A 72,089-nucleotide genomic window follows, 5' to 3' on the forward strand; every position below is an offset into this window, starting at 1 on the left:
AGAAATGACCATGCCTACTATAGAAGTGACCAGGCCTACTGTACATCTCACTGTAGAAATGACCAGGCCTACTGTACATCTCACTGTAGAAATGATCAGACCTACTGTACATATTACTGTAGAAGTGACCAGGCCTACTGTACATCTCACTGTAGAAATGACCATGCCTACTATAGAAGTGACCAGGCCTACTGTACATATTACTGTAGAAATGACCAGGCCTACTGTACATCTCACTGTAGAAATGACCAGGCCTACTGTGCATCTTACTGTAGAAATGACCATGCCTACTATAGAAGTGACCAGGCCTACTGTACATCTCACTGTAGAAATGACCAGGCCTACTGTACATCTCACTGTAGAAATGATCAGACCTACTGTACATATTACTGTAGAAATGACCAGGCCTGCTGTACATCTCACTGTAGAAATGACCAGGCCTACTGTACATATTACTGTAGAAATTATGGGTGAAAACAAGTCTAGGTTGGAGCGGTTGCTGTTACAAGTAATACTTTTTATTTTGAACTGGAATAAACTGAAGCAAGATGCTTTTTGAGGCAATAACTCTCACAGTTCTGGGTTGTTCATCTACAACAGAAGGTGGTCTCCTGCCTGGCTCACACTGTTCTGGGTTATTCATCTACAGCAGGAAGTGGTCTCCTGACTGAGAACCCACTCACACATTTCTGGGTTGTTCATCAACAACAGGAAGTGGTCTCCTGCCTGACTCACACAGTTCTGGGTTGTTCATCTACAGCAGGAAGTGGTCTCCTGCCTGACTCACACAGTTCTGGGTTGTTCATCTACAGCAGGAAGTGGTCTCCTGCCTGATTCACACAGTTATGGGTTGTTCATCTACAGCAGGAAATGGTCTCCTGCCTGACTCACACAGTTCTGGGTTGTTCATCTACAGCAGGAAGTGGTCTCCTGCCTGACTGAAAAAGCAGTAGATGTTCTGATCCAGTTTGGCACCACACACCTATGCAAGTCAGGGTTCTCAAGTACAGAAACAGTTTCAATGCTGAGCATGACCTCCGTGTTGCACTGTCTAAAGCAGAGCCCAGAATAGACCTGCTTGTTTAAAACGTCAACCAGCCACACACCTCTCATCAGGACTGTGTGTTCTGGTCTACAGCTGTGTGATGTGATCAATCCATTTATTCCAGGTCAGAATGAAATTATGTCTTGTATTTTAACAGAAACAGTTCCAACCTGGACAGGTACATAAGAATAAACTAAATAAAAATAGACATGTAAATATGTTTATGGGTATTTCATTGCATTTTTTTAGGCATAAGGGCAATGAAATGTTCCGATATTTACGTATAGTTGCACATTTTCCTAAGCTTGTGTCCCAGCAAAACACAGAATTTCTCATTTGGGTCTCAGGCTTAAGAACCCCTGGTGTACTGCCTTCTCAAAATACAAAGCAGAGCTCCTGCCTTTCAAGCAACTTGTTTCAAATCATCATTAGAGTCTCATCATGCAGCCTTACAATGTATTAAATCAAAACATACAGGCCAACGTTTGTAGAACAACTAAAGTTACATTAATGACTCTAAATTAAGCATCTAGGAGGACCTATTTCTTTGTTAACCGCTCAACACAGAATAGTTGCACTCCATCAAACTGTTTGGAGAACATATCCTTTCTATTTTATTCAGCTTTGTTCAACTGTATTCTTCATACTATAACATATTATAAAATAATGCAATGGAATTACAAGAAAATCTTGTCTGCTGAATGAACTAGTGTAGCCCACAGCCATATGGCACAGCCAGATCAGGGCCTAACATCAGGACAACACAGAGTATGTTATTCTGTTCTACTGAAATAGACTACATTTTCTTATATTATGCTTCTTTAGACCTGTCTAAAATAAATAATGGATTTATTGTGGTGTAGGCTATATTATATGGATTTATTAGACATTTTAAAATGTAGACGTTCCAAAGGTCTGTGTCAGCGATAATAACCGTGAGACCGACAGTTATTTGCTTGACAATCACTGGCTGACGAAATTCCGTGACCGCCACAGCTCTAGTTAGTCCTCAGGCTGGTTAGGGTTGGTTAGTCCTCAGGCTGGCCAGGGATTTTCACTCATTCTGTAGACAAACACAAAGACACATCACATCAGTGATGTCTGTAGAAAGACATCTAACACATAAAGGTGAGAGGTTAAAGGTCATGTCTTCACCTCAACCTCCAGGTCTGACTTCCTCTGAACCTTCTGAGTTTCTCTCCTCCTGGCCCCCTCTCTGCTCACCGCACCTACACACACATACAGCACATCTTAAACGTGTAATGTGTCTGCCTGCACATACAGTGTGTTGGTGTGTGTCTCACCATAGTCTGAGAGGCTGGTTGGTCTGTCTGGCTGGTCTCTCTCTGGTTGTCTGTCTGGCTGAGGTTCATCAAACTTCTTATAGTAGTAGTCCTGGTCAGGGGGCCCGAATCTCTGACAAACATAGTACTATTGGATTTGTGTGTGTGTGTGTGTGTGTGTGTGTGTGTGTGTGTGTGTGTGTGTGTGTGTGTGTGTGTGTGTGTGTGTGTGTGTGTGTGTGTGTGTGTGTGTGTGTGTGTGTGTGCGTGCGTGCGTGCGTGCGTGCGTGCGTGCGTGCGTGTTTGTACCTTGTCCGGCCACATGTAGCTGATGAAGAGGATGATGGGTAATCCCACCGTGAAGATGTAGACACCCCAGAGCCAGGGACGAGAGTTAGTTGCTATCAGTAGTCGCTCCAACAGGCCGGGCTGGGAGAACACACAGCGCACGGACACCGCACAAGCGCACACACACCGCACACACACACAAACCGCACGCACACACACACACACAAACCGCACGCACACACACACAAACCGCACGCACACACACACAAACCGCACGCACACACACACACACAAACCGCACGCACACAGTTATTTCCGAGTGGAGTATCACAAAGAGAGACGTACAGATTGAGAGAGAGATGAGTGAAACAGAGAGAGAGAGACATACAGATTGAGAGAGAGATGAGTGAAACAGAGAAAGAGAGACATACAGATTGAGAGAGAGATGAGTGAAACAGAGAAAGAGAGACATACAGATTGAGAGAGAGATGAGTGAAACAGAGAAAGAGAGACATACAGATTGAGAGAGAGATGAGTGAAACAGAGAGAGAGAGACATACAGATTGAGAGAGAGATGAGTGAAACAGAGAAAGAGAGACATACAGATTGAGAGAGAGATGAGTGAACCAGAGAAAGAGAGACATACAGATTGAGAGAGAGATGAGTGAAACAGAGAGAGAGAGACATACAGATTGAGAGAGAGATGAGTGAAACAGAGAGAGAGAGACATACAGATTGAGAGAGAGATGAGTGAAACAGAGAAAGAGAGACATACAGATTGAGAGAGAGGTGAGTGAAACAGAGAAAGAGAGACATACAGATTGAGAGAGAGATGAGTGAAACAGAGAAAGAGAGACGTACAGATTGAGAGAGAGATGAGTGAAACAGAGAAAGAGAGACATACAGATTGAGAGAGAGATGAGTGAAACAGAGAAAGAGAGACATACAGATTGAGAGAGAGATGAGTGAAACAGAAAAAGAGAGACGTACAGATTGAGAGAGAGATGAGTGAAACAGAGAAAGAGAGACATACAGATTGAGAGAGAGATGAGTGAAACAGAGAAAGAGAGACATACAGATTGAGAGAGAGATGAGTGAAACAGAGAAAGAGAGACAAACAGATTGAGAGAGAGATGAGTGAAACAGAGAGAGAGAGACATACAGATTGAGAGAGAGATGAGTGAAACAGAGAAAGAGAGACATACAGATTGAGAGAGAGATGAGTGAAACAGAGAAAGAGAGACATACAGATTGAGAGAGAGATGAGTGAAACAGAGAAAGAGAGACATACAGATTGAGAGAGAGATGAGTGAAACAGAGAAAGAGAGACATACAGATTGAGAGAGAGATGAGTGAAACAGAGAAAGAGAGACATACAGATTGAGAGAGAGATGAGTGAAACAGAGAAAGAGAGACATACAGATTGAGAGAGAGATGAGTGAAACAGAAAAAGAGAGACGTACAGATTGAGAGAGAGATGAGTGAAACAGAGAAAGAGAGACATACAGATTGAGAGAGAGATGAGTGAAACAGAGAAAGAGAGACATACAGATTGAGAGAGAGATGAGTGAAACAGAGAAAGAGAGACAAACAGATTGAGAGAGAGATGAGTGAAACAGAGAGAGAGAGACATACAGATTGAGAGAGAGATGAGTGAAACAGAGAAAAAGAGACATACAGATTGAGAGAGAGATGAGTGAAACAGAGAAAGAGAGACATACAGATTGAGAGAGAGATGAGTGAAACAGAGAAAGAGAGACATACAGATTGAGAGAGAGATGAGTGAAACAGAGAAAGAGAGACGTACAGATTGAGAGAGAGATGAGTGAAACAGAGAAAGAGAGACATACAGATTGAGAGAGAGATGAGTGAAACAGAGAAAGAGAGACATACAGATTGAGAGAGAGATGAGTGAAACAGAGAAAGAGAGACATACAGATTGAGAGAGAGATGAGTGAAACAGAGAAAGAGAGACATACAGATTGAGAGAGAGATGAGTGAAACAGAGAAAGAAAGACATACAGATTGAGAGAGAGATGAGTGAAACAGAGAAAGAGAGACATACAGATTGAGAGAGAGATGAGTGAAACAGAGAAAGAGAGACATACAGATTGAGAGAGAGATGAGTGAAACAGAGAAAGAGAGACGTACAGATTGAGAGAGAGATGAGTGAAACAGAGAAAGAGAGACATACAGATTGAGAGAGAGATGAGTGAAACAGAGAAAGAGAGACATACAGATTGAGAGAGAGATGAGTGAAACAGAGAAAGAGAGACATACAGATTGAGAGAGAGATGAGTGAAACTGAGAAAGAGAGACATACAGATTGAGAGAGAGATGAGTGAAACAGAGAAAGAGAGACATACAGATTGAGAGAGAGATGAGTGAAACAGAGAAAGAGAGACATACAGATTGAGAGAGAGATGAGTGAAACAGAGAAAGAGAGACATACAGATTGAGAGAGAGATGAGTGAAACAGAGAAAGAGAGACATACAGATTGAGAGAGAGATGAGTGAAACAGAGAGAGAGAGACATACAGATTGAGAGAGAGATGAGTGAAACAGAGAAAGAGAGACATACAGATTGAGAGAGAGATGAGTGAAACAGAGAAAGAGAGACGTACAGATTGAGAGAGAGATGAGTGAAACAGAGAGAGAGAGACATACAGATTGAGAGAGAGATGAGTGAAACAGAGAAAGAGAGACATACAGATTGAGAGAGAGATGAGTGAAACAGAGAAAGAGAAACGTACAGATTGAGAGAGAGATGAGTGAAACAGAGAGAGAGAGACATACAGATTGAGAGAGAGATGAGTGAAACAGAGAGAGAGAGACATACAGATTGAGAGAGAGATGAGTGAAACAGAGAGAGAGAGACATACAGATTGAGAGAGAGATGAGTGAAACAGAGAAAGAGAGACATACAGATTGAGAGAGAGATGAGTGAAACAGAGAAAGAGAGACATACAGATTGAGAGAGAGATGAGTGAAACAGAGAGAGACATACAGATTGAGAGAGAGATGAGTGAAACAGAGAGAGAGAGACATACAGATTGAGAGAGAGATGAGTGAAACAGAGAAAGAGAGACATACAGATTGAGAGAGAGATGAGTGAAACAGAGAAAGAGAGACGTACAGATTGAGAGAGAGATGAGTGAAACAGAGAAAGAGAGACATACAGATTGAGAGAGAGATGAGTGAAACAGAGAAAGAGAGACATACAGATTGAGAGAGAGATGAGTGAAACAGAAAAAGAGAGACGTACAGATTGAGAGAGAGATGAGTGAAACAGAGAAAGAGAGACATACAGATTGAGAGAGAGATGAGTGAAACAGAGAAAGAGAGACATACAGATTGAGAGAGAGATGAGTGAAACAGAGAAAGAGAGACAAACAGATTGAGAGAGAGATGAGTGAAACAGAGAGAGAGAGACATACAGATTGAGAGAGAGATGAGTGAAACAGAGAAAGAGAGACATACAGATTGAGAGAGAGATGAGTGAAACAGAGAAAGAGAGACATACAGATTGAGAGAGAGATGAGTGAAACAGAGAAAGAGAGACATACAGATTGAGAGAGAGATGAGTGAAACAGAGAAAGAGAGACATACAGATTGAGAGAGAGATGAGTGAAACAGAGAAAGAGAGACATACAGATTGAGAGAGAGATGAGTGAAACAGAGAAAGAAAGACATACAGATTGAGAGAGAGATGAGTGAAACAGAGAAAGAGAGACATACAGATTGAGAGAGAGATGAGTGAAACAGAGAAAGAGAGACATACAGATTGAGAGAGAGATGAGTGAAACAGAGAAAGAGAGACGTACAGATTGAGAGAGAGATGAGTGAAACAGAGAAAGAGAGACATACAGATTGAGAGAGAGATGAGTGAAACAGAGAAAGAGAGACATACAGATTGAGAGAGAGATGAGTGAAACAGAGAAAGAGAGACATACAGATTGAGAGAGAGATGAGTGAAACTGAGAAAGAGAGACATACAGATTGAGAGAGAGATGAGTGAAACAGAGAAAGAGAGACATACAGATTGAGAGAGAGATGAGTGAAACAGATAAAGAGAGACATACAGATTGAGAGAGAGATGAGTGAAACAGAGAAAGAGAGACATACAGATTGAGAGAGAGATGAGTGAAACAGAGAAAGAGAGACATACAGATTGAGAGAGAGATGAGTGAAACAGAGAGAGAGAGACATACAGATTGAGAGAGAGATGAGTGAAACAGAGAAAGAGAGACATACAGATTGAGAGAGAGATGAGTGAAACAGAGAAAGAGAGACGTACAGATTGAGAGAGAGATGAGTGAAACAGAGAGAGAGAGACATACAGATTGAGAGAGAGATGAGTGAAACAGAGAAAGAGAGACATACAGATTGAGAGAGAGATGAGTGAAACAGAGAAAGAGAAACGTACAGATTGAGAGAGAGATGAGTGAAACAGAGAGAGAGAGACATACAGATTGAGAGAGAGATGAGTGAAACAGAGAGAGAGAGACATACAGATTGAGAGAGAGATGAGTGAAACAGAGAGAGAGAGACATACAGATTGAGAGAGAGATGAGTGAAACAGAGAAAGAGAGACATACAGATTGAGAGAGAGATGAGTGAAACAGAGAAAGAGAGACATACAGATTGAGAGAGAGATGAGTGAAACAGAGAGAGACATACAGATTGAGAGAGAGATGAGTGAAACAGAGAGAGAGAGACATACAGATTGAGAGAGAGATGAGTGAAACAGAGAAAGAGAGACATACAGATTGAGAGAGAGATGAGTGAAACAGAGAAAGAGAGACGTACAGATTGAGAGAGAGATGAGTGAAACAGAGAAAGAGAGACATACAGATTGAGAGAGAGATGAGTGAAACAGAGAAAGAGAGACATACAGATTGAGAGAGAGATGAGTGAAACAGAGAAAGAGAGACGTACAGATTGAGAGAGAGATGAGTGAAACAGAGAAAGAGAGACATACAGATTGAGAGAGAGATGAGTGAAACAGAGAGAGAGACATACTTGTTTCCGTCCCCAGGTGTCCTGTGTCCATCTCTCAGCCAGCTTCAGGTCATCAGTCAACAGGAAATTGTCAAACATAACTTCCCCCGACAATGACCACAGTTCCAGACCCAGCGCTGCGACTGACCCCACCCCTAATCCAGACACCGGGGACTCTGGTTGGCTGTCAGGGGATTCTGTGTACTGGACTTCGTCTGTCAGCAGGCGGCCTTGACTGATCAGCGATTGGTCAATGAAAATCTCATACCTGCTGTCTTGATACAATTCTGCACACGCACGCACACACACACACACACACACGTTAAATACTTTATTTGACTCCACCAATCAAAGGTCTCTGTCAGCATGTCCCTCAAGGGTCCAGAGAGCACCTCCTTCTCCAAGCAGCTAGGATACCCACGGCAGCTGAAACAGAGCAGTACCCAGCCAACTGCTTTGCCCTAGTTGTTGTCAGGCCCACAGTCTGGTGGCCACACACTGCAAGCCTGTGAGCGTGGCAGAGACTGCCACATATCATCACCTCCAGCTTGCACCTCCACCGAGGCTGTTCCAGCCTGCCTGCACCTCCACCCGAGGCTGTCCCAGAGTGCCATGAGGGGCTGGTATTTAAGCAGATTCTCTGCCAAGGCCTTTTCCATGTAGCCATCCAATGAGCAGCCCACTTCCAAAATGAGCACCTCCCCCTGGCCTCCCCCCACAACAACAATATCTGGAAAAACACATCATAAACATCACACCAGCTTCCCTTTACACAAAAATGTTCATGCATGTGTGCTGTTGGTGAGACCACTTTTCTCACCTCGCTGGCTATCAGGTCAGCAAGCCAGTCATGTGAGAGTCATTTCTCTGGGTATGAACATCGACTGTCGCAACATGAATGGAAACAATTGCAGACTCATGAGAAAAATCCTAGACACTAAACTGCTCCAGGAGAAAACCATGTTTGTCTCCCCCGGAGATCCAGGGAAATGGAGTAGAGTGGCAGCAATCCTGAATGGAACTTTCTATAGGAAAGCCATGTGTTTCACACACAGATGTGAGGTTTACTGTGTAGTATTTAGTGGTTAGGCTGCATACTAACGTAGTGTGTAGAGGTGTGGTTGTCGGTCGGTGAAGTACACCGTCAGGTCATCGACGGGTTGGGGTGCGTGTATCTCTTGGTTACGGCCGTTGCTAGAGTCCGTTACCCTGACGATGAGATGGAGGCGGTGGCTGGTGCCGCACTTATCAGGACCAAACATCACAGAGTACGGAGTGGACTCACTGAACTGGCTCTACGCACATACACAGAGATATATACATATATATATATATATAAATACACACACACACACACTTTGACACATGCACACACACAACATCATACAACTTCCTCCATACGAAACAAGAACAGAACAAGGAGCATCGTTATAGAGGACGAGTAGATGTTGAGCAGCAGCAGTTGGGTCAACTCACCAGTCGTAGCAGATGGGTCTGAGTCAGCAGTTTGATGTAGGCTCCACTGCACTCTACATCTCTCCCGAACCTCACCTCATACCTGTACACACACACACAGTAGTAAGTAGTTTGAAAAAGACTCAACTGATGTGGGCGTGTCGAGCATACATATGTGTGTGTACTCACTGCAGGCAGAGAGGTGTGTGTATGACAGTGAAGGGTGTGTGTACTCACTGCAGGCAGAGCGGTGTGTGTATGACAGTGAAGGGTGTGTGTACTCACTGCAGGCAGAGAGGTGTGTGTATGACAGTGAAGGGTGTGTGTACTCACTGCAGGCAGAGCGGTGTGTGTATGATAGTGAAGGGTGTGTGTACTCACTGCAGGCAGAGCGGTGTGTGTATGACAGTGAAGGGTGTGTGTACTCACTGCAGGCAGAGCGGTGTGTGCATGAAGTTGAAGGGTGTGTGTAGGTAGGCAGCGATGGCATGGTGTCGTCCTGATGACTTCATCACCAGTGCTCTATTCCCAGGATACATTGCAGCCGCTGGCTCTTCCACCACCCATTGGCCTGGAGGAAACACACCTTTAACCCCTGGCTCTAACGCTAACCTCTGGATACTCTACTGCCTGCTGACCTGTAGGAAAACACACAGATGACCTTTAACCCCTGGCTCTAACCTCTGGATACTCTACTGCCTCCTGCCCTGTAGGAAAACACACCGATGACCTTTAACCCCTGGCTCTAACCTCTGGATACTCTACTGCCTCCTGCCCTGTAGGAAAACACACAGATGACCTTTAACCCCTGGCTCTAACCTCTGGATACTCTACTGCCTCCTGCCCTGTAGGAAAACACACAGATGACCTTTAACCCCTGGCTCTAACCTCTGGATACTCTACTGCCTCTTGCCCTGTAGGAAAACACACCGATGACCTTTAACCCCTGGCTCTAACCTCTGGATACTCTACTGCCTCCTGCCCTGTAGGAAAACACATCGATGACTTTTAACCCCTGAAATTGTACACTTAACGTCGGTGACAGCTCCTGGTGTAGTCTACCTACCATCAAACTGTCAGTACTCTACCTCCCATCATACTGCAGTACTCTGTCTACCTCCCATCATACTGCAGTACTCTGTCTACCTCCCATCAGACTGCAGTACTCTGTCTACCTCCCATCATACTGTCAGTACTCTGTCTACCTCCCATCATACTGTCAGTACTCTGTCTACCTCCTATCATACTGTCAGTACTCAGTCTACCTACCATCAAACTGTCAGTACTCTGTCTACCTCCCATCATTCTGTCAGTACTCTGTCTACCTCCCATCATACTGCAGTACTCTGTCTACCTCCCATCATTCTGTCAGTACTCTATCTACCTCCCATCATACTGCAGTACTCTGTCTACCTCCCATCATACTGCAGTACTCTGTCTACCTCCATCATAATGTCTACTCTGTCTACCTCCATCATAATGTCTACTCTGTCTACCTCCATCATACTGTCAGTACTCTGTCTACCTCCATCATACTCTCAGTACTCTGTCTACCTCCCATCATACTGCAGTACTCTGTCTAGCTCCCATCATACTGTCAGTACTCTGCCTACCTCCCATCATACTGTCAGTACTCTGTCTACCTCCATCATACTGTCAGTACTCTGTCTACCTCCCATCATTCTGTCAGTACTGTGTCTACCTCCCATCATACTGCAGTACTCTGTCTACCTCCATCATACTGTCAGTACTCTGTCTACCTCCTATCATACTGTCAGTACTCTGTTTACCTCCCATCATTCTGTCAGTACTCTGTCTACCTCCATCATACTGTCAGTACTCTATCTACCTCCATCATACTGTCACATTGTAGTCTACATACCATCGTATTTGAGAGCCTCGGCATCTGTCTCTTTCACAGCCTTGGATTGGACCCATCTCCTGTAAAACACATGACACATTGTCTTACTGATACGATATTAGTTATATTACTAAGACACTACTATTACTAACTACTATTACCTTGACAATACTATTACTAACTACTAGTACCTTGACAATACTATTACTAACTACTGTTACTAAGATAATACTATTACTACCTACTATTACCAAGATATTCCTATTACCACCTACTTTTACCAATATATTACTGTTACTAACTACTATTACCAAGATATTACTGTTACTAACTACTATTACTAAGACAATACTATTACTAACTATTAATTATACCTAGTATTACTAAGATATTACTATTACTAACTACTGTTACTAAGACAATACTATTACTAACTACTATTACTAAGACAATACTATTAATAACTACTATTACTAAGACAATACTATTACTAACTACTATTACCAAGACTATATTATTACTACCCACTATTACTAAGACAATCCTATTACCAACTACTAATTCTACCTATTATTACTAAGATAGCACTATTACTAGATATTACTATTACTTACTATTATTACTAAGATATTACTATTACTAACTACTATTACTAAGACATTACTATTACTAACTACTAATTCTACCTATTATTACTAAGATATTACTATTACTAACTACCGTTACTAAGACAATACTATTACTAACTACTAATTCTACCTATTATTACTAAGATATTACTATTACTAGATATTACTATTACTTACTACTATTACTAAGACAATACTATTGCTAACTACTATTACCAAGACCTTACTATTGCTAACTACTATTACTAAGACAATACTATTACTAAGACATTACTATTACAACCTACTATTACTAAGACAATACTATTACTAACTACTAATTCTACCTATTATTACTAAGATATTACATGTACTAACTACCGTTACCAAGACAATACTATTACTAACTACTAATTCTACATATTATTACTAAGACATTACTTTTGCTAATTACTATTACCAAGATATTACTATTACTAACTACTATTACTACAACATTACTATTGCTAACTACTATTACTAAGACATTACTATTACTAACTACTATTACTAAGACAATACTATTACTAACTACTATTACTAAGACAATACCATTACTAACTACTATTACTAAGACAATACTATTACTAACTACTAATTCGACCTATTATTACTAAGATAGTACTATTACTAACTACTATTACTAAGACATTACCATTACTAACTACTATTACTAAGACAATACTATTACTAACTACTATTACTAAGACAATACCATTACTAACTACTATTACTAAGACAATACTGTTACTAACTACTATTACTAAGACAATACTATTACTAAGTACTATTACTAAGACATTACTATTACTAACTACTATTACTAAGACAATACTATTACTAACTACTAATTCTCCCTATTATTACTAAGATAGTACTATTACTAGATATTACTATTACTTACTACTATTACTAAGACAATACTATTACTAACTACTATTACTAAGACAATACTATTACTAACTACTATTACTAAGACAATACTATTACTAACTACTATTACTAAGACAATACTATTACTAACTACTATTACTAAGACACTACTATTACTAACTACTATTACTAAGACAATACTATTACTAACTACTATTACTAAGACAATACTATTACTAACTACTATTACTAAGACAATACCATTACTAACTACTATTACTAAGACAATACTGTTACTAACTACTATTACTAAGACAATACTATTACTAAGTACTATTACTAAGACATTACTATTACTAACTACTATTACTAAGACAATGCTATTACTAACTACTAATTCTACCTATTATTACTAAGATAGTACTATTACTAGATATTACTATTACTTACTACTATTACTAAGACAATACTATTACTAACTACTATTACTAAGACATTACTATTACTAACTACTATTACTAAGACAATACTATTACTTACTACTATTACTAACTACTATTACCAAGACATTAATATTACTAAGACATTACTATATGGTGAATGTAGAATATAGATTTAAACAGATCACGTCACCTATCTAGAGGATCTGAGTCAAACGTCTCTGCAAAATGTGCTTCTTCTGGAACCTGAACAAGTCTGTAGGTAGCCTGAAAGAGAGAGAGGGGGGAGAGAGAGGGGAATAGAGTGAGAGAGAGAGAGAGAGAAGAGAGAGAGAGTGAAGGGAGAAAGAGAGAGAGATAAGAGAGACAGAAAGAGAGAGAGACAGAGACAGAGAGAGATGAGAGAGAGAGAGACAGAGAGAGAGAGGGGTAAACAACAGTTTATAGGTTAACAGGGTAGTTAAAGAGTAAAGAGGTCAGTGTCACCTCAGTTAATAAAACAACGACAGGAGAACAGCACTCAATAACTCTTATAATATGGCACATATAGTAGACATTATAGTAATCCAGTCCATATATCTAGTATGAATGAGAGTAATCCAGGTCACATATCTAGTATGAATGACAGTAATCCAGGTCATATTTCTAGTATGAATGACAGTAATCCAGGTCATATATCTAGTATGAATGACAGTAATCCAGGTCATATTTCTAGTATGAATGACAGTAATCCAGGCAATATATCTAGTTTGAATGACAGTAATCCAGGCCATATATCTAGTTTGAATGATATTAGCAGAGCCTGACCTGAACTGGATCCGCCGGGGTTAAACACACACAGGCAAGCAGCAGGCGGCCGAACATCATGTCTGTTTCACACGCACGCACGCACACACAGACACACAGACACACAGACACACAGACACACACACACACACACACACACGCACGCACGCACACACAGACACACAGACACACAATACATAACCATGTTTCCCTCTCGTCAAGGGTTACGTCGCTAGCTACTAGATAACAGATACTGTATCAACACAACAGATCCTATAACCTACAAACCCCGCTACTCCAAAAAGATACAGTACGTAATCACCACGTGTGTAAAAAAAACATACAGGTTAATACAGGTTACCTGTTAATACACTTATAATAATTGTGAGTGTTTACCTGGTCAGACGAGGTTCTCAGAGACTGGTTGCTCGGTGGGAAACAGACTTCCTCAAAGTGTTCGTGTAATTACAGCTGGACTCTGACCCCTCCTCAGTCAGTCAGCCATCTCTTAGCAACCAATGAGCTTTGTCACCATTAAGGCATTAAGAGCAGCAATGCACTGTGGGATTGACATCAGGTGCTGCAGTTTCATCTGTATTGGTCATCATTATTTAGTGATGTTAAACCAGTTTAATCTGTATTGGTCATCATTATTTAGTAAAGTAAAACCAGTTTAATCTGTATTGGTCATCATTATTTAGTGATGTAAAACAAAGGTTACGTGTGTAACCAAGGTCATGTGAGCTATATGGACCACTCCATTATATTTGTGTCACTCCGCGGCGGAGGGATACATCCGAGGTGAGGATTTACCGATTTACTCCCGTGTACACCTGTGTCACGGTTAGGTCCGCCCCTATGTATAGACCCCATGGCAGCGACACACGTTCTCCACATCATTGAGGCGCCTCTAGCACCGTAGAGGATTGGAGTGATTCATATAGCTCATAACCGTGGTTACATACATAACCTTCATTATGTTTCACTATATTGGATCACTCCAATTTATTGGTATACCCGTACCAGATTAGTCGATGGGGAGATTAACAAGATGTTTATCTTTCATTTGGTGTATTGGACTTATTAATGTGTGAAAGTTGCATATTTCAAAAAAATATATATATATTTCGCACGCTGCCTTTTCAGCGGAATGTTGTCGAGCGGAACCCCTAGCCATAAGAAGCTTAGCTTAGTGATGAGCTTTGAGGACACTATGGTGTCGAACGCTGAGCTGTAGTCAATTAATAGCGTTCTCAGGTGTGAAAGGGCAGTGTGGAGTGCAATAGAGAATGCATCATCTGTGGATCTGTTGGGGCGAGTCTAGGGTTTCTGGGATAATGGTGTTGATGTGAGCCATGACCAGCCTTTCAAAGCATTTCATGGCTATGGGTCGGTAGTCATTTAGGCAGGTTACCTTAGTCCCTGTGCCCAAGAATACTATGGTGGTCTACTTGAAGGATGTTGATATTACAAACTCAGTCAGGGAGAGGTTGAAAATGTCAGTGAAGACACTTGCCAGTTGGTCAGCTCATGCTCGGAGTACACGTCCTGGTAGTCCATCTGCCCCTGCGGCTGTGTGACTGTTGACCGGTTTAAAGGTCTTACTCACATTGGCTGCGGTAAGCAGGATCACACAGTCGTCCGGAACAGCTGATGCTCTCATGCATGTTTCAGTGTTACTTGCCTCGAAGCGAACATAGAAGTTATTTAGCTCGTCTGGTAGGCTCGTGTCACTGGGCAGCTCTCTTTGTGCTTCCCTTTGTAGTCTGTTATAGTTTGCAAGCCCTGCCACATCTGACGAGAGTAGGAGCCGGTGTCGTACGATTCGATCTTAGTTTTATATTGACGCTTTGTCTGTTTGATGGTTTGTCGGAAAGCGGCAGCTCTACCCTTTAGCTCAGTGCGAATGTTGCCTGTAATCCATGGCTTCTGGTTGGGGTATGTACGTACAGTCACTGTGTGTGCAAAGTCATCGACACACTTATTGATGAAGCCAGTGCTTGATGTGATGTACTGCTCAATGCCATTTGAAGAATCCCAGAACATATTCCAGTCTGTGCTAGCAAAACCATTCCTGTTAGTAAATGACCTTGAAGAGTATGAATATTAAAATAAAAAGTACCAATTTAAAAGACTAAAAAGAAAAAAGATAGATAAAAAATAATCTGTGCTCAAACAAGTGGTTGATATGTCAATAAAAGGTAGACTAAGAATAAGGTACTTTTATTTTTTTATATACTTATTTTGGTGAAAAGTATTATTGAATTGTCGACAATATACTATAACCTATGGTCAATAATGAGAAAGTGTGTGTTATGGGTTTTCAACCTCTGCCATATCGTGGATTGAGAGCTATCTAATAGAACAGAGGGTTTTCTTTAATGGAAGCATCTCTAATGTCAAACATGTAAAGTGGGGTGTACCGCAGGGCAGCTCTCTAGGCCCTCTACTCTTTTCTATTTTTTATCAATGACCTAACACTGGCATTAAACAAAGCATGTGTGTCTATGTATACTGATGATTCAACCATATACCCATCAGCAACCGCAGACACTTAAACCCATAACAAAGAGTTGAGGTCTGTTTTGGAATGAGTGGCCAGTAATAAATTGGTCCTGAACATCTGTAAAACTAAGAGTATTGTATTTGGTACAAATAATTCCTTAAAACTTGTTAAGGCGATGGGTTCCCCTACAGGAACTCCACCCCCCCGTTCAGCTGAAAAGGTGGCGCAGGGAATGCAAAAATATTATTTAGAAATATCTAACCTTCACACATTAACAAGTCCAATACCTCAAATGAAAGATAAACACCTTGTTCATCTACCCAGCGTGTCAGATTTTTAAAATGTTTTACGGCGAAAACACAACATATATTTATGTTAGACCACCACCAAACCAAAGAAAAAACGTAGCCATTTTTTCCAGCAAAAGATAAAAATCACAAAAGCAGGATTTTAAAAAAAATCAATCACTAACCTCTTGAAAATCTTCATCAGATGACAGTCATATGACATGTTACACAGTACATTTATGTTTTGTTCGATAATATGCATTTTATATCCATAAATCTCAGTTTACATTGACAAATACAAATACAAATATCCGGAGGAATTATTGAAAGCTACGCCAGATAACAGAAATACTCATCATAAACTTTGACTAAAGATACATGTTCTACATATAATTAAAGATACACTGGTTCTTAATTAATGCAACCGCTATGTCACATTTCTTTTTAACCTTACGGAAAAAGCCTAACATACCTATAATCTGAGATGGCGCTCAGACGTAACAATATTTCTCCGCCATGTTGGAGTCAACAGAAATACAAAATTACAACATAAATATTCCTTTTGCGACACCAACTACTTTCCTTCCCATTAGGTCAAAGTTCACAGCAAATGCTCCATTACACTTTCTACTGAATGAGGACATCTAGTGGAAGACGTAGGAAGTGTTTCCAGATCCATAACTTGTTGGGAAGGGAGGGGGCGATGACGTCAAAGTTGCCCCAACTTTCAGGATTTCAAAACTTGTTTGGAAGATTGCCTGCCCTGTGAGTTCTGTTATACTCACAGACATAATTTAAACGGTTTTAGTAACTTCAGAGTGTTTTCTATCCAATATTAATAGTAACATGCATATATTAGCAATTTAGGACAGATTTTGATGCAGTTCACTATGGGCACGCAATTCATCCAAAGTGGAAATACTGCCCCCTATCTCTAACTGGTTTTAAGTTCTAGACCTCAGGTGAATCTGGTAATGAATGGTGTGGCTGTTGAACAAATTGAGGAGACTAAATTACTTGATATTACCTTAAATTGTAAACCGTCATGGTCTAAATATATTGATTCAATGGTTGTAAAGATGGGGAGAAAAAATGCTTAGCTTTTTTGACACGACACACCACAAAGCAAGTTCTGCAGCCTCTAGTTTTATCTTATCTTGATTATTGTCCAGTCATATGGTCAAGTGCTGCAATAAAATACCTAGTTAAGCTGTAGCTGATCCAGAATAGAGCTGCACGTCCTGCTCTTCATCGTAATCAGATGGCTATACTGTATCAACACCGTGCATGCCAGTCTCTCTCGGCTAAGAGTTGAGGAAGACTGACTGCGTCACATCTTGTTTTTATAAGAAACATTCATGTGAAGGAAATTCTAAATTGTTTGCATAGTCAACTTCCACACAGCACTGACATACACACTTATCCCAGCAAACATGCCACCAGGGGTCTTTTCACAGACCCCAGGTCCAGAACAAATTCAAGGAAACATACAGTATTATACAGAGCCATGAGTGCATGGGACTCCCTTCATATAGTGAACAGCATACCTGGTTTCAAAAATGAATAAAACAACAACTCATTTCAGTTGAATGCATTCAGTTGTACAACTGACAAGGTATCCCCCTTCCCCTTTCCCTCATGGCACAACGACTCTCCTCCATGTGACCTACTTGTTGTGTGTATGTACTGATATGTATGTGGAGCAGCGGTCTAAGGCACTGCATCTCAGTGAAAAAGGCATCACTACAATCCCCGGTTCAAATCCAGGCTGTATCACAGCTCTGTTATTTCCTGTTGACTTCTCAACCGCCTGGTAGAGAGAGCTCTGTTATTAGAGTTCTATGGGGGCACTCCTTGAGGCTAGAGTCCTATGGGGGCATTCCTTGAGGCTAGAGTTCTATGGGGGCACTCCTTGAGATTAGAGTGCTATGGGGGCACTCCTTGAGGCTAGAGTCCTATGGGGGCACTCCTTGAGATTAGAGTGCAATGGGGGCACCCTATTTCCTGTTGACTTCTCAACCGCCTGGTAGAGAGCTCTGTTATTTCCTGTTGACTTCTCAACCGCCTGGTAGAAAGCTCTGTTACTTCCTGTTGACTTCTCAACCGCCTGGTAGAGAGCTCTGTTATTTCCTGTTGACTTCTCAACTGCCTGGTAGAGAGCTCTGTTATTTCCTGTTGACTTCTCAACCGCCTGGTAGAGAGAGCTCTGTTATTTCCTGTTGACTTCTCAACCGCCTGGTAGAGAGCTCTGTTATTTCCTGTTGACTTCTCAACCGCCTGGTAGAGAGCTCTGTTATTTCCTGTTGACTTCTCAACCGCCTGGTAGAGAGCTCTGTTATTTCCTGTTGACTTCTCAACCGCCTGGTAGAGAGCTCTGTTATTTCCTGTTGACTTCTCAACCGCCTGGTAGAGAGCTCTGTTATTTCCTGTTGACTTCTCAACCGCCTGGTAGAGAGCTCTGTTATTTCCTGTTGACTTCTCAACCGCCTGGTAGAGAGGGCTCTGTTATTTCCTGTTGACTTCTCAACCGCCTGGTAGAGAGCTCTGTTATTTCCTGTTGACTTCTCAACCGCCTGGTAGAGAGAGCTCTGTTATTTCCTGTTGACTTCTCAACCGCCTGGTAGAGAGCTCTGTTATTTCCTGTTGACTTCTCAACCGCCTGGTAGAGAGAGCTCTGTTATTTCCTGTTGACTTCTCAACCGCCTGTTAGAGAGCTCTGTTATTTCCTGTTGACTTCTCAACCGCCTGTTAGAGAGCTCTGTTATTTCCTGTTGACTTCTCAACCGCCTGGTAGAGAGCTCTGTTATTTCCTGTTGACTTCTCAACCGCCTGGTAGAGAGCTCTGTTATTTCCTGTTGACTTCTCAACCGCCTGGTAGAGAGGGCTCTGTTATTTCCTGTTGACTTCTCAACCGCCTGGTAGAGAGCTCTGTTATTTCCTGTTGACTTCTCAACCGCCTGGTAGAGAGCTCTGTTATTTCCTGTTGACTTCTCAACCGCCTGGTAGAGAGCTCTGTTATTTCCTGTTGACTTCTCAACCGCCTGGTAGAGAGCTCTGTTATTTCCTGTTGACTTCTCAACCGCCTGGTAGAGAGCTCTGTTATTTCCTGTTGACTTCTCAACCGCCTGGTAGAGAGCTCTGTTATTTCCTGTTGACTTCTCAACCGCCTGGTAGAGAGAGCTCTGTTATTTCCTGTTGACTTCTCAACCGCCTGGTAGAGAGCTCTGTTATTTAAAAAAATAACCATCAAGTAAAAAAAAAACTATTGGAAGTTATTGTTTGGGTTGTCATTAACAGGAATTTAAGGTGAAATAATTTTTTCAACATGTTTTTCAAGAGACAGTTTCGTTTTTACAATGTTGAACATACAGTAGCTTACAGGTTGACTCAGCGTTACACCATCATTAAACACAGCGACACCCTGCTGACAGACAAAAACAACAACAACAACAGATATCAAATCTGCCACAAAATATTAAATCTAACTAAATAAAACAGAGTAAATAAGATAAACGCTCTTCCAGCTGTCTCTATGGCGATACAGCGTTGTTGTCACAGTCTGATGTTGATCTCACTGCGTGCTCCGTCGTCACCGCCACTCTCATTGCCATCGGCGTCGGACAGGAAACCGCTTCCGACGGTAACCGTGGTGCCGACGCTGTGTTCCAGAGCCGTGATTCGCTGCTTCAGACGTTGCTGCGCGGTGGCATACTCCATTTGTAAACGTGCCAACTGCGTCTGGAGACGATCCACACACGCCTCCAACTTCTCCACCTATAAGAGGACAGTAGTTAAGATGATGATGATTAGTATTATAATTCTGTACCCAGTTCAAACTCTCGGTTCACACACTCTTCCATGTGAGGCCCATGAGGAAAATGTGTATTCCGTATACTCTTAGCGGTGCACTCCTTGAGGTTAGAGTTCTATGGGGGCACTCCTTGAGGCTAGAGTCCTATGGGGGCATTCCTTGAGGCTAGAGTTCTATGGGGGCACTCCTTGTGATTAGAGTGCTATGGGGGCACTCCTTGAGGCTAGAGTCCTATGGGGGCACTCCTTGAGATTAGAGTGCTATGGGGGCACTCCTTGAGGCTAGAGTCCTATGGGGGCACTCCTTGAGGTTAGAGTTCTATGGGGGCACTCCTTGAGGTTAGAGTCCGATGGGGGCACTCCATGAGGTTAAAGTTCTATGGGGGCATTCCTTGAGGTTAGAGTCCTATGGGGACACTCCTTGAGGTTAGAGTCCTATGGGGACATTCCTTGAGGCTAGAGTTCTATGGGGGCACTCCTTGAGATTAGAGTGCTATGGGGGCACTCCTTGAGGCTAGAGTCCTATGGGGGCACTCCTTGAGGTTAGAGTTCTATGGGGGCACTCCTTGAGGTTAGAGTCCTATGGCGGCACTCCTTGAGGTTAGAGTTCTATGGGGGCATTCAGGAAACACATAGGTCTTTAATGTGTCCACCTCAGTCATCTTGCTATGCATGTTGTGCTTCCTTACAAACAAACAAACACACACCTTCTCATCCATTTCCTCCACTCCCAGGCTATCTCCTCCCACTTCATCCAGTAGCCCCTCCTTCCTGAGGATATCCCGCCCCCTCTGCTCCAACTGGGTTCTAGCATGAGGGAAGTCGCTGAGTGCCTCGGTCAGATCTCTCTTAGACAGACAGAACAGGTCAGAGTAACCAAGGCTACGGATGTTAGCTGTTCTCCTGTTTCCCATCTTACTGCCCCGGATGTTCAGGATGCTGACAGAGGAAAACACACAAACATTATAGTATTTATGTAACAACAATTAGACAGAAACACCCACAGTCGTGCACACACTCCCACCCCCACTCCTCCACCCCCACCTACCTGATCTCCCCGAAGCAGCTTCCTGAAGTGAGCATGGCCAGCTGAGTAGCTCCATCATCTCCCACCACCGCCAGGCGGCCATCTTTAATAATGTACATCTCCTTCCCAATATCTCCTTTACGACAGATATAATCTCCTGGAGAGAAGACCTGGGGACGCAGCTTCAATACCAACTCTACTAGCAGGCCTGCTTCACAGTCCTGGAAGATACGCACCTAGAGGAGTGGGAGAGAGGGGGGAACAGAGAGAGAGAGGAGGAGAAGAGAGAGGAGGAGAGAGGCAGGCAGGCAGTCCGAGGGAGATGCCGTGAGAGAGGCAGAGAGAGAGAGAGAGAGAGAGAGAGAGAGAGAGAGAGAGAGAGAGAGAGAGAGAGAGAGAGAGAGAAAGAGAGAAGCAGAAACAGCTTCAATACCAACTCTACTTCCTCACAGTCATGGAGGTTGCACACCTTGAGAGACGGGGAGAGAGAAAGAGAGGGAGGCGAGGAGATGGGACAACAAGTGTGTGCGAGTATGTGTTTGTGGGTGTGTGTGCGTGTGTGTCTGTGCATGTGTGTGTTCTACCTTCTTTAAAGTTTCCAGGTGCACATTGATAGCGATCTCAGCCCTCAGTTTATTGGGCAGGCTCTTCAGAACTTCCTGTTCGTCTACCGCCTTTTGATTGGTCCAGAGGTAGTCGAACCAGCGAATGACACGATGCTCCAGGTCACGGCTGACGTGTCTGAACTGCATGTAGTGTTTGACCTGGTCGATGCGGCTCTGGAACTCTGCCCGCGTAGCGTTCATATTGGAGATCATGGCTCCCACGTTCCCCACGATGCTGGCAAAGATCAACACGCCCACCTACAATAAACATACCCAATATGTTAATATTCTAGGATTAAGACACCCAATATGTTAATATTCTAGGATTAAGACACCCAATATGTTAATATTCTAGGATTAAGACACCCAATATGTGAAAGTTTCCACAGAGGGTTCTACCTGGAACCAAAAAAAGGATTCTCCCTGGAAACAAAAAAGACCATTTTGGAACACTTTTTCCTAAGAGTATATCTGATCTGGGGAATAAGGTGTACTATCTAGGGAATAGAGAGCACTATCTAGGGAATAGAGAGCACTATCTATGGAATAGGGAGCGCTATCTAGGGAATAGAGAGCACTATCTAGGATATTGATTTTAATATTATTAATTTTGAGTAACAGACATATGACAAAATATACAATGTGGACCCAGAGGATATCACTTGAATGTATTAATTTACACGGTTGTTTCCAAAGTGGTCGTCGATGGTAAAAACAATAACACATATAATGATTAAAAGGCAAGACTAAATTACAAATAAACATAAATACATTAATTTATATTGACATGTTTAAAAGTGTCACTATTCGCTGTAATTGTCCCTAACCTTAAAAATCAACCACATTCATTTCACATTTCGACCTTAAAAAACAATCTATAATTGCCTATCATTCATATGAATACACCTGACCAGCAGTAGGGGCACAAGGGGCAGTGGAGCGGTTTCTCTTACTGAGACAACCTTGTCCAAATGAAAACCTTTGCCTGCTTTTTAAAGCTATTTCTACTTTATCTTTGCTTGATCTCCAAGAGGAAGCTATTCCATAGACAAATGCCTGTATAGAAAAACCTGCTCCTCGCTGTAGTGTTTACTCTTGGGATTTTACAAGACATAACACTAGATCTGGTATTGTGACTGTGTTGGTTATGGACCATGTCAATGTGGTTTTTCATATAACCTGGGGTACGATAATTTATGATATCATACATATAATTAAGTTGGTCCAAAGGACTACAAAGGCAACAAGCCCACCTCCTGTACCCCTATGTGGGTCCTGCACCCCTATATGGGGGGGACGGACATTCAGCATATACCTGAAACCATTATGTGGGTCCTGGGGGACGGACGGACATTCAGCATATACCTGATAACATTATGTGGGTCCTGGGGGGGGGACATTCAGCGTATACCTGATAACATTATGTGGGTCCTGGGGGGGGGGGACATTCAGCGTATACCTGATAACATTATGTGGATCCTGGGGAGGGGGACATTCAGCGTAAACCTGATAACATTATGTGGGTCCTGGGGAGGGGGACATTCAGCGTATACCTGATAACATTATGTGGGTCCTGGGGAGGGGGACATTCAGCATTTACCTGATAACATTATGTGGGTCCTGGGTAGGGGGACATTCAGCATATACATGATAACATTATGTGGGTCCTGGGGAGGGGGACATTCAGATTATACCTGATAACATTATGTGGGTCCTGGGGAGGGGGACATTCAGCATATACCTGATAACATTATGTGGGTCCTGGGGAGGGGGACATTCAGCGTATACCTGATAACATTATGTGGGTCCTGGGGAGGGGGACGTTCAGATTATACCTGATAACATTATGTGGGTCCTGGGGAGGGGGACATTCAGCGTATACCTGATAACATTATGTGGGTCCTGGGGAGGGGGACATTCAGCATATACCTGATAACATTATGTGGGTCCTGGGGAGGGGAACATTCAGCGTATACCTGATAACATTATGTGGGTCCTGGGGGGGGGGGGGGAATTCAGCATATACCTGATAACATTATGTGGGTCCTGGGGAGGGGGACATTCAGCGTATACCTGATAACATTATGTGGGTCCTGGGGAGGGGGACATTCAGCGTATACCTGATAATATTATTTTGCATGACCTGCATTCTCTTTTTCATCTGTTTTTATAGCCCAGCATACCATGCAGAGCAGGCATAATTTCTTTGACACTGAATCAAGGTTGAGACAAGCAGTTTCTTAACTTTGATGTTGAAATATCTAGTGTTACGATATCAAAATGTCAATTTGTTCGCCATTTTAGAAATCTTTTGAGAAGCAATCAGGTCTCCAGAAAGGGATTGATCTAGAGACAAACTACGATAATTTACACTTGTTTAAGATTCATTCTCCTTGCCTAAACGGTTTACCTTTATCTTGTCAGCCCTAAGCAATCTACATTTTGTTCCAAACAAAATTGGTTCAGTTTATCCCAAATGCAGTGACAATTTGTTGTCAGTCAACCCACCTCTAACAAAACCTCTATGTAACCTGTGTCCTTCCCTGATACCAGTATGGCTGAGTCATCAGCATAAAAGCAGGACTTTACTGTATCTGGCATATCATTAACATATATTAGAAATGAGAGAGGCCCTAAAATGGATCCCTGTGGTACTCCACAGGATATTTCTTTGGCCTCTGACATCACCAACATTACATACTTGTGTTCTGTTGGTCAGATAAGACCTAAACCAATTCACTGCTACATCATTTAGACCCATGCATTTCAGTTTCATCAGGAGAATATCATTGGTCCACAGTGTCAAAATCTTTCCACAACTCTAGCATGACCATAGCTGTATAGTTTCACTTCTCACTTTCCTGCTTAATGTGGTCAAAAAGGTGGATACGGCAAGTATCAGTGGAATGAGCTGTTCTAAAGTCAGACTGGAGTTCATAAAGAAGATTGTTCTCCAGAAGGTATACTTCAAGTTGATTAAAAACTAACAACTTTGGATGAGGTTCTGAGGATTGACACGGGCCTGTAGTTTCCTACATTTGTTTTACTGCCCTTCTTGTGGAGTGGAACCATCCGGGCTGTTTTGAGATGCTTGGGAAACATACCACTAGTAATAGAAAGGTTTACAATATGAGTTATGATTTTAGCAGTGACACCACCATTATCCTTTATGAATCTTGCAGGAAGGTTATCCAGCCCAGTTGCTTTGTTGGTGCTCATTAAGCATAGTAGATTGGAAATGTTGTCCTCTGTTACCATGCACATCTCAAACAAATCATTAGTGATCCTTTGCTGTGGTAAAAGTTGATAATAAAGACTGGCCATAGTGTCCAGAGCAGGTGGGTTACTTCTTAACCAGAGATGAGGCTATAGTGGTTAAAAATGGGTTAAAGTAATTAGCAACCTTTGCCTGGTCATACCATGAAACATCATCAATATCCAGGCCAATACTACAGGATTTTACCGTTTGGGGAGCTTTTCAGCCAATGTCTTTGAAAATGTTCCACATTTTACGAGGCTGATGTAAGGTGTCATTCACAGTGTCTATGTAATGTTAGGATTTGGCCTTATCCATTTTGTATCTTGCCTGGTTTCTACAGTTACTTTAACCATCATCATCTTGAAGTAGATTTGTCCTTCTGAATCTGGCCAGGTGGCTATTCCCTTTTCCTTATGAGGTCTAAGATCTTCCAAGTGATCCATTTCCCTGACCGCTGTTTGATTCTAATTTGTTTCATTGGAGTCAGAGAGTTGAGTGCAGACAGAAACAGATCTTTAAAAAGATACCAAGCTTGATCAACATCAAACTTTAATTTGTCACATGCGCCGAATACAACAACCGTGAAATACTTACTTCCAAGCCCTTAACAGTGCAGTTCAAGAAGAGTTAAGAAAATATTTACCCAATAGACTAAAGTAAAAAATCATAAAAAGTGACACAGTAACATAACAATAATGAGTCTATATACAGGGGGCACTAGTACCGAGTCAGTGTGTGGGGGTACAGGTTAGTTGAGGTACGTGACATCACAGTACATGAGACCAATCCAAATTTCCAAGTCCTTCTACAAAACGTTCCATTGAGTATTGTGTCATGAACTGTACCTTCATGTAGTTATTACCTGGCTCAAGTAGCATTTTGGATGTCTTACGGGTACAGCAGGATACCATATAATCACTAAAACCAATATTTGAGACTCCTGACTGACAGATGTTCTCTTGGTCTGATACAATAATCAAATCCAAAGTTGATTTACTGTCAATACACATCTGGGTTGGCTCAACAATCAGTTGTTTTAGTCCAAATAACTGATTAAAGTCATACAGGGCATTTACTAGTGTACGTCTCTGTGGTGGTAACTGCACATTTGTATTAAAACCACCAAGCAGAATACATTCTCTATCAGTCAATACATTGTGATCACAGCAATTCAATCATGGAAATGATTCTGCTTAGGAGGCCGATAGCACAGACCAACAAGTACAGGACGACATTCAGGAAGAAGTGTTTCTACACATACAACGTCAAGACCATCCATTTTCAGATCTGAACGAGGGTTAAAATGCACATTCTTCCTATTAAAAACACACTGCCACCGTTTCAGTTTCAGATAATTCTATAAATACTAAAACCTGGTGGCTCAACCTCATTGTCCTCAGTTGACCCATCAATTCTCAGTCACAGCAACTACTGAAGCCCGGGTGTTAGAAGCCAGGAGGTTTAATTCCTCTAATTTCGTCAGCAGGCTCCGTGCGTTCACATGGATAAAGTGAAGACCTCTGATTGAAGCAGTCAAACATGTCATCTTCTGTGCCCACTGCTGATACATCGACTATCTCATCTAGATTTCACTCATCATCCCTGCTTGTGTCCAGCATTCCAATGTTTGGAACCACATTTACCCAGCATACATTGCAACCAAGCTAAATGTTACTTTGAGACTGTACAGATTCATCATTTAACAAGTGTTGGATATCTCCACACTTTAAGAGCAAACAAATCACAAATGTCATTAGCCACCGCATTTGAATTCTTCCTTACGGACTCACCGCAGTTTGGGCATAGTTTTTTAGCTTGCTTTGTGGTGTTTGGGCCAGAACATCACCACAGAATAGCAGACAAAGTAATAAGCAGCTTGTTAGGGTTAACACAGGTCTTAGCTGTGCTGCAGAGTACACCAAGATAAGAGGATTCCTCTGCACCTAGCACCAAGATAAGGGGTCTCTACCTCTTTGGGACACTGTAAAGTCCATGGAGAATAAGAGCACCTCCTCCCAGCTGCCCACTGCACTGAGGATAGGAAACATTGTCACCACGATATATCTACGACAATCGATCATTTCAATAAGCATTTTTCTACGGCTGGCCATGCTTTCCACCTGGCTACCCCTACCCCGGCCAACATTTCATCACCCCCCACGGCAACTTGCCCAAGTTTCCCCCCACTTCTCTTTCACCCAAATCCAGACAGTTGATGTTCTGTAAGAGCTGCAAAATCTGGAACCCTACAAATCAGCCGGGCTAGACAATCTGGACCATCTCTTTCTAAAATGATCCACCGAAATTGTTCCAATCCCTTTTACTAGCCTGTTCAACCTCTCTTTCGTATCGTCTGAGATCCCCAAAGATTGGAAAGCAGCTGCGGTCATCCCCCTCTTCAAAGTGCAAGACACTCTAGACCCAAACTGCTACAGACCTCGAAAGCCAAGTCAACAAACAGATTACTAACCATTTCGAATCCCACCATACCTTCTCCGCTATGCAATCTGGTTTCAGAGCTGGTCATGGGTGCACCTCAGCCCCGCTCAAGGTCCTAAACAATATCATAACCGCCATCGATAAAAGACAATACTGTGCAACCGTCTTCATCGACCTGACCAAGGCTTTCGACTCTGTCAATCACTGCATTCTTATTGACTCAATAGCCTTGGTACTGCACTATCTAGGGAACAGGGTTCCATGTCAGACAAAGTAGTGCACTATCTAGGGGATAGGGTTCAATGTCAGACAAAGTAGTGCACTATCTAGGGAACAGGGTTCCATGTCAGACAAAGTAGTCCGCTATCTAGGGAACAGGGTTCCATGTCAGACAAAGTAGTGCACTATCTAGGGGATAGGGTTCAATGTCAGACATAAAGTAATCCACTATCTAGGTCAATTGGTTCCTTGTCAGAAATAAAATGGTACACTATCTATGGAATAGGGTATATGGTATACGGTTACATTATACACTCACCAGGAAGTCAAAGACCACAAAGAGGAACTCCTCATCTCGTACGGGTGGCGGTGTCTCTCCTATGGTGGTGAGGGTGAGGGTGGACCAGTAGAGGCAGTAGATGTAACCCCGCGACAGAGTTGTCTGGTTGGGATACACCCAGGAGTCAGACCCCAGTCCCAGGGCCTTGGAGAAGGAGTAGTACATACAGGCGTTCCAGTGGATGATCACCTGGAGGAGAGACAGCAGGGTTAAAACAAATCAACATGAATTAGTCAACAGGTGATCAGACTAACAGACTAACAGGAAAAGCTAACTTATGGGTCCTTTTCCGACAACCCACTGGGCAAAAAATGGTTGAATCAAGATTGTTTCCTAGACATTTCAAACCCTCAAATCTATGCGATAACGTTGAATCAGTGGCAGACAGACTCAGGCTATTAGATTACTCATTGGATTTGCAAAAAGTCATCAACGTAAGGGCATTTCAGTATTTTTTTCATCCAACTTTTACCCTAAATCCGATGATAGGTAGCCTAGCGGTCAGGAGTGTAGGGCCAGTAACCGAAAGGTTGCTGGTTTGTAAAAAATCTGCCGATGTGCCCATGAGCAAGGCACTTAACCCTAATCGCACTTGTAAGTCACTCTGAATAAGAGGGTCTGCTAAATTACTCAAGTGTGTGTGTGTTGGGGTGTCAGTATATGTATGTGTGTATGTATGTGTGAGTGTATTGGTAGAGTCAGTGTAAAAGAGTTAGCTGGAAAAAGGGTCAATGCAGGTAGTCCGAGGTAGCCATTTGATGAGCTATTTAGCGGTCTATGGCTTGGGGGTAGAAGCTGTTCAGGGTCCTGTTGGGTGGCTGGACTCTCCTCCTGGTATAGAGGTACTGGATGGAAGGGAACTCAGGCCCAGTGATGTACTGGGTCGAACACACCACCTTCCCAGTGATGTACTGGGTCGTTCACACCACTTTCCCAGTGATGTACTGGATCGTTCACACCACCTTCCCAGTGATGTACTGGGCCGTTCACACCACCCTTCCCAGTGATGTACTGGGCCGTTCACACCACCCTTTGAAGTCACATCATTACTGTCACAACAGCGCCTTAAGGTTGGGTGCATTGCAGTTGCCATACCAAGCGGTGGCGCAGCTAGTCAAGATGCAGCTGTAGAATCTTGTGAAGATCCGAGGGCCCATGCCAATATTTTCAGCCTCGTGAGAGGGACGAGGCGCTGTTGTGCCCTCTTCACAACTGTGTGGGTGTGTGTGGACCATGATAATTCCTTAATAATGTGGACACTGAGAAACTAATACAACCCCATTGATGTGGATATGGGTGTGCTCGCTCCCCCGTTTCCTGTGGTCCACGATCAGCTCCTTTTTGATGTTAGAGTCTGTGTGTGTTTATATACTGGTTTAATGCTGTTTGCTTATCAGTATAGCTTCCTTCTTGATGAGCCCAAACTGGTATGCCATGTTGAATCCTCAGCCTCGCAAACCCATGTGACCACCCTGTTTGAAACACTTTAGACAGCTGCGCAAAAAATGGCGCAGGTGGTGGTATTTTTGGCTGTGCTGTTAGTTTAACTAATTCAACTTGGTTACACATGCATGCTTGTGTGTGTAAATGTGTTAGTTTGTGTGTGTACCACATATCTCTCACCAGTGTGTGTGTGTGCGTGTGTGTGCACGTACCAGTATGTAAAGGACCAGGTTAGTGATGCGGAAGGCGTTGGGGTAACTGGTCCTGGTCTCTGTACGGTCGAAGAACTCGAACATGCGGTTGAACCGCAGCAGTCTGTTGAAGCGGAGGAGAGGAGTGTGTATTCCCAGAGATAGGTAGAACAGGTCAGTAGGCAGGATAGACAACAGGTCTAGTTTAAACTGAACCGTCTTCAGATAACTGTCTCTCAGCTTAGAGAGGTCCTTCACCAACAGACCCTGCTCCAGGAAACCTGATAAACAAACAGGTAGAGTTACACAGTCAGTGTTAGGGCACAGGCTCAGGGTAGGCAGACAGATTCAGGGTAGGCAGACAGATTCAGGGTAGGCAGACAGACTCAGGGTAGGCAGACAGACTCAGGGTAGGCAGACAGACTCAGGGTAGGCAGACAGACTCTTTCAGGAGGTGACAACAGGGGACGTGAGGAATCAAGGAAAGAGAACAGAAACACGACAGAAACAAATTGTGGAGAATTGACCTCTGACCTGTGCGTAGCCTGACGGCTGTGTCCAAGATGTAGAGACCGTCACACAGGTAGTCCAACACCAGCCACACGATGGCACCACTCGTCTGAAGCTCATCAAAACATGCCCTGCACAGAACACACAACAATTCTGTCAATACATTACTGTCATTACATTACTGTCACTACATTACTGTCACTACAATACTGTCACAACAACACTGTCACAACATTACTGTCACTACATTACTGTCACTACATTACTGTCACTACATTACTGTCACTACATTACTGTCGCTACATATCTTTAAGGTGAGTAAAGAATGAACCAGTCAGTCTGATGCTAGGTGGGGTAGCTTCAAATCCATATACATTGTTGACAAAAAGGGAGTGGTCGAAATGTACACAATTACCCAGAGGAAAATGGGGGAGGGTCATCCATTTTAAATTTGAATTTAGATTAAATGTCATATCGCTAAGGGGTTGATAATGAGTTGCTTGTTATAGTATCTCATGTGTGCTCGATGATGCCCCCAATCCCTGATTCTCTGCTGGACGCTCAGTATCAAGTTCTGTTAGTGTGGTGTTGATTACTATAGGCCATAGGCCTAGGCTACAGTGGCTTGCCAAAGTATTCACCCCCCCCCCCCCCCCTTGGCATTTTTCCTATTTTGTTGCCTTTCCACCTGGAATTAACATAGATTTTTTTGGCTGTTAATATCATTTGATGTACACAACATGCCTACCACTTTGAAGATGCAAAATATTTTTTATTATGAAACAAACAAGAAATAAGACTTGAGCGTGCACAACTGTTCATCCCCCCCAAAGTCAATACTTCATAAAGCCACCTTTTGCAAGTCTCTTGGGGTATGTCTCTATAAGCTTGGCACATCCAGCCACTGGGAATTATTCCCATTCTTCAAAGCAAAACTGCTCCAGCTCCTTCAAGTTGGATGGGTTCCGCTGGTATACAGCAATCTTTAAGTCATACCACAGATTCTCAATTGGATTGTTAAACCATTCAAGTTTTGCTTTAGCAGTATGCTCAGGGTCATTGTCCTGCTGGAAGGTGAACCTACGTCCCAGTCACAAATCTCTGGAAGACTGAAACACGTTTCCCTCAAGAAATTCCCTGTATTTAGTGCCATCCATCATTCCTTCAATTCTGACCAGTTTCCTAGTCCATGCTGATGAAAAACATGTCCCCGGCATGATGCTGCCACCATCATGCTTCACTGTGGAGATGGTGTTCTCGGGGTGATGAGAGGTGTTTTTCTTTAAGCAATTACGTTTTTCTGGCCACTCTTCCGTAAAGCCCAGCTCTGTGGAGTGTACGGCTGAAAGTGGTCCTATGGACAAATACTCCAATCTCCGCGGTAGAGCTTTGCAGCTCCTTCAGGGTTATCTTTGGTCTCTGTGTTGCCTCTCTGATTAATGCCTTCCTTGACTGGTCTGTGAGTTTTGGTGGGCGGCACTCTCTTGGCAGGTATCACGACTTCCGCCGAAGTCGGCTCCTCTCCTTGTTCAGGCAGTGTTCAGCGGTCGACGTCACCGGCTTTCTAGCCATCGCCGCTCCGTTTTTCATTTATCCATTTGTTTTGTCTTGTTCTCTGCACACCTGGTTTTCATTCCCCAATCAATCTACATGTATTTATTCCTCATGTCTTTGTGTGGAATTGTTTGTGTTACGTGTTTATTGTTGACTGGTTTGCTTTTACCGTGTTTGTTCACATGTTTATTGTTAAACATAAATAATTGTGACTGTTTTTGCGCGTTTTTCACTTTTGTCTATGGGCTGGAGGTTTAGACGCAGTTGCGTCCATCTGTTGGTTTCTCCTGCCTCATTAAAGTGTGCGCCTATTCACAACTCTCTGCTCTCCTGCACCTGACTTCGCTACCAGTAGCGCACACCTGATAGCAGGTTTGTTGTGATGCCATATTCTTTCAATATTTTAATAATGGATTTAATGGTACTCCTTGGGATGTTCAAAGTGTTTTTATAACCCAGCCCACAACTTTGTCCCTGACCTTTTTGGAAAGCTCCTTGGTCTTCATTGTGCAGCTTGCTTGGTGGTGCCGATGCTCAGTGGTGTTGCAGACTCTGAGGCCTTTCAGAAAAGGTGTATATACACAGTTGAAGTCTGTGGTTAAATATACCTCAGCCAAATACATTTAAACTCAGTTTTTCACAAATCCTGATATTTAATCATAGTACAATTACCTGAATTAGGTCAGTTAGGATCACCACTTTATTTTAAGAACGTGAAATGTCAGAAAAATAGTAGATATGACTTATTCTAGCCTTTGTTTCTTTCATCGCATTCCCAGTGGGTCAGAAGTTTACATACACTCAATTAGTATTTGGTAGCATTGCCTTTAAATTCTTTAACTTGGGTCAAACATTTCAGGTAGCCTTCCACAAGCTTCCCACAATAAGTTGGGTGAATGTTGGCCCATTCCTCCTGACAGAGCTGGTGTAAGGCCTCCTGACAGAGCTGGTGTAAGGTCTCCTGACAGAGCTGGTGTAACTGAGTCTGGTTACCTCTTTGCTCACGCACACTTTTTCAGTTCTGCCCATGCATTTTCTATAGGATTGAGGTCAGGGCTTTGTGATGGTCACTCCAATACCTTGACTTTGTTTTCCTTTAGCCATTTTGCCACAACTTTGAAAGTATGCTTGGGGTCATTGTCCATTTGGAAGACCCATTTGCGACCAAGCTTTAACTTGAGATGTTGCTTTGATAAATCCACGTAATTTCCTACCTCATGAAGCCATCTATTTTGTGAAGTGCACCAGACCCTCCTGCAGAAAAGCACCGCCACAACATGATGCTGCCACCCCTGTGATTCACGGTTGGGATGGTGTTCTTCGGCTTGCAAGCCTCCCCCTTTTTCCTCCAAACATAATGATGGTCATTATGGACAAACAGTTCTATTTTTGTTCATCAAACCAGAGGACATTTCTCCAAAAAGTAATATATTTTTCCCCATATGCAGTTGCAAACCATAGTCTGGCTTTTTTTACAGCGGTATTGGAGCAGTGGCTTCTTCCTTGCTGAGCGGCCTTTCAGGTTATGTCGATATAGGACTCTTTTTACTGTGGATTGCGTACTATTGCCTACCTATTTGACATATTATAATAATATTAATAATAATATTTATATATGCATTGTGTCCGCTGTCTGTATATAGCCTTGCAACTGTTATTTTCAAATGTCTTTTTACTGTTGTTTTATTTCTTTAGTTACCTACACACACACACACACACACACCTTTTTTTCGCACTATTGGTTAGAGCCTGTAAGTAAGCATTTCACTGTAAGGTCTACTACACCTGTTGTATTCAGCATTTCACTGTAAGGTCTACTACACCTGTTGTATTCAGCATTTCACTGTAAGGTCTACTACACCTGTTGTATTCAGCATTTCACTGTAAGGTCTACTACACCTGTTGTATTCAGCATTTCACTGTGAGGTCTACTACACCTGTTGTATTCAGCATTTCACTGTAAGGTCTACTACACCTGTTGTATTCAGCATTTCACTGTGAGGTCTACTACACCTGTTGTATTCAGCATTTCACTGTAAGGTCTACTACTGTTGTATTCGACACACGTGACAAATACACTTTGATTTGATTCTATAGCGCTTTTCATAACAATCTGACACTAGCACAGCCAGCTTAGCTATCCCCATTGAGACCATGTCTGTGCCTCGACCTAGGTTGGGCAAAACTAAACATGGCGGTGTTCGCCTTAGCAATCTCACTAGAATAAAGACCTCCTCCATTCCTGCCATTATTGAAAGAGATCATGATACCTCACATCTCAAAAAAGGGCTACTTAATGTTAGATCCCTCACTTCAAAGGCAGTTATAGTCAATGAACTAATCACTAATCATAATCTTGATGTGATTGGCCTGACTGAAACATGGCTTAAGCCTGATTTAAATGAGGCCTCACCTCCTGGTTATATTAGTGACCATATCCCCCTTGCATCCCGCAAAGGCGGAGGTGTTGCTATAATTTACGATAGCAGATTTCAATATACAGTGCCTTGCGAAAGTATTCGGCCCCCTTGAACTTTGCGACCTTTTGCCACATTTCAGGCTTCAAACATAAAGATATAAAACTGTATTTTTTTGTGAAGAATCAACAACAAGTGGGACACAATCATGAAGTGGAACGACATTTATTGGATATTTCAAACTTCTTTAACAAATCAAAAACTGAAAAATTGGGCGTGCAAAATTATTCAGCCCCCTTAAGTTAATACTTTGTAGCGCCACCTTTTACTGCGATTACAGCTGTAAGTCGCTTGGGGTATGTCTCTATCAGTTTTGCACATCGAGAGACTGAATTTTTTTCCCATTCCTCCTTGCAAAACAGCTCGAGCTCAGTGAGGTTGGATGGAGAGCATTTGTGAACAGCAGTTTTCAGTTCTTTCCACAGATTCTCGATTGGATTCAGGTCTGGACTTTGACTTGGCCATTCTAACACCTGGATATGTTTATTTTTGAACCATTCCATTGTAGATTTTGCTTTATGTTTTGGATCATTGTCTTGTTGGAAGACAAATCTCCGTCCCAGTCTCAGGTCTTTTGCAGACTCCATCAGGTTTTCTTCCAGAATGGTCCTGTATTTGGCTCCATCCATCTTCCCATCAATTTTAACCATCTTCCCTGTCCGTGCTGAAGAAAAGAAGGCCCAAACCATGATGCTGCCACCACCATGTTTGACAGTGGGGATGGTGTGTTCAGCTGTGTTGCTTTTACGCCAAACATAACGTTTTGCATTGTTGCCAAAAGTTCAATTTTGGTTTCATCTGACCAGAGCACCTTCTTCCACATGTTTGGTGTGTCTCCCAGGTGGCTTGTGGCAAACTTTAAACAACACTTTTTATGGATATCTTTAAGAAATGGCTTTCTTCTTGCCACTCTTCCATAAAGGCCAGATTTGTGCAATATACGACTGATTGTTGTCCTATGGACAGAGTCTCCCACCTCAGCTGTAGATCTCTGCAGTTCATCCAGAGTGATCATGGGCCTCTTGGCTGCATCTCTGATCAGTCTTCTCCTTGTATGAGCTGAAAGTTTAGAGGGACGGCCAGGTCTTGGTAGATTTGCAGTGGTCTGATACTCCTTCCATTTCAATATTATCGCTTGCACTGTGCTCCTTGGGATGTTTAAAGCTTAGGAGACCTTTTTGTATCCAAATCCGGCTTTAAACTTCTTCACAACAGTATCTCGGACCTGCCTGGTGTGTTCCTTGTTCTTCATGATGCTCTCTGCGCTTTTAACGGACCTCTGAGACTATCACAGTGCAGGTGCATTTATACAGAGACTTGATTACACACAGGTGGATTGTATTTATCATCATTAGTCATTTAGGTCAACATTGGATCATTCAGAGATCCTCACTGAACTTCTGGAGAGAGTTTGCTGCACTGAAAGTAAAGGGGCTGAATAATTTTGCACGCTCAATTTTTCAGTTTTTGATTTGTTAAAAAAGTTTGAAATATCCAATAAATGTCGTTCCACTTCATGATTGTGTCCCACTTGTTGTTGATTCTTCACAAAAAAATACAGTTTTATATCTTTATGTTTGAAGCCTGAAATGTGGCAAAAGGTCGCAAAGTTCAAGGGGGCCAAATACTTTCGCAAGGCACTGTACAACCCCCCCCCCCCCCCCTGATGTTTTCGTATTTTGAGCTTCTAGTCATGAAATCTATGCAGCCTACTCAAATACTTTTTTTAGCTACTGTTTACAGGCCTCCTGGGCCATATACAGCATTCCTCACTGAGTTCCCTGAATTCCTATCGGACCTTGTAGTCATAGCAGATAATATTCAAATTTTTGGTGATTTTAATATTCACATGGAAAAGTCCACAGACCCACTCCAAAAGGCTTTCGGAGGCATCATCGACTCAATGGGTTCTGTCCAACATGTCTCTGGACCTACTCACCCTCACAGTCATAATCTGGACCTAGTTTTGTCCCATGGAATAAATGTTGTGGATCTTAATGTTTTTCCTCATAATCCTGGACTATCGGACCACCATTTTATTACGTTTGCAATCGCAACAAATAATATGCTCAGACCCCAACCAAGGAGCATCAAAAGTCGTGCTATAAATTCTCAGACAACCCATAGATTCCTTGATGCCCTTCCAGACTCCCTCTGCCTACCCAATGATGTCAGAGGACAAAAATCATTTAACCACCTAACTGAGGAACTCAATTTAACCTTGTGCAATAAATCAAATCAAATCAAATCAAATCAAATTTTATTTGTCACATACACATGGTTAGCAGATGTTAATGCGAGTGTAGCGAAATGCTTGTGCTTCTAGTTCCGACAATGCAGTAATAACAAGTAATCTAACTAACAATTCCAAACTACTGTCTTGTACACAGTGTAAGGGGATAAAGAATATGTACATAAGGATATATGAATGAGTGATGGTACAGAGCAGCATAGGCAAGATACAGTAGATGGTATCGGGTACAGTATGTACAAATGAGATGAGTATGTAAACAAAGTGGCATAGTATAGTATAAAGTGGCTAGTGATACATGTATTACATAAGGATACCGTCGATGATATAGAGTACAGTATATACGTATGCGTATGAGATGAATAATGTAGGGTAAGTAACATTTATATAAGGTAGCATTGTTTAAAGTGGCTAGTGATATATTTACATCATTTCCCATCAATTCCCATTATTAAAGTGGCTGGAGTTGAGTCAGTGTCAGTGTGTTGGCAGCAGCCACTCAGTGTTAGTGGTGGCTGTTTAACAGTCTGATGGCCTTGAGATAGAAGCTGTTTTTCAGTCTCTCGGTCCCAGCTTTGATGCACCTGTACTGACCTCGCCTTCTGGATGATAGCGGGGTGAACAGGCAGTGGCTCGGGTGGTTGATGTCCTTGATGATCTTTATGGCCTTCCTGTGACATCGGGTGGTGTAGGTGTCCTGGAGGGCAGGTAGTTTGCCCCCGGTGATGCGTTGTGCAGACCTCACTACCCTCTGGAGAGCCTTACGGTTGAGGGCGGTGCAGTTGCCATACCAGGCGGTGATACAGCCCGCCAGGATGCTCTCGATTGTGCATCTGTAGAAGTTTGTGAGTGCTTTTGGTGACAAGCCGAATTTCTTCAGCCTCCTGAGGTTGAAGAGGCGCTGCTGCGCCTTCTTCACGATGCTGTCTGTGTGAGTGGACCAATTCAGTTTGTCTGTGATGTGTATGCCGAGGAACTTAAAACTTGCTACCCTCTCCACTACTGTTCCATCGATGTGGATAGGGGGGTGTTCCCTCTGCTGTTTCCTGAAGTCCACAATCATCTCCTTAGTTTTGTTGACGTTGAGTGTGAGGTTGTTTTCCTGACACCACACTCCGAGGGCCCTCACCTCCTCCCTGTAGGCCGTCTCATCGTTGTTGGTAATCAAGCCTACCACTGTTGTGTCGTCCGCAAACTTGATGATTGAGTTGGAGGCGTGCGTGGCCACGCAGTCGTGGGTGAACAGGGAGTACAGGAGAGGGCTCAGAACGCAACCTTGTGGGGCCCCAGTGTTGAGGATCAGCGGGGAGGAGATGTTGTTGCCTACCCTCACCACCTGGGGGCGGCCCGTCAGGAAGTCCAGTACCCAGTTGCACAGGGCGGGGTCGAGACCCAGGGTCTCGAGCTTGATGACGAGCTTGGAGGGTACTATGGTGTTGAATGCCGAGCTGTAGTCGATGAACAGCATTCTCACATAGGTATTCCTCTTGTCCAGATGGGTTAGGGCAGTGTGCAGTGTGGTTGAGATTGCATCGTCTGTGGACCTATTTGGGCGGTAAGCAAATTGGAGTGGGTCTAGGGTGTCAGGTAGGGTGGAGGTGATATGGTCCTTGACTAGTCTCTCAAAGCACTTCATGATGACGGATGTGAGTGCTACGGGGCGGTAGTCATTTAGCTCAGTTACCTTAGCTTTCTTGGGAACAGGAACAATGGTGGCCCTCTTGAAGCATGTGGGAACAGCAGACTGGTATAGGGATTGATTGAATATGTCCGTAAACACACCGGCCAGCTGGTCTGCGCATGCTCTGAGGGCGCGGCTGGGGATGCCATCTGGGCCTGCAGCCTTGCGAGGGTTAACACGTTTAAATGTCTTACTCACCTCGGCTGCAGTGAAGGAGAGACCGCATGTTTTCGTTGCAGGCCGTGTCAGTGGCACTGTATTGTCCTCAAAGCGGGCAAAAAAGTTATTTAGTCTGCCTGGGAGCAAGACATCCTGGTCCGTGACTGGGCTGGGTTTCTTCCTGTAGTCCGTGATTGACTGTAGACCCTGCCACATGCCTCTTGTGTCTGAGCCGTTGAATTGAGATTCTACTTTGTCTCTGTACTGGCGCTTAGCTTGTTTGATAGCCTTGCGGAGGGAATAGCTGCACTGTTTGTATTCGGTCATGTTACCAGACACCTTGCCCTGATTAAAAGCAGTGGTTCGCGCTTTCAGTTTCACACGAATGCTGCCATCAATCCACGGTTTCTGGTTAGGGAATGTTTTAATCGTTGCTATGGGAACGACATCTTCAACGCACGTTCTAATGAACTCGCACACCGAATCAGCGTATTCGTCAATGTTGTTATCTGACGCAATACGAAACATCTCCCAGTCCACGTGATGGAAGCAGTCTTGGAGTGTGGAGTCAGCTTGGTCGGACCAGCGTTGGACAGACCTCAGCGTGGGAGCCTCTTGTTTTAGTTTCTGTCTGTAGGCAGGGATCAACAAAATGGAGTCGTGGTCAGCTTTTCCGAAAGGGGGGCGGGGCAGGGCCTTATATGCGTCGCGGAAGTTAGAGTAACAATGGTCCAAGGTCTTTCCTCCCCTGGTTGCGCAATCGATATGCTGATAAAATTTGGGGAGTCTTGTTTTCAGATTAGCCTTGTTAAAATCCCCAGCTACAATGAATGCAGCCTCCGGATAAATTGTTTCCAGTTTGCAGAGAGTTAAATAAAGTTCGTTCAGAGCCATCGATGTGTCTGCTTGGGGGGGGATATATACGGCTGTGATTATAATCGAAGAGAATTCTCTTGGTAGATAATGCGGTCTACATTTGATTGTGAGGAATTCTAAATCAGGTGAACAGAAGGATTTGAGTTCCTGTATGTTTCTTTCATCGCACCATGTCACGTTAGTCATAAGGCATACGCCCCCGCCCCTCTTTTTACCAGAAAGATGTTTTTTCCTGTCTGCGCGATGCGTGGAGAAACCTGTTGGCTGCACCGCTTCGGATTGCGTCTCTCCAGTAAGCCACGTTTCCGTGAAGCAAAGAACGTTACAGTCTCTGATGTCCCTCTGGAATGCTACCCTTGCTCGGATTTCATCAACCTTGTTGTCAAGAGACTGGACATTGGCAAGAAGAATGCTAGGTAGTGGTGTGCGCTGTGCCCGTCTCCGGAGTCTGACCAGTAGACCGCCTCGTTTCCCTCTCTTTCGGAGTCGTTTTTTTGGGTCGCTGCATAGGATCCACTCTGTTGTCCTGTTTGTAAGGCAGAACACAGGATCCGCGTCGCGAAAAACATATTCTTGGTCGTACTGATGGTGAGTTGATGCTGATCTTATATTCAGTAGTTCTTCTCGACTGTATGTAATGAAACCTAAGATGACCTGGGGTACTAATGTAAGAAATAACACGTAAAAAAACAAAAAACTGCATAGTTTCCTAGGAACGCGAAGCGAGGCGGCCATCTCTGTCGGCGCCGGAATACCCTAGATACCCAATACCCTAGATGCAGTTGCACCCCTAAAAACTAAAAACATTTGTCATAAGAAACTAGCTCCCTGGTATACAGAAAATACCCGAGCTCTGAAGCAAGCTTCCAGAACATTGGAACGGAAATGGCGCCACACCAAACTGGAAGTCTTCTGACAGTACCGTGCAGTATCGAAGAGCCCTCACTGCTGCTCGATCATCCTATTTTTCCAACGTAATTGAGGAAAATAAGAACAATCCTACATTTATTTTTGATACCGTCACAAAGCTAACTAAAAAGCACCTGTCACACCCTGACCATAGTTTGCTTTGTATGTTGTTATGTTTTGTTTGGTCAGGGTGTGATCTGAGTGGGCATTCTGTGTTGTGTGTCTAGTTTTGCTGTTTCTGTGTTTGGCCTGATATGGTTCTCAAATCAGAGGCAGGTGTTAGTCATTGTCTCTGATTGGGAACCATATTTAGGTAGCCTGTTTGGTGTTGGGGTTTGTGGGTGATTGTCCCTGTCTCTGTGTTTGTTGCACCAGATAGGGCTGTTTCGGTTTCTTCACGTTTATTGTTTTTGTATATTGTTCTATTGTCATCTTTATTAAAGATGTATCCAAATAACCACGTTGCGTTTTGGTCCGCCTCTCCTTCAACAGAAGAATCCCGTTACAGAATCACCCACCACAACAGGACCAAGCGGCGTGGTGATAAACAGCAACAGCAGGAGAGGCAGCGATGTCTGGACTATACGACTTGGGAAGAGATAGACAGGTGGGCGGTCGACCCAGGGAGAGTGCCGGAGCCCGCCTGGGATTCGCTGGAGCAGTGCTGGAGCAGTGCGAGGAGGGGTATAGGAGAATGGAGTTGGAGAGACAATCAAGGCGGCGCGGTAGGAAGCCCGAGAGTCAGCCCCAAAAATGTATTGGGGGTGGGCACACAGGAAGTGTGGCGAAGCCAGGTAGGAGACCTGCGCCAACTTCCTGTGCTTACCGGGGGGCTAGAGAGACCGGGCAGGCACCGTGTTATGCTGTGGAGCGCACGGTGTCCCCAGTGCGGGTGCATAGCCCGGTGCGGTACATACCAGCTCCGCGTATCGGCCGGGCTAGAGTGGGCATCGAGCCAAGTGCCATGAAGCCGGCTCTACGCATCTGGTCTCCAGTGCGTCTCCTTGGGCCGGCTTGCATGGCACCAGCCTTGCGCATGGTGTCCCCGGTTCGCCTGCATAACCCAGTGCGGGCTATTCCACATCGCACTGGCAGGGCGACCGGGAGCATTCAACCAGGTAAGGTTGGGCAGGCTCGGTGCTCAAGAGCTCCAGTGCGCCTGCACGGTCTGGTCTATCCAGTACCAACTCCACGCACCAGCCCTCCGGTGGCAGCTCCCCGCACCAGGCTTCCTGTTTATGTCCTCGGCCCAGTACCACCAGTGCCAGCACCACGCACCAGGCCTACAGTCTCCCGCCTGTCCAGCGCTGCCTTCCTCCTCTACAGCGCTGCCGGAGTCTCCCGCCTGTTCAGCGCTGCCGGAGTCTCCCGCCTGTCCAGCGCAGCCAGAGCCGCCAGTCTGCATGGAGCAGCCAGAGCCGCCAGTCTGCATGGAGCAGCCAGAGCCACCAGTCTGCATGGGGCAGCCAGAGTCGCCAGTCTGCATGGAGCAGCCAGAGCCGCCAGTCTGCATGGAGCAGCCAGAGCCGCCAGTCTTAGTTTTGTTGACGTTGAGTGTGAGGTTATTTTCCTGACACCACACTCTGAGGGCCCTCACCTCCTCCTTGTAGGCCGTCTCGTCGTTGTTGGTAATCAAGCCTACCACTGTTGTGTCGTCCGCAAACTTGATGATTGAGTTGGAGGCGTGCGTGGCCACGCAGTCGTGGGTGAACAAGGAGTACAGGAGAGGGCTCAGAACGCACCCTTGTGGGGCCCCAGTGTTGAGGATCAGCGGGGTGGAGATGCTGTTGCCTACCCTCACCACCTGGGGGCGGCCCGTCAGGAAGTCCAGTACCCAGTTGCACAGGGCGGGGTCGAGACCCAGGGTCTCGAGCTTGATGACGAGCTTGGAGGGTACTATGGTGTTGAATGCCGAGCTGTAGTCGATGAACAGCATTCTCACATAGGTATTCCTCGTGTCCAGATGGGTTAGGGCAGTGTGCAGTGTGGTTGAGATTGCATCGTCTGTGGACCTATTTGGGCGGTAAGCAAATTGGAGTGGGTCTAGGGTGTCGGGTAGGGTGGAGGTGATATGGTCCTTGACTAGTCTCTCAAAGCACTTCATGATGACGGAAGTGAGTGCTACGGGGCGGTAGTCGTTTAGCTCAGTTACCTTAGATTTCTTGGGAACAGGAACAATGGTGGCCCTCTTGAAGCATGTGGAAACAGCAGACTGGTATAGGGATTGATTGAATATGTCCGTAAACACACCGGCCAGCTGGTCTGCGCATGCTCTGAGGGCGCGGCTGGGGATGCCGTCTGGGCCTGCAACCTTGCGAGGGTAAACACGTTTAAATGTCTTACTCACCTCGGCTGCAGTGAAGGAGAGTCCGCATGTTTTCGTTGCAGGCCGTGTCAGTGGCACTGTATTGTCCTCAAAGCGGGCAAAAAAGTTATTTAGTCTGCATGGGAGCAGGACATCCTGGTCCGTGACTGGGCTGGATTTCTTCTTGTAGTCCGTGATTGACTGTAGACCCTGCCACATGCCTCTTGTGTCTGAGCCGTTGAATTGAGATTCTACTTTGTCTCTGTACTGACGCTTAGCTTGTTTGATAGCCTTGCGGAGGGAATAGCTGCACTGTTTGTATTCGGTCATGTTACCAGTCACCTTGCCCTGATTTAAAAGCAGTGGTTCGCGCTTTCAGTTTCACGCGAATGCTGCCATCAATCCACGGTTTCTGGTTAGGGAATGTTTTAATCGTTGCTATGGGAACGACATCTTCAACGCACGTTCTAATGAACTCGCACACCGAATCAGCGTATTCGTCAATATTGTTATCTGACGCAATACGAAACATGTCCCAGTCCACGTGATGGAAGCAGTCTTGGAGTGTGGAGTCAGCTTGGTCGGACCAGCGTTGGACAGACCTCAGCGTGGGAGCCTCTTGTTTTAGTTTCTGTCTGTAGGCAGGAAGCAACAAAATGGAGTCGTGGTCAGCTTTTCCAAAAGGAGGGTGGGGGAGGGCCTTATATGTGTCGCGGAAGTTTTACCAGCCCTGGTTGCGCAATCGATATGCTGATACAATTTAGGGAGTCTTGTTTTCAGATTAGCCTTGTTAAAGTCCCCAGCTACAATGAATGCAGCCTCAGGATATGTGGTTTCCAGTTTGCAAAGAGTCAAATAAGGTCCGTTCAGGGCCATCAATGTGTCTGCTTGGGAGGGAATATATACGGCTGTGATTATAATCGAAGAGAATTCCCTTGGTAGATAATGCGGACGACATTTGATAGTGAGGAATTCTAAGTCAGGTGAACAGAAGGACTTGAGTTCCTGTATGTTGTTGTGACCGCACAATGTCTCGTTAACCATAAAGCATACGCCCCCGCCCCTCTTCTTACCAGAAATATGTTTGTTTCTGAAGGTGCGATGCGTGAAGAAACCAGCTGGCTGCACCGATTCCGGTAGCGTCTCTTGAGTGAGCCATGTTTTCGTGAAGCAAAGAACGTTACAGTCTCTGATGTCTCTCTGGAATGCTACCCTTGCTCGGATTTCATCAACCTTGTTGTCAAGAGACTGGACATTGGCGAGTAGTATGCTAGGGACTGGTGCGCGATGTGCACGTCTCCGGAGCCTGACCAGAAGACCGCTACGATTCCCTCTTTTACGACGTCTTTGTTTTGGGTCGCAGGCTGGGATCATTCCGTTGTCCTGGGTGGAAGGCAGAACACAGGATCCGCTTCGGGAAAGTCATATTCCTGGTCGTACTGATGGTGAGTTGACGTTGCTCTTATATTCAGTAGTTCTTCCCGACTGTATGTAATGAAACCTAAGTTGACCTGGGGTACCAATGTAAGAAATAACACGTAAAAAAACAAAAAACTGCATAGTTTCCTAGAAACGCTAAGCGAGGCGGCCATCTCTGTCGGTGCCGGAAATGATCGATTCTGTAATGATTTAGGAAGGTAAATTAAATCTCAAAGTTCGACGCCTACCCCATGCCCCGACTTGATGAACTAATAGAATGGCTAGGGACCGCCCGATTGATCAGCACGCTCGACCTGACAAAGGATTATTGACAGGTGCCCTTAGCTCTCAAGGCATGGTAGAAAACTGCTTTAGCCACCCCGGATGGTCTGTTCCATTATAAGAAGCTGCCCTTTGAACTGCAAAGGGCCCCAGAGGTTGATGGACATGGTTCTCTGACCCTATCGGAAGTACGCGGTGGCGTACATTGATGATTTTGTGATCCATGAGAGTGAGTGGGAGGCACATCTAAACCAGGTGATCACAGTACCTAAATCCCTAATAAACTTCCCCTTTGCATTCTATTTGTGCGACTGGTGCCTGTTTTGTTATTGAACTTGGTGACGTGGAAACCCCACACCCTTGATCTTGCTACAATGTAAAGTGCTGGTCCCATGTTAAATGAGCTGAAATTTAAAAAATCCCCGAAATCTTCCATATGCACAAAGCTTATTTGTCTAAAATGTTGTACACAAATGTGATTACATTCCTGTTAGTGAACATTTTATCCTTTGTCAAGATAATCCAGCCACTTGGCATATCAAGATGATTAAACAGCATGATAATTACACACAGCTGCGTGATCATCAAGGAGGGGGGTGTGAATGCTGAAATATAGCCCTTTTGTGGGGAAAAACAAATTCTGATTGGCTGGGGCTGGCTCCCCAGTGGGTGGGTCTGGCTACCTCCCAGGCCCACCCATGGCTACACCACTGCCTAATCATGTGAAATCCATAGATTAGGGCCTAATGAATTTATATAAATTGACTTTCCTCATATGAACTGTAACTGTGAAAAATATTTGAAATTGTTGAATGTTGCTTTTATATTTTTTTTCAGTATAAATAACGTCCCTAACAGACTTTTAAAGGTGGAGCAAAATGCCTTGATTGTCAGCTGTCTAGCGCGCTGCTCTGAAAAATTGCCTTGGATTAATTCCTGACCTACGTAAAACGACTCAGAAGTCTCACAGCAATGATGTTGTATAAAAGAAAATAAGTGTGCTGCCATACCTGGCCACCAGGAGGCACCAGTTGTAGAGCACAGCAGTCGAGATGATCAGGAGCCAGTGGTAATAGATATTATCAGCTGGAGATAATATCAACATACCTGGACTCTTACTGCAGGAAGGGGGGAGAGAGGGGTGAGAGGAAGTGAGTGACAGAGAGGGAGTGAGTGACAGAGAGGGGTAGGGAGAGAGAGAGAGAAAGAAAGAGTGGGAGAGAGAGGGGAAGAGTGGAATTGCTTTGCTGTGTTTGTCAGCTGACTGGTGGTATGAATTGTCACTATTTGTAGTAAATCAGAAATTAGGAAATAATACGGAGTATCATACGTGTGTATGTGGTCGTTGTGGTCAGTGGGCTCAACATCCGGTCGTGATTGGCTGATCCTGCTGGGCGGAGCCTGCAGATCAGGGCCTCGGAACCTTTCCAGGAACGAATCAGGTCTCTCTTGCTCCTCAACCAAACTCTTATGAGCCCACTCTCTCAAAGTCACCACCATGCTGACCAACCTGGAAACACACACAGAAACACACACACAAACACACATGTATATTAGGATATTGTGACATAACATTGTATTGTACTATGTTAGAAAATATTGGCATATTATTTATACCGAAGCAAAAATTATAAAACATCAGGAAATCAGTCAATTGAAATAATTTTATTAGGCCCGATTCTATGGATTTCATGACTGGGCAGGGGCGCAGCCATTGGTAGGCCTTGGAGAGCATAGGCCCACCCACTGGGGAGCCAGGCTCAGCCAATCAGAATGAGTTTTTCCCCCAAAAAGGGCTTTACTACAGACAGAAATACTCCTCAGGATGTTAAAATTCAGTTCATGAAACATTGGACTAAAACTTTACATGTTGCGTCTGTAATTTTGTTCCTTGCATAAACGTTATATGTGAATATAACAGACAACATGGCAGTGTTTTGTGTCACCTTGACATGGCTCCTCTCCCTCTGAAGGAGTTCTGGGAGGTGAGTCCTCTCCGGTCAATGACAGCCATCCGTTGTAGTTCTGACGACGTGTCATCACAAATAGACTGGCCTCTACACGCACACATGAAGGATTAAGAAATGTGTGTGTGTGCGTGCGTGCGTGCGTGTACACCTGAGAGACATCCTATTAAACATCCTGTGTACCAGTCAAAAGTTTGGACACACCTACTCTTTCAAGGGTTTTTCTTTATTTTTACAATTTTCTACATTGTAGAATAATAGTGAAGACATAACAACTAAGAAAAAACACATATGGAATCATGTAGTAACCAAAAGAAGTGTTAAACAAATCAAATATATTTCAGATTTTAGGTTCTTCAAAGTAGCCACCTTTTGCCTTGATGACAGCTTGCACACTCATAGGAAGGCCACCAAAATGTTCAAAGACTCCAGTCACCCGTCATAATTCTCTGTACTACGACACGGCAAGCCATATCAGAGCACAGGTCCACGTCTAAAAGGCTCCTCCACCCCCAAGCCATCAGACTGCCAAACAGCTTCTACCCCCAAGCCATCAGACTGCAAACAGCTTCCACACCCAAGCCATCAGACTGCCAAACAGCTTCCACACCCAAGCCATCAGACTGCCAAACAGCTTCCACACCCAAGCCATCAGACTGCCAAACAGCTTCCACACCCAAGCCATCAGACTGCCAAACAGCTTCCACACCCAAGCCATCAGACTGCCAAACAGCTTCTACCCCCAAGCCATCAGACTGCCAAACAGCTTCTATCGCCAAGCCACCAGACTGCCAAACAGCTTCTACCCCCAAGCCATCAGACTGCCAAACAGCTTCCACACCCAAGCCATCAGACTGCCAAACAGCTTCTGCCCCCAAGCCATCAGACTGCCAAACAGCTTCTACCGCCAAGCCATCAAACTGCCAAACAGCTTCCACCCCCAAGCCATTAGACTGCAGAACAGCTTCCACTCCCAAGCCATGAGACTGCTGAACAGCTTCTACCCCCAAGCCATTATACTGCTGAACAGCTTCTAACCCCCAAGCCATCAGACTGCCAAACAGCTTCCACACCCAAGCCATCAGACTGCCAAACAGCTTCTGCCCCCAAGCCATCAGACTGCCAAACAGCTTCTACCGCCAAGCCATCAAACTGCCAAACAGCTTCCACCCCCAAGCCATTAGACTGCAGAACAGCTTCCACTCCCAAGCCATGAGACTGCTGAACAGCTTCTACCCCCAAGCCATTATACTGCTGAACAGCTTCTAACCCCCAAGCCATCAGACTGCCGAACAGCTTCCACCCCCAAGCCATAAGACTTCTGAACAGCTTCTACCACCATCCATTAGAATGCACAACAGCTTCCACCCCCAAGCCATCAGACTGCCGAACAGCTTCCACCCTCAAGCTATCAGACTGCCAAACAGCTTCTACCCCCAAGCCATCAGACTGCCAAACAGCTTCCACACCCAATCCATCAGACTGCCAAACAGATTCTACCCTCAAGCCATCAGACTGCTGAACAGCTTCCACCCTCAAGCCATCAGACTGCTGAACAGCTTCCACCCTCAAGCCATCAGACTGCTGAACAGCTTCCACCCCCAAGCCATCAGACTGCTGAACAGCTTCCACCCCCAAGCCAGCAGACTCCTGAACAACTTCCACCCCCAAGCCATCAGACTGCTGAACAGCTTCTAGCCCCAAGCCATTAGACTGCTGAACAGCTTCTACCCCCAAGCCATCAGACTGCTGAACAGCTTCCACCCCCAAGCCATTAGACTGCCGAACAGCTTCCACCCCAAAGCCATCAGACTGCCGAACAGCTTCCACCCTCAAGCCATCAGACTGCCGAACAGCTTCCACCCCCAAGCCATCCGATTGCTGAACAATTATTCAAATGTTCACTGGGAATATGTACATTGAACCTGACAGACATTAAACACCTGACAGACATCCTGCTAGTGGCTATGTTAAACACCTGACAGACATCCTGCTAGTAGCTATGTTAAACACCTGACCTGACAGACATCCTGCTAGTAGCTATGTTAAACACCTGACAGACATCCTGTTAGTAGCTATGTTAAACACCTGACCTGACAGACATCCTGCTAGTAGCTATGTTAAACACCTGACCTGACAGACATCCTGCTAGTAGCTATGTTAAATTCCTGACCTGACAGATATCCTGCTAGTAGCTATGTTAAACACCTGACAGACATCCTGCTAGTAGCTATGTTAAACACCTGACCTGACAGACATCCTGCTAGTAGCTATGTTAAATTCCTTACCTGACAGATATCCTGCTAGTAGCTATGTTAAACACCTGACAGATATCCTGTTAGTAGCTATGTTAAACACCTGACCTGACAGATATCCTGCTAGTAGCTATGTTAAACACCTGACAGACATCCTGCTAGTAGCTATGTTAAACACCTGACCTGACAGATATCCTGCTAGTAGCTATGTTAAATTCCTTACCTGACAGATATCCTGCTAGTAGCTATGTTAAACACCTGACAGATATCCTGTTAGTAGCTATGTTAAACACCTGACCTGACAGATATCCTGCTAGTAGCTATGTTAAACACCTGACAGACATCCTGCTAGTAGCAATGTTAAACACCTGACCTGACAGACATCCTGCTAGTAGCTATGCTAAACACCTGACCTGACAGACATCCTGTTAGTAGCTATGTTAAACACCTGACCTGACAGATATCCTGTTAGTAGCTATGGTAAACACCCAGTTACCCTGCCTCTCAGAGGCTGATGCTGTATATAGATATGGAACACAGGTCACTTTAATATTGGAACACTGGTCACTGGCAAGCCAGCGGTGGAAAATAGGATGGTGTGCTGCTTGAAAATAAATGTGTGTGTGTGTGTGTGTGTGTGTGTGTGTGTGTGTGTGTGTGTGTGTGTGTGTGTGTGTGTGTGTGTGTGTGTGTGTGTGTGTGTGTGTGTGTGTGTGTGTGTGTGTGTGTGTGTGTGTGTGTGTGTGCGTGCGTGCGTGCGTACCGACTCAGATGACTCAGGTTGCTGTCTGCTCTCTCGCATTCCTCGTCCAGCCATGTCTTCACTGACAGCCTCTGAGACGCCAGCTCAGTACCCTCACCCAACACCTGCCCCGTCATCTAGACACACAGTGTGAAGGTCAGCCAGGACATGGATTGTCCAGAAACATAACCAAACGTAACCAACAAGCTGCCATCACCATGGAGACAACCTTGGCCACCATAGCAACCGCCTGGTCACAGAAACAAAGAATGGGATGAGTAACGAAGGAGAGAGAGGGAGGAGAAAGATGGGGGGGGGAGAAGGAGAGAAGAGGAAAGAAAATGAGAGGGAGAGAGGAAAGAGAGAGCGTGAGGGACAGAAAGGGAGATGGAGAGAGAGGGAGAGAGGAGAGAAGGAGAGGAGAGAAGGAGAGAGGAGAGAAGGAGAGACAGAGGTAAAGAGGAAAGGACTAGTGGGATGAAGAGAGGAGAAGTGTGAAGTGAGGAACCCTAGACAAATACCTTCACATTTGGTCTTTTTCAGGCTTCACCTTCCTGTTGTCCTCCGTCCCTGTAGAATGCTAGACACTAGATTGTCCCGTCCCAGCCAGTCAACCAGCCACACAACCTCAAAACCAACTCACTGTGTACTAACATTGAGTAGTAAACCACAGACTAAATCATCTGTCTCTCTCCATAGCTGTGTGAATGTGTGTGTTGAAAAAGTCTGTCAGTTTAGATGTGTGTATATGCTATAGAGGTCTGCCTATATGTCAGTCTGCCCCTGAATGCAACAGGTTATTTCTGTGAAATCCAAACACAGACAGATGGAGGGGCGAGGGGAGAGATGAGAGGGAGGAGGGGAGAGATGGAAGGATGGAGAAACGGAGAGATGGAGAGAGTGGGAAGAGCTGAGAGGAAATGAGAGGGTAATCATATGCCACTCCAAACCGAAACACACCACACGCCTCCCTTCATCTCAGTTCAACTAAGACAAATGCTTTCTCTCTCTCTCCATCCCTCCCTCTCCCTCCATCCATCCGTCTCTCTCCATCGCTCCATCTCCTTTGAGTGGTGGTCTTCCAATGTTCTGTCTGTGTGTTCAACCCCCTCCCAGCTCCTGTCCTATTGTACCATGAGCTCATCATTATTCAGGAAGCTTGTTTGAAGTGTGTGAAGTGCGGAGAACGTTTGGTAATGTGTATGTGTGTGTGGACTAAGTGCAGAAATTCCATTCAGAGTGTTCTGTTTCATGTTCAGATCTGCTAATTAATACATGGTTGTAATTGAGATACAGGTAGCTGATAAATACATGGTTATATTAGAGATACAGGTAGCTGATAAATACATGGTTATATTAGAGATACAGGTAGCTGATTAATACATGGTTATATTAGAGATACAGGTAGCTGATTAATACATGGTTATATTAGAGATACAGGTAGCTGATTAATACATGGTTATATTAGAGATACAGGTAGCTGATAAATACATGGTTATATTAGAGATACAGGTAGCTGATAAATACATGGTTATATTAGAGATACAGGTAGCTGATAAATACATGGTTATATTAGAGATACAGGTAGCTGATTAATACATGGTTATATTAGAGATACAGGTAGCTGATTAATACATGGTTATATTAGAGATACAGGTAGCTGATTAATACATGGTTATATTAGAGATACAGGTAGCTGATTAATACATGGTTATATTAGAGATACAGGTAGCTGATAAATACATGGTTATATTAGAGATACAGGTAGCTGATAAATACATGGTTATATTAGAGATACAGGTAGCTGATTAATACATGGTTATATTAGAGATACAGGTAGCTGATTAATACATGGTTATATTAGAGATACAGGTAGCTGATAAATACATGGTTATATTAGAGATACAGGTAGCTGATAAACATCAGCATGAGCTTTGGTTGCGAATGGAATGAACTTTGAACTCTTATTTCAAGACAGAAGTGACAGCTTCTTTGCACAGCTGGTGAGCAATCTTCCCTTGATTACTCACCAACTCCCAATCAGTCCCAATTAGTCCTGGCCGGTGAGCCCGTCGAGACCTGGCACATCCTCCCGACCTTGGCTGTTGTTAGGAATATTATGAATAAATTACTAAACAATATCCTCATTTTAAATAGAACTGTAAACTAAGTAAACTTATACTCTGTTTTATTATATTTGATTAACAATATGAGTTCATAATAAGGGATTATGTGGCATGAACAAGGAGTAATTAAATATAACGATTACCATTCCAAACTAGTCTGGAGAGGAGTGGGTTAAGTAAGCAGATAGGGTTGTTAACCTATGGTTGAACCGACGAAACTGAGCTCTGGGGTGTTTTAGATAAGGCAGTGAGTGCATTCCTAGGTTTTCTGTTAATTAGAACTGTCAGCTAAGTGGTGATCGATAATGGTGAGGGATCAAGAGTTAATTCAGTTATGTTGTGTGACCTGTGAGTGTGTTAGTGAGTTGGAATGAACTTTTAAACTCACTTAATTCTAGGTCGGGAGGAGGGGATTCATTCTAGAAGCAATGAAATTACATCATGTTATTGTATATAAACTGTTGCTCGTGGTAACGTGGCAGCGCGCTCCAAGAATAAATTCTGTTACCTATTATTGATAAGACTGGTCTCCGTCTATTTTATGCAAACAAGAATCTTACAAATTCTCATAAAATAGATTAAGGGAATTCAATTAATGAAAACATATTGGAATAATTCAATTACAGTAACAGCTGTGGATGATGAAATCATTCAGATAGGTCGCTGGGTACTGCTGGTGGGGTTGAAGTACTCTGTTCATCAGTTGCTGGAATGTGGGCGGGGCTCCGTGGGGACCGAACGAAAACGCCGTCTTCTCCTGGGAGGAGGCTGCCAATGGTACCTGCCTTTGGTCTTTGGTCAGGTCAAGGGTGCTGATGTACCGGGCCTTTCCCAATCGGTCGATGAGCTCGTCCACCCTCGGCATGGGGTAGGCGTGGAATAAGCTTATGTCGTTCACACCCCGGAAATCATTACAGAAGCGGAGGCTACCGAGGACTCTTCAATGACCCCCATCCTCAGCATAGCCTCCACTTCTTGTTTCACGGCCTTCCTTTGGGCCAATGGTATCTGATATGGCCTCTTTCGTACTATTTCCCCGGGCCGGGTACGGATGTGGTGTTCAATGAGGGTTGTGCGGCCTGGCGTGTTCCGATCAATCCCTGAGCTCTTGCTTCTGGGCTGGGTCAAGGTCCTCATTGCTCGGGACCACCACTGGTACCGTTGGCGTCCTGGGTCCCGGCCATAACACGGCCAAGGCTGTCCTCTCGTGCCAGTTCTTCAGCAGTTTCACGTGGTAAATCTGTTAGGGTTTCCATCTCCTCGGTTTCCGTACATGGTAATTGACAGGTCCCAACTTCTCGATCATCTCATATGGCCCGTGCCATGTTGCCAGGAACTTACTTTTGGCCGTGGGGATTAAGACCGACAACCAGTCTCCCACCTGGAATTCTCAGGGCTGGGCTCCCCGATTGTAGACCTGGGCTTGGTGAGTTGGGCCTTCCCCTTATGTTCCCTCACGACTGGCTATATGGCTGTCATCCGCTCCCTCATCGTCTCCATGTGCTCTACCACGCTGCGTAATGGGGTAGGTAGGGCTTCCCACACCTCCTTAGCGAGGGCCAGTAGGCTGTGTGGCCTCCTCCCGCAGAGGATTTCAACAGGGGAAAACCCAGTGGAGGACTGGGGTACTTCTCGGATTGAGAACATTAGGTGGGGTAGTAAGCTGGTCCCAGTTGTTCCCGTCCTGCCTGATAACCTTCCACAGCATTTGTTTGAGCATTTTATTGAAGTGCTCGATGAGCCCATCCATCTGCGGGTGAATGACATCACAGGGTTGTGATGGAGCTCATATAATTAAAGATGGACTTTATGATTACTCTGACTTGTGTGTGGTTTGCTCTCATGATTTGGTAAATACAGGAAATTTCCATGACATTTGGCGACGAGGAGGGGATGTGAATCTTCACTCGGTGACCGTTCCTGACGATCTAGGTAAATAAATCGTGCACGAGGGATCCCCTAAACTTGGGATCTTAGGGAAACCACACTTCGGGAACGAATCAGATGGACCAACCTTTGCTCTGAGAGGAAGCGAGCCGAGTGGATACCACATCTCGAACTGAGTTTTTTTTAAAGAAAAAGGTGAGCGAACCACACACAGATTTGAAGTCGAGTTTTTTAATTATGCCTGTTACGTATACTCTGAGCGTGAATTCCTTTGTAACGAAGGCACCTTGGCGGTGTAAGCAGGGCTGAGTCAGGGGAGAGTAATCTGAGGGTTTGTGGACTCAAAAGATACTCTGCCACTGTCCGGTTGCGAGTGACCAAGAGCCGTCCTGACACTGAATTGATCACAGTGGGGATTTGATGCGGTCTGTCGGGGTGAGGGGCCAAGAGGACTGTGTATTCTAGGTGAAAACACCGCATTTGGTGAAGCCCTATTGGAAGAAGGACCTCATTCTGTGCGTCTGTGTGATTGTCTAAGTGACCTTCAGAGGTGGTGAATTCCAATTATTTTAAATGTGCTAGCCAGGTATGCCCTGGGTTACTCTGTGTGAGTATTTTGTTATGGGATCACTAGGTAATAGTTGTCGGACGTTCTGTGTGAGCGGGGTAGGGTTAACTCTGTGTGAGTACCTTTCAAATATGTTCTGATGTTCTGTGTGGACGTCTGACAGTTCTGTGTGAACTTCTGACCAATCCTGTGTGGGTGATCCTTAAAGTTCTGTGTGAGTACCTAAGATTTCTTAAGTTTTATATGGATTCTGTGAATTATTTGAAATTATGATAAATTGTATGTGTGTATAATCAATTACTAGAGATTTGATAAAGTAATGCTGAGAATGATTAGATACAATTTAAACCACCCATTCGTAGACGTACGTAGGTTTTGAGTTGGTATCTTAAATGGATAATTTGATAAAGATGCGGTTTTAAGCACTATTAAAATAGTCTACAAAATCGGCGAAATTGAGCTCTAGAAACTGATTAGAGTGTGTCCACTTTTGGTTATCTTACCCTAACGATGTAACTATAAAACGCATATTGGATTATCTCCATCTGGGTGAAACATTTGAAATTAAACTGCCCTTAAGGTCTGAACATGTTATATTTTTTCTTCCCAAGTATGAGAGAAGTTGCGGGATTTATTGAATAAACTGAATAAAGTTAGAGAGAATTAAGAGGGAATCTCGACGTAATTTATAATGTCGTACAAAGCCTAAGGTTTTCCATCAAACTAATTATCATTGCGTGATTAATGTGATGTAGTAAAGTAATTGAAATACGTTGCATAAGTAAACATAATCTACTTTTATTAAAAGGCGCAATATCTGTTTCCTAGTCATTATCTGTCGATTTTATTTTTTGATTGCTAATCTATTCATTTGGCATTTGAGAATCAAAGCTGGAGTAACGCTTGTACATTTAGATTTGGGCTATTTTTTCATCTGGGAATTGCCGATAGTAACGTGTTTTGATTTTACTTGTAAATTGGGTTTATTTGCGGAGAATCTCAGCTTTTCGCATGGTATTGGTGGTTCAGTGGTAGAATTCTCGCCTGCCACGCGGGAGGCCGGGGTTCCGTTCCCAGTTAATGCGCTAACTGAATTCTGAGTTTCAGATTGTAAATAATCTATTTGTATGTTTTGCTTGGAAAGTTATGGTCGCTAGTGTTTGTATAAGAGATAAATTGAACGTTTTCAAAAGATTGTTTAGGTTAAATTGATAGACTAATTCAACTTAAAATAATAACGAAGCGAATTTTGATGCAAGACGATGTCTGTTCACTAAATTATCTGCTGGAATAATGTATTGAGAATTGAGTCGTATTTAAATTACTGTATCAATAGAGAAGACCTAAGTTAAAGAAATTCTGAATAATAGCGGGGAGAGGATGGCGATAGGAAGTGATTACCGAAAGGATTTTCATTCTTATAGATTGACTGACGCATGTTATAATTTTGGCGCTGCGTGTGTTATTTTTAAAGAAATAGGATACATTTCATAAGTGTGAAGAGCAATGAGAAGAGGAAGTTATAAAGTTGGGCTTTTAATCTTACATAGAGGTAAGGAAAAACGTTGAAATGAGAGGGGTTATATATTTTTGCCCAATGGGAAAAAAGAAAGTATGGAAGAGAGTTAGTTGCTATGTTGGCTACTAATTGTCAGGGTAAGTTGCTGGATGCAGGTAGATTGTTGTAGAATAACGTACATTTGCGTTATTAGTTTGAATGTACAATAACCTTACTCTAATTGTTTTGACCGTTGTTCAGGTACACTCTTTTTCTGTACTTCTAGCAGTATAATTTTGATTGCCAGATGTTGATTGGGTTTTATTTGGCTGTAAGAAAGAGAGATCTGAAAGTTGTGAGTAAGACATTGTGAGAATGGATTCTGATGGTTATTGATTCTTGGTTTGATTGTTTAAGTAACACCAGTTCATTTGAGCAGGAAAGTTCATGTAATCTAACATTATAGTATGTTTCCATTATGTGGAACAATGTCAGGTCATTAAAGGTGATTGCTGGATTGAGTAGTATGAGAGCCTGTTGGCAGAAGACTGAATGGGTATGAATGTTGAAAAGCAAGATTGGGCCAAACGAGTAAACTAATATGTTAAGTGGGGGAGTATCATAGATTTTAATTATAGTGTTGTTACCGCAATAGTCAAAACAATTTCATATGTTTTGGGAAATTAGCTAGGTTGAATTTGGTTATTTGAGTTCCTTTATTATTTGTTTTTTAAAAGAAAGGTTGGAATCAAGTATGATGCCTTGGCACTTAAAATCAGATACCACCAGGAGTTTTTTCCACCAGTAGTTGTTTTGTGAGGAACACGCAGACTGTGTTTTATTTTATTGAGATGTAAACATGAGTCTCTGAGCAATTTTGTCATCTGAACCATTATAGTGGTGAGTTCTTGTGTAGTTTGTTATTTGCATGAATTTATCACTGTATCATCTGCATACATTGGAATTTCAGACCCTGTACAGACTAAAGGAAGATCATTAATGGATGTGCTGAACAGTATTGACCTTTGGGGAATGAAAGCTTTGTGGATATGAGTGGGAAAAAATAATACGTTTGTTTTGGTTTTTACGCTGATGAGACAGCGCCGACTTTTGAAAGATTTTAGATTTGTTAAAAAAAATCAGGATCGTTTTTACTAAATTTATATCAACAGGTTGACATTATTAGATTGCTGATTAAAGGTTTGTTTTAGGAGTTGATTTAACTTAATTAAACATTGTATCATACATGAACAAACTTTATTTGACTCTTTGCATCCTTGAATCCATTTATCCGGAGGCATTCATTGTAGCTGGGGATTTTAACAAGGCTAATCTGAAAACAAGACTCCCTAAATTTTATCAGCATATCGATTGCGCAACTAGGGCTGGAAAAACCTTGGATCATTGCTATTCTAACTTCCGCGACGCATATAAGGCCCTGCCCCACCCTCCTTTCGGAAAAGCTGACCACGACTCCATTTTGTTGATCCCTGCTACAGACAGAAACAAGAAGCTCCCGCGCTGAGGTCTGTTCAACGCTGGTCCGACCAATCTGATTCCACACTCCAAGATTGCTTCCATCACGTGGACTGGGATATGTTTCGTATTGCATCAGACAACAACATTGACGAATACGCTGATTCGGTGAGCGAGTTCATTAGAATGTGCGTTGAAGATGTCGTTCCCATAGCAACGATTAAAACATTCCCAAACCAGAAACCGTGGATTGATGGCAGCATTCGCGTGAAACTGAAAGCCCGAACCACTGCTTTTAATCAGGGCAAGGTGACCGGAAACATGACCGAATACGAATTCCCTCCGCAAGGCAATCAAACAAGCTAAGCGTCAGTATAGAGACAAAGTAGAATCTCAATTCAATGGCTCAGACACAAGAGGTATGTGGCAGGGTCTACAGTCAATCACGGATTACAAAAAGAAAATCAGCCCCGTCACAGACCAGGATGTCTTGCTCCCAGGCAGACTAAATCACTTTTTTGCCCGCTTTGAGGACAATACAGTGCCACTGACACGGCCCGCAACTAAAACATGCGGACTCTCCTTCACTGCAGCCGACGTGTCAACCCTCGCAACGCTGCAGGCCCAGACGGCATCCCCAGCCGCGCCCTCAGAGCATGCGCAGACCAGCTGGCTGGTGTGTTTACGGACATATTCAATCAATCCCTATCCCAGTCTGTTTTTCCCACATGCTTCAAGAGGGCCACCATTGTTCCTGTTCCCAAGAAAGCTAAGGTAACTGAGCTAAATGACTACCGCCCCGTAGCACTCACTTCCGTCATCATGAAGTGCTTTGAGAGACTAGTCAAGGACCATATCACCTCCACCCTACCTGACAACCTAGACCCACTCCAATTTGCTTACCGCCCAAATAGGTCCACATACGATGCAATCTCAACCACACTGCACACTGCCCTAACCCATCTGGACAAGAGGAATACCTATGTGAGAATGCTGTTCATCGACTACAGCTCGGCATTTAACACCATAGTGCCCTCCAAGCTCGTCATCAAGCTCGAGACCCTGGGTCTCGACCCCGCCCTGTGCAACTGGGTACTGGACTTCCTGACGGGCCGCCCCCAGGTGGTGAGGGTAGGCAACAACATTTTCACCCCGCTGATCCTCAACACTGGGGCCCCACAAGGGTGCGTTCTGAGCCCTCTCCTGTACTTCCTGTTCACCCACGACTGCGTGGCCATGCACGCCTCCAACTCAATCATCAAGTTTGCGGACGACACAACAGTGGTAGGCTTGATTACCAACAACGACGAGACGGCCTACAGGGAGGAGGTGAGGGCCCTCGGAGTGTGGTGTCAGGAAAATAACCTCACACTCAACGTCAACAAAACTAAGGAGATGATTGTGGACTTCAGGAAACAGCAGAGGGAACACCCCCCTATCCACATCGATGGAACAGTAGTGGAGAGGGTAGTAAGTTTTAAGTTCCTCGGCGTATACATCACAGACAAACGGAATTGGTCTACCCACACAGACAGCATCGTGAAGAAGGCGCAGCAGCGCCTCTTCAACCTCAGGAGGCTGAAGAAATTTGGCTTGTCACCAAAAGCACTCACAAACTTCCACAGATGCACAATCGAGAGCATCCTGTCGGGCTGTATCACCGCCTGGTACGGCAACTGCTCCGCCCACAACCGTAAGGCTCTCCAGAGGGTAGTGAGGTCTGCACAACGCATCACCGGGGGCAAACTACTTGTCCTCCAGGATACCTACACCACCCGATGTCACAGGAAGGCCATAAAGATCATCAAGGACAACAACCACCCGAGCCACTGCCTGTTCACCCCGCTATCATCCAGAAGGCGAGGTCAGTACAGGTACATCAAAGCTGGGACCGAGAGACTGAAAAACAGCTTCTATCTCAAGGCCATCAGACTGTTAAACAGCCACCACTAACATTGAGTGGCTGCTGCCAACACACTGACTCAACTCCAGCCACTTTAATAATGGGAATTGATGGGAAATGATGTAAAATATATCACTAGCCACTTTAAACAATGCTACCTAATATAATGTTTACATACCCTACATTATTCATCTCATATGTATATGTATATACTGTACTCTATATCATCTACTGCATCTTTATGTAATACATGTATCACTAGCCACTTTAACTATGCCACTTTGTTTACATACTCATCTCATATGTATATACTGCACTCAATACCATCTACTGTATCTTGCCTATGCCGCTCTGTACCATCACTCATTCATATATCTTTATGTACATATTCTTTATCCCCTTACACTTGTGTCTATAAGGTAGTAGTTTTGGAATTGTTAGCTAGATTACTTGTTGGTTATTACTGCATTGTCGGAACTAGAAGCACAAGCATTTCGCTACACTCGCATTAACATCTGCTAACCATGTGTATGTGACAAATAAAATTTGATTTGATACATATACATTGATGTTGATTAAAACTTATGATTAATGATTTGAGGTACAGTGGAATTATCATTAGGTTTGGTTTATAGTTCACGTTTGAGTTTCTGAATGAAGTGTTTTGTGGTTTCTCCGGGAAAATGGGTATTTCACTGTCTCTCTTTGGAATGTTTCCAGGGACTATACTCTTGGGGAGAGTGAGTGCGATTGAGGCCATAAACTACCACATTGAAAAGGGCCTGGAAGTTGTTTGTTTTAGTGCAAAGGTATTAAAGGGGCCACATGGGATTTGAATGAGTTTTTATTTTCTGAGTTTTCATTACACACGCTAATTATTTTGATAAAGGAATGTTCTGGGAACATGGAAATACCAAAATGTTGGAACTAGTTGACTATTGTTTGCAATTTGTTTAATATAGTGAAAAACACTGCTTTGAAGGGTTTTGTATGACCTATGACCTGCTGATGACTTTCCGTTGTGGCTTGATCACCCGCATTGGAAAGCCATTTGGATAATGAATTTATGGTCTTTTGTAATACTGCCTTCAAGATCATTTTGTGTAATTGGTAAATATGTTTCTTAGCCATATTTGTAATTTGGACCACTGTGAAGAGGGAGAGGGCCTTGCTTTTAACTAAGGGTATGCTGCTTTAAGTCTATTTTCCTATGACCATAGGGGTTCAATAATTTTTCTTTGTGGAGTTTTTTTCAGTTTAGTGATTTTAATTTGATTAGGTTAGCTGAAATTTTGTTTTATATATTTTTCTTTTTGCACACTACGGCCTTGGGCATCCTTCCCGTAGCGCTGTCCGTTCAAACGTACAGAGGTATGTTTCGATGTCATCGTCTTCCGTTAGCTTGATTAAAAACTGGTTGGGATGTGATTCAGGAGACTCTCCTCCTTGCAGCTTCCTGATTTCCTCAACAAGGCAGACATTTTGTAATCGCTGATCCTCCAGTGTTCGTTCCTGAACTGCCTGTTGTGTTTGTTGGGCCCAGCCGAAATGAGCTATCAACTCGTTCATGCTGATGCTGTGTAAACATCAATCCTGATCTGACCACGTTGTAAGATTACCTGCATTCTCCACCACTTGTGGCAGACCAGAGGGTTTGGTCAAGACGTTTACACAGATCAGACACAGACAGAGTAGGATTAGCTCGGATTCAAGGGTGTTTATTTAAATAATAAATCAAAAGGAAAAGGATAGGTCTCCCCATGAGACCCTCTCCGGAATACCGTCTTCGGGTCTTGCTGTATCCTGTCGGGCACAAAAACTGAACTCCCTCCCCATACCTCTGCAGCCGTCCCCAACTATACGAGAGTCCTTTCTTCCCCCACTCTCCCTGTGTGCTGCCCTTCTGGCAGCTTTATGGGCCTTGCACAGCTGGTGAGCAATCAGCCCTTGATTACTCACCAACTCCCAATCAGCCCCAATTAGTCCTGGCCGGAGAGCCCGTCGAGACCTGGCACATCCAGCAGATGGAGCCATCGCCTCATGATGTATACTCCGTCTGTCACCAGGCCTCGACGAGTCTCCCCCTGGTGGCTGACCTGCTGTACGCCACAATATGTAGTGTATATGAATATAGTTATAGTAGTTATAGTTATATATGTATTATATATAATATATATATAATGTATTATATATGAATATAGTAGTAGCGTGTGTATATATATATATATATATTAATATAGTAGTGGTTATATATGTAGTATACATGAATATAGTAGTAGTTATATACAGTTGAAGTCGGAAGTTTACATACACTTAGGTTGCAGTCATTAAAACTTGTTTTTCAACCACTACACAAATATCTTGTTAACAAACTATAGTTTTGGCAAGTCGGTTAGGACATCTACTTTGTGCATGACACAAGTAATTTTTCCAACAATTGTTTACAGACAGATTATTTCACTTATATTTCACTGTATCACAATTCCAGTGGGTCAGATGTTTAAATACACTAAGTTGACTATGCCTTTCAACAGCTTGAAAATTCCAGAAAATTATGTCATGTCTTTAAAAGCTTCTGATAGGCTTATTGACATCATTTGAGTCAATTGGAGGTGTACCTGTGGATGTATTTCAAGGCCCACCTTCAACTCAGTGCCTCTTTGCTTGACATCATGAAAATCAAAAGAAATCAGCCAAGACCTCAGGAAAAATATTTGTTGACCTCCACAAGTCTGGTTCATCCTTGAGAGCAATTTCCAAACGCCTGAAGGTACCACGTTCATCTGTACAAACAATAGTATGCAAGTATAAACAACATGGGACCACGCAGCCATCATACCGCTCAGGAACGAGATGCGTTCTGTCTCCTAGAGATGAACATACTTTGGTGTGAAACGTGCAAATCAATCCCAGAACAACAGCGAAGGACCTTGTGAAGATGCTGGAGGAAACAGGTACAAAAGTATCTATATCCACAGTAAAACGAGTCCTAAATCGACATAACCTGAAAGGCCACTCAGCAAGGAAGAAGCCACTGCTCCTAAACCGCCATAAAAAAGCCAGACTACGGTTAACAACTGCACATGGGGACAAAGATCATACTTTTTGGAGAAATGTCCTCTGGTCTGATGAAACAAAAATCGAACTGTTTGGCCATAATGACCATCATTATGTTTGGAGGAAAAAGCGGGAGGCTTGCAAGCCGAAGAACACCATCCCAATCGTGAAACACATGGGTGGCAGCATCATGTTGTGGGGATGCTTTGCTGCATGAGGGACTGGTGCACTTCACAAAATAGATGGCATCATAAGGCAGGAAAATTATGTGGATATATTAAAGCAACATCTCAAGACATCAGGCAGGAAGTTAAAGCTTGGTCGCAAATGGGTCTTCCAAATGGACATAGACCCCAAGCATACATCCAAAGTTGTGGCAAAATGGCTTAAGGACAACAAAGTCAAGTTATTGGACTGGCCATCACAAATGTCTGACCTCAATCCTATAGAAAATTTGTGGGCAGAACTGAAAAAAGTGTGTGCGAGCAAGGAGGCCTACAAACCTGACTCAGTTACACCAGCTCTGTCAGCATTTTTACTAGGATTAAATGTCAGGAATTGTGAAAAAGTGAGTTTAAATGTACTTTGCTAAGGTGTATGTAAACTTCCGACTTCAACTGTATGTCGTGTACATTAATATATTAGTAGTTATATACATACAGTACCAGTCAAACATTTTAGAACACCTACTCATTCCAGGGTTTTTATTTACTTTTACTATTTCTACATTGTAGAATAATAGTGAACACATCAAAACTATGAAATAACACATATGGAATCAAAGTAGCCACCCTTTGCCTTGATGACAGCTTTGCACATTCTTAGCATTCTCTCAACCAGCTTCACCTGGAATGATTTTCAAACGGTCTTGAAGGAGTTCCAACAAATGTTGAGCACTTGTTGGCTGCTTTTCCTTTACTTTGCGGTCCTTTCCTTTGCGGTCCGACTCATCCCAAACCATCTCACACCCTGATCTGTTTCACCTGTCTTTGTGCTTGTCTCCGACCCTCTCCAGGTGTCGCCCATCTTCCCTATTATCCCCATTGTATTTATACCCGTGTTCTGTTTGTATGTTGCCAGTTCGTTTTGTTTTGTGAAATCTACCAGAGTTTTCCCCTTTGCTCCTGTCTGTTCTAGTTCCTGTTTTCTAGTTTTCCCAGTTTTGACCATTCTGCCTGCCCTGAGCCTGCCTGCCGTTCTGTACCTTGCCACACCACACTGGATTATTGACCTCTGCCTGCTCTGACCCTGAGACTGCTTGCCGTTCTGGACCTTTTGCACCCTATCTGGATTACTGACCTCTGCCTGCCCTTGACCTGCCGTTTTGCCTGCACCTGTACTGGTAATAAACTTTTGTTAGTTCAACACCGTCTGCAGTCTACTCCTGTAAAGTCATTTACTATATTGCTCGTTGTGCTTCTTTGTAAACACGTGGCTCAAACTGCAGGTTTGGGAATCTAGTAAAGTAAACTAATCTAACAGGTGAAATGATGAACACGATCTGCATGATCTATTACCAACGAGATGACTGATAGCATTTCTTTAACAAGGTACTAATATTAAAATTATAGAGAACCCCTGGGTTTAGAGCTAAAGAGAAACACTGGGTTTAGAGCTATAGAGAACCACTGGGTTTAGAGCTAAAGAGAAACACTGGGTTTAGAGCTATAGAGAACCACTGGGTTAAGAGTTATAGAGAAGCACTGGGTTTAGAGCTATAGAGAAGCACTGGGTTTAGAGCTATAGAGAACCACTGGGTTTAGAGCTATAGAGAACCACTGGGTTTAGAGCTATAGAGAAACACTGGGTTTAGAGCTATAGAGAACCACTGGGTTAAGAGCTATAGAGAACAACTGGGTTTAGAGCTATAGAGAACCACTGGGTTAAGAGCTATAGAGAACCACTGGGTTAAGAGCTATAGAGAACAACTGGGTTAAGAGCTATAGAGAACAACTGGGTTTATAGCTATAGAGAACCACTGGGTTTAGAGCTAAAGAGAAACACTGGGTTTAGAGCTATAGAAAACCACTGGGTTAAGAGCTATAGAGAAGCACTGGGTTTAGAGCTATAGAGAAGCACTGGGTTTAGAGCTATAGAGAACCACTGGGTTTAGAGCTATAGAGAACCACTGGGTTAAGAGCAATAGAGAACCACTGGGTTTAGAGCTATAGAGAACCACTGGGTTAAGAGCTATAGAGAAAACTGGGTTTAGAGCTATATAGAGAACACTGGGTTAAGAGCTATAGAGAAGCACTGGCTTAGTGCGACAGAGAACCACTGGCTTGGTGCGACAGAGAAGCACTGGGTTTAGAGCTATAGAGAACACAGGGTTTATTTCTATATAGAAAAACTGGGGTTAGAGCTATAGAGAAACACTGGGTTTAGAGTTATATAGAACACTGGGTTTAGAGCTATAGAGAACACTGGGATTAGAGCTATATAGAGAAGCACTGGCTTTGGAGAGGCAGAGAAGCGCTGGGTTTAGAGCTATAGAGAACACTGGGATTAGAGCTATATAGAGAAGCACTGGCTTTGGAGCGGCAGAGAAGCGCTGGATTTAGAGCTATAGAGAACACTGGGTTTAGAGCTATATAGAAACACTGGGTGTAGAGCTATATAGAAACACTGGGTTTAGAGCTATAGAGAACACTGGGTTTAGAGCTATATAGAAACACTGGGTTTAGAGCTATAGAGAAGCAGTGGGTTTAGAGCTATAGAGAACCACTGGGTTAAGAGCTATAGAGAACACTGGGTTTAGAGCTATAGAGAACACTGGGTTTAGAGCTATAGAGAAGCACTGGCTTTGAGCGACAGAGAAGCACTGGGATTAGAGCTATAGAGAACACTGGGATTAGAGCTATATAGAGAAGCACTGGCTTTGGAGCGGCAGAGAAGCGCTGGGTTTAGAGCTATAGAGAACACTGGGTTTAGAGCTATAGAGAACCACTGGGTTAAGAGCTATAGAGAAGCACTGGGTTTAGAGCTATAGAGAAGCACTGGGTTTAGAGCTATAGAGAACCATTGGGTTTAGAGCTATAGAGAACCACTGGGTTTAGAGCAATAGAGAACCACTGGGTTTAGAGCTATAGAGAACCACTGGGTTAAGAGCTATAGAGAACCACTGGGTTTAGAGCTATAGAGAACCACTAGGTTAAGAGCTATAGAGAACACTGGGTTTAGAGCTATAGAGAAGCACTGGGTTTAGAGCTATAGAGAACCACTGGGTTTAGAGCTATAGAGAACCACTGGGTTAAGAGCAATAGAGAACCACTGGGTTTACAGCTATAGAGAACCACTGGGTTAAGAGCTATAGAGAACAACTGGGTTTAGAGCTATAGAGAACCACTGGGTTAAGAGCTATAGAGAACACTGGGTTTAGAGCTATATAGAGAACACTGGGTTAAGAGCTATAGAGAAGCACTGGCTTTGTGCGACAGAGAACCACTGGCTTGGTGCGACAGAGAAGCACTGGGTTTAGAGCTATAGAGAACCACTGGGTTTAGAGCTATAGAGAACACAGGGTTTATAGCTATATAGAAAAACTGGGGTTAGAGCTATAGAGAAACACTGGGTTTAGAGCTATATAGAACACTGGGTTTAGAGCTATAGAGAACACTGGGATTAGAGCTATACAGAGAAGCACTGGCTTTGGAGAGGCAGAGAAGCGCTGGTTTTAGAGCTATAGAGAACACTGGGATTAGAGCTATATAGAGAAGCACTGGCTTTGGAGCGGCAGAGAAGCGCTGGGTTTAGAGCTATAGAGAACACTGGGTTTAGAGCTATATAGAAACACTGGGTGTAGAGCTATATAGAAACACTGGGTTTAGAGCTATAGAGAACACTGGGTTTAGAGCTATATAGAAACACTGGGTTTAGAGCTATAGAGAAGCAGTGGTTTAGAGCTATAGAGAACCACTGGGTTTAGAGCTATAGAGAACCACTGGGTTAAGAGCAATAGAGAACCACTGGGTTTATAGCTATAGAGAACCACTGGGCTAAGAGCTATAGAGAACAACTGGGTTTAGAGCTATAGAGAACCACTGGGTTAAGAGCTATAGAGAACACTGGGTTTAGAGCTATATAGAGAACACTGGGTTAAGAGCTATAGAGAAGCACTGGCTTTGTGCGACAGAGAACCACTGGCTTGGTGCGACAGAGAAGCACTGGGTTTAGAGCTGTAGAGAACCACTGGGTTTAGAGCTATAGAGAACACAGGGTTTATAGCTATATAGAAAAACTGGGGTTAGAGCTATAGAGAACACTGGGATTAGAGCTATACAGAGAAGCACTGGCTTTGGAGAGGCAGAGAAGCGCTGGTTTTAGAGCTATAGAGAACACTGGGATTAGAGCTATATAGAGAAGCACTGGCTTTGGAGCGGCAGAGAAGCGCTGGGTTTAGAGCTATAGAGAACACTGGGTTTAGAGCTATATAGAAACACTGGGTGTAGAGCTATATAGAAACACTGGGTTTAGAGCTATAGAGAACACTGGGTTTAGAGCTATATAGAAACACTGGGTTTAGAGCTATAGAGAAGCAGTGGTTTAGAGCTATAGAGAACCACTGGGTTTAGAGCTATAGAGAACCACTGGGTTTAGAGCTATAGAGAACCACTGGGTTAAGAGCTATAGAGAACACTGGGTTTAGAGCTATAGAGAACACTGGGTTTAGAGCTATAGAGAAGCACTGGCTTTGAGCGACAGAGAACCACTGGCTTGGTGCGACAGAGATGCACTGGGTTTAGAGCTATAGAGAACCACTGGGTTTCGAGCTATAGAGAATATTGGGAGCTATACAGAACATTGGGTTTAGAGCTATATAGAGAATACAGGGAGCTATAGAGAAGCACTGGCTTTGTGTGACAGAGATCCACTGGCTTTGTGCGACAGAGAAGCACTGGGTTTAGAGCTATAGAGAAGCACTGGGTTTGGAGCTATAGAGAACACTGGGTATATAGCTATATAGAAAAACTGGGTTTATAGCTATAGAGAAGCACTGGGTTTAGAGCTATAGAGAACACTGGGTTTAGAGCTATAGAGAACACTGGGTTTAGAGCTATAGAGAAACACTGGCTTTGGAGCGGCAGAGAAGCGCTGGGTTTAGAGCTATAGATAACACTGGGTTTAGAGCTATATAGAAACACTGGGTGTAGAGCTATATAGAAACACTGGGTTTAGAGCTATAGAGAAGCAGTGGGTTTAGATCTATAGAGAACCACTGGGTTTAGAGCTATAGAGAACCACTGGGTTTAGAGCTATAGAGAACCACTGGGTTAAGAGCTATAGAGAACACTGGGTTTAGAGCTATAGAGAACACTGGGTTTAGAGCTATAGAGAAGCACTGGCTTTGAGCGACAGAGAACCACTGGCTTGGTGCGACAGAGAACCACTGGCTTGGTGCGACAGAGATGCACTGGGTTTAGAGCTATAGAGAACCACTGGATTTAGAGCTATAGAGAACCACTGGGTTTAGAGCTATATAGAAACACTGGGTGTAGAGCTATATAGAAACACTGGGTTTAGAGCTATAGAGAGCACTGGGTTTAGAGCTATATAGTAACACTGGGTTTAGAGCTATAGAGAAGCAGTGGGTTTAGAGCTATAGAGAACCACTGGGTTTAGAGCTATAGAGAAGCACTGGGTTTAGAGCTATAGAGAACCACTGGGTTAAGAGCTATAGAGAAGCACTGGGTTTAGAGCTATAGAGAAGCACTGGGTTTAGAGCTATAGAGAACCATTGGGTTTAGAGCTATAGAGAACCACTGGGTTTAGAGCAATAGAGAACACTGGGTTTAGAGCTATAGAGAAGCACTGGGTTTAGAGCTATAGAGAACCACTGGGTTTAGAGCTATAGAGAACCACTGGGTTAAGAGCAATAGAGAACCACTGGGTTTACAGCTATAGATAACCACTGGGTTAAGAGCTTTAGAGATCAACTGGGTTTAGAGCTATAGAGAACCACTGGGTTAAGAGCTATAGAGAACACTGGGTTTAGAGCTATATAGAGAACACTGGGTTAAGAGCTATAGAGAAGCACTGGCTTGGTGCGACAGAGAAGCACTGGGTTTAGAGCTATAGAGAACCACTGGGTTTAGAGCTATAGAGAACACAGGGTTTATAGCTATATAGAAAAACTGGGTTTATAGCTATAGAGAAGCACTGGGTTTAGAGCTATAGAGAACACTGGGTTTAGAGCTATAGAGAATATTGGGAGCTATACAGAACATTGGGTTTAGAGCTATATAGAGAATACAGGGAGCTATAGAGAAGCACTGGCTTTGTGTGACAGAGATCCACTGGCTTTGTGCGACAGAGAAGCACTGGGTTTAGAGCTATAGAGAAGCACTGGGTTTGGAGCTTTAGAGAACACTGGGTTTATAGCTATATAGAAAAACTGGGTTTATAGCTATAGAGAAGCACTGGGTTTAGAGCTATAGAGAACACTGGGTTTAGAGCTATAGAGAACACTGGGTTTAGAGCTATAGAGAAACACTGGCTTTGGAGCGGCAGAGAAGCCCTGGGTTTAGAGCTATAGAGAACACTGGGATTAGAGCTATATAGAGAAGCACTGGCTTTGGAGCGGCAGAGAAGCGCTGGGTTTAGAGCTATAGAGAACACTGGGTTTAGAGCTATATAGAAACACTGGGTGTAGAGCTATATAGAAACACTGGGTTTAGAGCTATAGAGAACACTGGGTTTAGAGCTATATAGAAACACTGGGTTTAGGGCTATAGAGAAGCAGTGGGTTTACATCTATAGAGAACCACTGGGTTTAGAGCTATAGAGAACCACTGGGTTTAGAGCTATAGAGAACCACTGGGTTAAGAGCTATAGAGAACACTGGGTTTAGAGCTATAGAGAACACTGGGTTTAGAGCTATAGAGAAGCACTGGCTTTGAGCGACAGAGAACCACTGGCTTGGTGCGACAGAGAACCACTGGCTTGGTGCGACAGAGATGCACTGGGTTTAGAGCTATAGAGAACCACTGGGTTTAGAGCTATAGAGAATATTGGGAGCTATACAGAACATTGGGTTTAGAGCTATATAGAGAATACAGGGAGCTATAGAGAAGCACTGGCTTTGTGTGACAGAGAAGCACTGGGTTTAGAGCTGTAGAGAACACTGGGATTAGAGCTATAGTGAAACACTGGCTTTGGAGCGGCAGAGAAGCGCTGGGTTTAGAGCTATAGAGAACACTGGGTTTAGAGCTATAGAGAAACACTGGGTTTAGAGCTATAGAGAACACTGGGTTTAGAGCTATAGAGAACACTGGGTTTAGAGCTATAGAGAAACACTGGGTTTAGAGCTATAGAGAAACACTGGGTTTAGAGCTATATAGAGAAGCACTGTTTTTGGAGCGGCAGAGAAGCGCTGGGTTTAGAGCTATAGAGAACACTGGGATTAGAGCTATATAGAAACACTGGGTTTAGAGCTATATGGAGAAGCACTGGCTTTGGAGCGGCAGAGAAGCGTTGGGTTTAGAGCTATAGAGAACACTGGGTTTAGAGCTATATAGAAAAACACTGGGTTTAGAGCTATATAGAAACACTGTGTTTAGAGCTATAGAGAACACTGGGTTTAGAGCTATAGAGAACACTGGGATTAGAGCTATATAGAAAAACACTGGGTTTAGAGCTATATAGAAACACTGTGTTTAGAGCTATAGAGAACACTGGGTTTAGAGCTATAGAGAACCACTGGGTTAAGAGCTATAGTGAAGCACTGGCTTTGTGCGACAGAGAACCACTGGCTTGGTGCGACAGAGAAGCACTGGGTTTAGAGCTATAGAGAACCACTGGGTTAAGAGCTATAGAGAACCACTGGATTTAGAGCTATAGAGAACCACTGGATTTAGAGCTATAGAGAACCACTGGATTTAGAGCTATAGCGAACCACTGGGTTTAGAGCTATAGAGAATACTGGGAGCTATAGAGAAGCACTGGCTTTGTGCGACAGAGAACCACTGGCTTTGTGCGACAGAGAAGCACTGGGTTTAGAGCTATAGAGAAGCACTGGGTTTAGAGCTATAGAGAACCACTGGGTTTAGAGCTATAGAGAACCACTGGGTTAAGAGCTATAGACAACACTGGGTTTAGAGCTATAGAGAACACTGGGTTTAGAGCTATAGAGAAGCACTGGCTTTGAGCGACAGAGAACCACTGGCTTGGTGCGACAGAGAACCACTGGCTTGGTGCGACAGAGATGCACTGGGTTTAGAGCTATAGAGAACCACTGGATTTAGAGCGATAGAGAACCACTGGATTTAGAGCGATAGAGAACCACTGGGTTAAGAGGTATAGAGAACAACTGGGTTTAGAGCTATAAAGAGAACACTGGGTTAAGAGCAATCGAGAAGCACTGGCTTTGTGCGACAGAGAACCACTGGCTTGGTGCGACAGAGATGCACTGGGTTTAGAGCTATAGAGAAGCACTGGGTTTAGAGCTATAGAGAACACTGGGTTTATAGCTATATAGAATAACTGGGTTTATAGCTATAGAGAAGCACTGGGTTTAGAGCTATAGTGAAACACTGGCTTTGGAGCGGCAGAGAAGCGCTGGGTTTAGAGCTATAGAGAACACTGGGTTTAGAGCTATAGAGAAACACTGGGTTTAGAGCTATAGAGAACACTGGGTTTAGAGCTATAGAGAACACTGGGTTTAGAGCTATAGAGAAACACTGGGTTTAGAGCTATAGAGAAACACTGGGTTTAGAGCTATATAGAGAAGCACTGTTTTTGGAGCGGCAGAGAAGCGCTGGGTTTAGAGCTATAGAGAACACTGGGATTAGAGCTATATAGAAACACTGGGTTTAGAGCTATATGGAGAAGCACTGGCTTTGGAGCGGCAGAGAAGCGTTGGGTTTAGAGCTATAGAGAACACTGGGTTTAGAGCTATATAGAAAAACACTGGGTTTAGAGCTATATAGAAACACTGTGTTTAGAGCTATAGAGAACACTGGGTTTAGAGCTATAGAGAACACTGGGATTAGAGCTATATAGAAAAACACTGGGTTTAGAGCTATATAGAAACACTGTGTTTAGAGCTATAGAGAACACTGGGTTTAGAGCTATAGAGAACCACTGGGTTAAGAGCTATAGAGAAGCACTGGCTTTGTGCGACAGAGAACCACTGGCTTGGTGCGACAGAGAAGCACTGGGTTTAGAGCTATAGAGAACCACTGGGTTAAGAGCTATAGAGAACCACTGGATTTAGAGCTATAGAGAACCACTGGATTTAGAGCTATAGAGAACCACTGGATTTAGAGCTATAGCGAACCACTGGGTTTAGAGCTATAGAGAATACTGGGAGCTATAGAGAAGCACTGGCTTTGTGCGACAGAGAACCACTGGCTTTGTGCGACAGAGAAGCACTGGGTTTAGAGCTATAGAGAAGCACTGGGTTTAGAGCTATAGAGAACCACTGGGTTTAGAGCTATAGAGAACCACTGGGTTAAGAGCTATAGACAACACTGGGTTTAGAGCTATAGAGAACACTGGGTTTAGAGCTATAGAGAAGCACTGGCTTTGAGCGACAGAGAACCACTGGCTTGGTGCGACAGAGAACCACTGGCTTGGTGCGACAGAGATGCACTGGGTTTAGAGCTATAGAGAACCACTGGATTTAGAGCGATAGAGAACCACTGGATTTAGAGCGATAGAGAACCACTGGGTTAAGAGGTATAGAGAACAACTGGGTTTAGAGCTATAAAGAGAACACTGGGTTAAGAGCAATCGAGAAGCACTGGCTTTGTGCGACAGAGAACCACTGGCTTGGTGCGACAGAGATGCACTGGGTTTAGAGCTATAGAGAAGCACTGGGTTTAGAGCTATAGAGAACACTGGGTTTATAGCTATATAGAATAACTGGGTTTATAGCTATAGAGAAGCACTGGGTTTAGAGCTATAGAGAACACTGGGTTTAGAGCTATAGAGAACACTGGGTTTAGAGCTATAGAGAAACACTGGCTTTGGAGCGGAAGAGAAGCGCTGGGTTTAGAGCTATAGAGAAACACTGGGTTTAGAGCTATATAGAGAAGCACTGGATTTGGAGCGGCAGAGAACCACTGGCTTGGTGCGACAGAGAAGCACTGGGTTTAGAGCTATAGAGAACACTGGGATTAGAGCTATATAGAAACACTGGGTTTAGAGCTATATAGAGAAGCACTGGCTTTGGAGCAGCAGAGAAGCGCTGGGTTTAGAGCTATAGAGAACACTGGGTTTAGAGCTATAGAGAAAAACACTGGGTTTAGAGCTATATAGAAACACTGGGTTTAGAGCTATAGAGAACACTGGGTTTAGAGCTATAGAGAACACTGGGATTAGAGCTATATAGAGAACACTGGGTTTAGAGCTATAGAGAACCACTGGGTTTAGAGCTATATAGA

The 72,089-nt window shown here is 43.7% G+C and overlaps 2 protein-coding genes across 2 annotated transcripts; both read right to left on the reverse strand.

Moving 5' to 3' along the window:
* Positions 1-1,251: 1,251 nt before the first annotated feature.
* Positions 1,252-14,155, reverse strand: LOC139391095 (calnexin). Its single transcript, XM_071138613.1, has 12 exons — positions 14,076-14,155; positions 13,701-13,762; positions 13,087-13,160; positions 10,955-11,013; positions 9,502-9,643; positions 9,094-9,175; positions 8,720-8,912; positions 7,639-7,904; positions 2,638-2,757; positions 2,350-2,461; positions 2,201-2,274; positions 1,252-2,108 (listed from the first exon to the last, which is right to left on the reverse strand). Exons 2-12 carry the CDS (start codon positions 13,758-13,760, stop codon positions 2,100-2,102), a joined length of 1,191 nt encoding a protein of 396 aa, XP_070994714.1. The 5' UTR covers positions 13,761-13,762; positions 14,076-14,155; the 3' UTR covers positions 1,252-2,099.
* Positions 14,156-19,952: 5,797 nt separating this feature from the next.
* LOC139390775 (cyclic nucleotide-gated cation channel-like) lies at positions 19,953-49,329 on the reverse strand. Its single transcript, XM_071138138.1, has 11 exons — positions 49,214-49,329; positions 46,175-46,285; positions 45,559-45,738; positions 45,239-45,346; positions 30,340-30,446; positions 29,827-30,086; positions 28,151-28,360; positions 21,894-22,172; positions 21,331-21,545; positions 20,990-21,221; positions 19,953-20,246 (listed from the first exon to the last, which is right to left on the reverse strand). The coding sequence occupies exons 1-11, from the start codon at positions 49,327-49,329 to the stop codon at positions 20,025-20,027; spliced, it is 2,040 nt and encodes a 679-aa protein (XP_070994239.1). The 3' UTR covers positions 19,953-20,024.
* Positions 49,330-72,089: the final 22,760 nt, after the last annotated feature.

Source organism: Oncorhynchus clarkii, chromosome 31 (assembly GCF_045791955.1).
Source record: "Oncorhynchus clarkii lewisi isolate Uvic-CL-2024 chromosome 31, UVic_Ocla_1.0, whole genome shotgun sequence".
In the NCBI taxonomy this organism is placed as follows: Eukaryota; Metazoa; Chordata; class Actinopteri; order Salmoniformes; family Salmonidae; genus Oncorhynchus; species Oncorhynchus clarkii.

Excerpts from the sequence above, each read along its gene's own strand:
- LOC139391095 (XM_071138613.1), bottom strand. The coding sequence starts at position 13,760 with ATGATGTTCGGCCGCCTGCTGCTTGCCTGTGTGTGTTTAACCCCGGCG. Across the intron at positions 11,014-13,086 it reads GACTCAGATCCTCTAGATAG|GAGATGGGTCCAATCCAAGG; the intron begins GTGACGTGATCT and ends TGTGTTTTACAG. Across the intron at positions 7,905-8,719 it reads ACCACACCTCTACACACTAC|AATTGTATCAAGACAGCAGG; the intron begins GTTAGTATGCAG and ends GTGCGTGTGCAG.
- LOC139390775 (XM_071138138.1), bottom strand. The coding sequence starts at position 49,329 with ATGACGGGGCAGGTGTTGGGTGAGGGTACTGAGCTGGCGTCTCAGAGG. Across the intron at positions 46,286-49,213 it reads AACCTGAGTCATCTGAGTCG|AGGCCAGTCTATTTGTGATG; the intron begins GTACGCACGCAC and ends GTGTGCGTGTAG. Across the intron at positions 20,247-20,989 it reads TGGAGGAAATGGATGAGAAG|GTGGAGAAGTTGGAGGCGTG; the intron begins GTGTGTGTTTGT and ends GTCCTCTTATAG.